The sequence below is a fragment of the Balaenoptera ricei genome, chromosome 10, assembly GCF_028023285.1.
Source record: "Balaenoptera ricei isolate mBalRic1 chromosome 10, mBalRic1.hap2, whole genome shotgun sequence".
NCBI lineage: Eukaryota > Metazoa > Chordata > Mammalia > Artiodactyla > Balaenopteridae > Balaenoptera > Balaenoptera ricei.
In genome coordinates, this window is record NC_082648.1 from 72,125,126 (window position 1) to 72,197,214 (window position 72,089).

At 35.4% G+C, this 72,089-nt stretch overlaps 1 protein-coding gene across 5 annotated transcripts; it reads left to right on the forward strand.

The window, feature by feature from the left end:
• Positions 1 to 19,371: 19,371 nt before the first annotated feature.
• Positions 19,372 to 46,243, forward strand: ALX1 (ALX homeobox 1). Of its 5 annotated transcripts, none has more exons than XM_059934718.1 (8): positions 19,372 to 19,708; positions 19,960 to 20,001; positions 24,462 to 24,677; positions 24,813 to 24,937; positions 25,330 to 25,482; positions 28,321 to 28,628; positions 31,633 to 31,761; positions 45,629 to 46,243. In XM_059934718.1, the coding sequence occupies exons 4-8, from the start codon at positions 24,823 to 24,825 to the stop codon at positions 45,947 to 45,949; spliced, it is 1,026 nt and encodes a 341-aa protein (XP_059790701.1). In that variant the 5' UTR covers positions 19,372 to 19,708; positions 19,960 to 20,001; positions 24,462 to 24,677; positions 24,813 to 24,822; the 3' UTR covers positions 45,950 to 46,243. The 5 variants fall into 5 exon arrangements, with proteins under 5 accessions (XP_059790701.1, XP_059790699.1, XP_059790700.1 ...); XM_059934716.1 differs by lacking the exon at positions 19,372 to 19,708 and adding an exon at positions 19,724 to 19,826 and having other exon boundaries at positions 24,402 to 24,677; XM_059934717.1 differs by lacking the exon at positions 19,372 to 19,708 and adding an exon at positions 19,724 to 19,826.
• The last annotated feature ends 25,846 nt before the right edge of the window (positions 46,244 to 72,089 follow it).

Genomic DNA, 72,089 nt, shown 5'->3' on the forward strand with positions numbered 1-72,089 from the left:
AATGTAACAAATGTACCTCTCTGGGGAATGTCAATAATGGGGAAGGCTGTGCATATATGCTGGCCAAGTGTACATGGGAGATCTCTGTACCTTTACCTCAATTTTGCTGTGAACCTTAAACTGCTCTTTTTAAAAAAATAAAGGCCTTAATAATAAAGAAAAAAAAATCATGTTAAGGGTTATGATATCATACATAGATACAGGTAAGATATAGATATGGATACAGATAAAGAAATATCTTTCTCTTGTTTTTCCTCAGCCTACAGAAATTAAGGATAGTATTGTTTTTCATTTATACGTTTTATTCATTTTTAGTTTCATAGGCCTATTTCCCATAATGGACAGTTCTTTCCGTTGCAAGACATACAAAAACAGATACACATCTCACATTTGCTGCCTAATGATTTTCTTTATGGTACTGTGATATTAGAAGCATACTTTATTTCTTAAAATTAAGAAAGATATTGTCTGCTTTTTAATAAAACTTAGTCATGTAAAGCCAAGTTTCAATTGTGTTACTGTCACTTACTTTTGGGCAAATACTTTAACTGCATTGCCTCAGTTTCCCCATTTTTGAAATGAGGGTGATATGTATCGTGCAAAGTTGTATTGAGGATTAAATGATATGGTGAATAAAAAATGCCAAGCCAGGGCCTGGAACATAGTGGACTCCTAAATCCCTGCTACTCCTTCAGTATGACATTTTCAGGAAGGTTATGAGTAAATGGACATTGGCAGAATTGAAGACAAATGCATGATGAGAAAATGTGTACGATAGCACATAATAGTATTTTAATAGACTTGATAGTAAAAAGTAATATAATTGTGTAAAATAAGCAAAAATATTGTTGATGCTAAATGCACAATAAAGAGGTTGTTAAAAATTGCACTGTAGTAATACTTTTAATTAACTGGCATACTTATAAATGATGGCGTTCTGCCCACAAAATCTTCTAATAAAATAATTTCACAATACCACTATCTATGTCAATTGTTGCAAAATTTCATTGTAGACGTAAAAATTGATTTATCAGATTTCCTATTGAAAATATTCAAACTTTAATCCTGCTCTAGATGTTATATTTTTCCCCAGATAAAAATAAGGTAAAAATAAGATTTTTTTAAACAACTGTGGCCAAGTTAAACTTTTTTGTTCTGTGTATAATAAAATCTGGCTTTGTTTATCCTCTTGTTTCTTAGCTGAAGAGTTTGATTTTAAAGTAACACATCAGTAAAGAATCTTAGAGCTACACCATAGAATTACTATTTTTAAAAAATTTTGTTCAGCAAGAGCTGGTCTCTAACAATGTAAAATTTTAAACTTTAAGGCTTTTATTTTATTATTGCTTAAACCATTAACTCTGATTTTTCTTGGTCTCAATTTTTTTGGCAGGAACTTTAATACAGATTTTTTAGGTCTTAATATTTTGTCCCTGAATAGACAAACACATTAACATTAACACTTCAATCCTTCAAATATTCCCATAATCAGAACTGGATAGTCAAAATTAATTACTATTATACCAAGAGCATGTTTACGTGGTTGCTGGAAACATCCAACAGACATATATTAAAATTCTAGCACAGAGTAGGGCACATAATAAATAGCTGTTGATTTAATGTCCTTTAACAGCTCAATACAGCCTGTTTCCAGGATCTGAGACAGTTTAATGAAACAGTCAACAATGATTCCAGACAGTTAAATATAACAGTTATTAGTAACCACAGAATAATGTTTACAGATCTAAAACAGTAGTTAGTTTCACCAGCAGTTGACATTATCCAGAGAAAGGCAAATCTCAACTGTAGTTGTGTGAGAGAACTAGTTGTACATATGTCAACTACATTTATTCTTTGTAAAAAAACAAAAGAAAAACCCAACTTACACACATTTTAACAGTTTTGAGGATAGGATCCATGTATGCTCTATTGATAATAGATTAAAGCATCATGTTTCTAACTGTAATATTTTAGTTCTTACCCCTTTCCTTCATAAATAAATAGCTTGACTTTGACTTTTTTTTTTTTTTTTTTTTTGGTTGTCGCTTTCAAACCGATTTCTTACACTAGCTAATGTGGTGCAAAAATAAATGGGTATGGTCAAATGTGAAATGCAGTTGTCAAATGAATGAAACTGAAGTGCAATAATATAATAAATCCTCAGGCGAGTCATGTTTATTGTTGCCAAATGTCTCCCTGCTAAGAACTAATATGCATGAAAAGGGATAATGAAAGTTTCCATGAAAAGTTTTTGGGAAACCTATCCACAAGTCTTCACTATCTGGGAATGTGGAAATAAGTATTTGTTTTATACAAGTTCCATATGAGGATTGTAAGGATGGAATTATGAGAATAGAGTGAAATAGAAAGCAACTGTAGTATGATGGTTACTAATATTACTTGGCACATGGAGGAATATTGACAGGGAAGGTTCATTGAAAGGCAGAATAGAACAGTGCCTGCTACATAATGGGCACTAAGTAAATACATATTGAATGAATGTGTAAATAAAAGGAAGAGTTTAAATTCAAGCTTTCAAAGACTCCAAGTGATCTTGAAAATCTAATTTAGGTTTTAAATATTTAAATTCCAAAGGATAACTGCACAGTGATAAAAATTTGGGAATTTACTTAAAATGCATATTTTTGCTATATGTTTACTTTTGGCAAAATTAATTAACATGGGAAAATGAGGGGTAAGACAAGATTATTAGAAATTAGAGTGTTATATAAAAACTGGGTTGTTTCAAAGGAATATGCATATCAAGGGTAAAAAATGCTCTCAATTATTAGCATAATTCATGCCATTACTCCTTAATTACAAATGCTTATGGACACTTAGTTGTAAGTATAATAAAATTGAATAGAGTCGTGAAGAGAATATTTTTAGAATGACTGGAGAATTTGGTAACAGACCTTTTCTGAATTGACAAGAATAACGGGACATATGACCTGATTTTTTAGAACCAACTGTGTACAGAAGAAAATAGATGCCTAGATAACTTATAGATTTGTTAAATTTCATTCTTAATTCCTTATTGAGTTACACTTTTTATTACCTAGTCAATTTAGGAGTTTAAATACGCAATTATCTACTAGTTTGGTGGGAAGCCAGAAAAGCCAGGACAGAATAGTTATTTAAGGGTCACGTGACAGAAGGCAAATCTAATTCTGAAAAACATCACAAAACCAATTTAGATTTTATAACCAAAAAATAAATCACTCAAATTTCCTCCAGAAAAAAAATTAAAACAATCTTGAACAATATTAGGATAAGAACCCCAGGATTTAAAGAAATAAAATAGTATTTTTAGCACCACATTCTAGCCATCCTTGTCTGTGCAAACACACCTCTAAGAAGAAATCAACACAATAGTATGTTAAAAATAATAAAACCTGGGGAAACACTGCATACTACAGGGAGGCCTCAAAGATTCTAGATCAAATATGAATGGTAGCTATTATAAAAGATCAAGAAATGGGCAAAATACAAAAGTAAAAATCTACATTGTATAACAAAATAAGATACCCTACCCTATATGATATGTATTAGATTTTATGCTCATTAGGAATTGTTTTTTCAAAATAAATGTACATAGACAAAGCAAATTGTATGTGTCATGTTGATTTAAAAAGAAACATCAGGCATCATGATTTTTAGCAACAATAACAAATACTGTGGATATTTTTGTGACTATCAAATGTACCAAACCTAACTGGTTTTCTTTTTTATATGTCTCTTAAATATTGGGTAAGAAGGATAACTGTAAATGTCATTGTCCAATTGGGATATCAAGAAACAGGGAAATTTTATTAGTATTTTTATAAGTTATAGAGAAAACTTCTATTCACTGAAAAAGCTTGAAAACAATTTCAAAAACAAGCAAAATCACCATGTTACATTGAGGCAATCTGAATATGATATAAACAACCTGTTTATTTGTTTTATTTTCATTCTTAGTGTTCGACTTTAGCTATCTATAAATACTCATTATAATTCAAGGCTGGATATAGCAATAGCCTTAAAAAGCAACTGTTATTTGAACACTGTAATATCTAACTCAACCTCAAACTTGCCCAGTGTAACACTCACAGCACTTAAATTGATGTAAACGCTTTGCTGCTAAAAATTTGTTCTGGTCACTTTCATTAAAATGTTGAATTTTTTTTCCTTCATGCTTTACTTCTGCTGTATCTGCTGTTAAGCAGTACAATATGGGAAGGACTTTGAAATGATTTCTATATCCAGACACATAGTGTATCGACAAAAATCCGATGACGTATTACTATACATCATGAAATTTCTATGTTAACCTGTTTAAGGAAGTTTTTCTTATTCATACCAGGAGAGTCATTCAAAGCATTTTACATATTAAATTACTTATCAAAACACAGCATATATAGACCTTGACATTTGTTAAAGAACCAAGGATTTAACCCCCCCAAAATTTTAAAGGACCAGAACAAATCTTTAGCAGAACACAGATTACGTGGCAAGCAGTGAGTTACTGGAAGATAGAGCGTACTTATCAACACATACTTTCAGCATGTATGTAAGAGACTGATTGGTTGATTTGTATGGTCACCTGCAAATATGCAGCCTACTGTTGTTTAAAAAAACGTAAAATCTGTAACAATAATGTTGCAGGAAAGAGAAAAAAACTGGCAAAGATCCTTTAGTTATAATTTTTTTATTCCAGGAGCCCATCAGTAGGTCTAGCTCTAATATCCATTTTTTGAGGCAAGATTCTCTCACTGTTGTATTTTCATGTGGGTAAGTAATTTCAGAATGATTATACATTGACTGTATTAAATTGCTTCTTTATTTTCTTTTTTCATTTCTAGAGTAATCATAGGACAAAATAACAGCTTTGCAATGAATGCCAATATGTGGTTCCTTCGTAGATGTGTGGCTTTACTCCTCAATTTGTTTCTGTATATCTGGTGGTTCAAGAATTTATATGATAACAAAGACTCACTATATGCAATGAGAAAATAAGCTATATTGATTACTGCTCAAATTGTTTATTTACACGTAGCAAAACAATAAAATGCAAGCTTATTTAATCACATCTAAAATATTGTTGTTTAAAAAACTATATATTCACATAAGTATTTATGTAATTTTAAAGACTAATTTCCTACAGCGTTTTCATTCCACAGAAAATGTACCTCAAAATTGTTATAAAGCTGTCTTGTAATATCACACAATACATTTTTTAAATTATAATTATTTGCTGAAGGAATTACACTAAACAATGAAAAATATACAAGCTGCCTTTTAAATATAGGGTTACACTGTGGATGAGTACAAAAAGCCTTGAAGATTCATCAGCAGCTTCAAAATAACAAAGACAACAGAACAGTATTAGGGAAAAAAATGTGCCATACGGTAAATTTGTAGTCAATAGTAAAATTCTTTAGAATGCAGAAACACTGTTGAGAATGAGGATTTGGTCTACAGAAAAGTTATGTTGTAATGCAATTCACTTTAATTTTGAAATTATTTTAGAAGTATATGAAATTATCTTTAAATATTTCAATGCTTTGTACAGAAAGTGCCACCTTTCTTACATATTATTTGCCGTCTTTGATAAAAAGTTTATATTAAGAATAAAGGCATTAAATAATACATCTATCTACTATTAAGATACTTCCATCAAAAATATTAACCAATAATGGAGCTATGTTATTGAATTATATTTTAAAATATATACTTATTTCTACTTATTACCTTGAATAATGCTTGCAAGGAACTTGATTTAGCTTTCGCTATTGGAACAAAACATTTGTGTCAGCCATTTGTGGAAATTCGCTTACTCTTTAATTAATCTCTAGTTTTTTATCTTCAATAAATATACCTGAATTTTAAATATGTCCCAATAGCTCTTCATTTCTCAATCCTCTCTGCTGCCCCGCCCATCAAGCCCCAGCATTCTCCCTTGATAATGTGCTCTCATAAATAGGTACTTGTTATCCAGGAAATAGTTTATTCATCAAAGAATTTTTACTTGCTAGGGCTAGGTGAGGGTTTGCTGTTACTGTTTTTTTTTTTTAAATAGACCAAAGTAGACATTCCATTCTGGTATTTGTTTAAAAAAATGTATATATATTTCCAATATGGAGCTAGCAAATAGAGGACAAGCTTTGAGAATGCTTTCTTAGATTTTTAGGCCACTATTTTATCATTAGGAAATTCTTGCTTTTATGTAGCAGTAGCATTCCTGTTGCTTGAAAGAGTTCTTGCAGTTCTTGCAGTTTCAAAGAGGATACTGACTGGCTTACTGGGGGTAGTTTAACACAGGCTAAATCTGGCTGGCACATAGAAGCCAACCTCACTTGGTATCTCTCTTGTTTGTCTCTCTGCTGAGATTATCTTCATGAGGGCCAGCTGTGAAGGTCTCTAAACTGCACTCTCTTCTGTCTCTTAATTCCATCACAGACTTCTGCCTATAGTCATAGGCATCAGCCTTTCTGTGCCTGGATTACCATTTCCTAAAACAATAGCTTTTAATTTTTTTTCCTGCCTTTTAGTAACATTTTCTGTATGGACTGAAAGTAAAATATGCTCCCTTTATAGAGGCTCATTAACTCCTTTGAATTTGTTTTCCTAATCATAGTTTTAAGATTAAAAATCAAAAAAGCAATACTCTGTTTTAAAAAAGCTTTTAAATATAAGATGGACTTTTACAATCAATTTTCACCATCATGTTGCATTAAATTTGAAATTACAGACCAATTTCCACAAACGGTCTAATGTTTTCAAACCTTTCTATTTGGACATATATTTTAAAAATATTTTAAAATTTAGTTGGAGAAGTATTAATCCAGAAAAGAATTTTTTGATATATTTCCCTCTAAACTTATTTAAAGCACAAAAGCATCACAACGAAGAAGAGTCACATGGTTTGAACCTTTGCCTCGAACCAGGACTGAGGGAGCTCTGGAATGCCTCACTTTGCTGCTTCTCAAATCGTTTCCCCACTGATACAGCCCTGTGCACTTGCTTAATCCTCAGGAGATTTGAAGCAGATGATCATAATTCTTTAATAGTATTCTTGATACGGCATCTTGGGGTCTTGCCGAGTAAAACATTCCTAATCTGCTATCCCATTCTTGCAACTACTATGTGCTTTTAACCCTCTAACAATTTTTGTTACTTTTTTCTGGATAAATTCTAACTTGTTGAATGTAAGTAATTATTTCTTCCATCTTATAGCACCTGCTTACAAAGCATTCTCCCAGGTCTAACCACCACTGCAATATAATCAGAAAGTTAATCTTCACAACAACCCTGTAATGCATGATCATTTCCCTCATTTATAAAACTAAGGCTCAGAAAGGCTGTGACCTGTCCAGTCACAAAGCTGTGTTTTATGCAGCCAGACTAGAAACCATGAATATCTTTAGATTCTGCATCTAATATCCTTTCCATATTGCCAAGGTTTTTTTTTTTTTCTGAAAAAGTTCTTAATTCAATAGGACTATTTCTAAAACTAATTTTAACATATTCACTGTTTATGAAATATAAACAATTATAAAAATTTAAACTATGAAAACATAAATGTAAATATCTAGAAACTAAGACATATCATTTCATAGTCTTGAAATTCCAGGGACATTTGGATTGTAGATAGAAGGAAATTGTTATATCTATTTAATTTTTTTAAGTCAGTTTCTTTCATTTAACCTAAATACAATTTATACTAAACTTTGATTATATTATTTTGCAAACAAAAAGGAAACTCAATATACTTTTTTTAAACTGAAAGATCATACAATTCTAAAATGCATGTGATTGACAAATATATTTCTTTTAAATATAATTTTACTTGGATCAAGTTAAGTGAAAGTGAACATTTAATGTCACTATCTAGGTTGTTCAATTAAGGGAATACTTGCATCAATGATAACAAATACAAGACCTTCTAAGAAAGAACGTATATCATTCCGTGACAATCCTGTACAACTCAGTGGTGGATGGGGAAGTGGCAAAAAGAAGGTGAAAACTTCAAACTAATCCTTCAAGCTTCAGCATTCAAAGCATATGGCACACAGTTTCTTTTCAAGAGATCTGTGGATAAACTGGTCATATTACCAATCGGATACAAGGTTTTAAGTGTATTTAATTTGTATTATTATCCATATTTCACGATTCTGTTTTCTGATGGATTTCTCTTATTTTCCATCTGTAAAATACAGTTTTGCTGTTGTTCCTGTGTTCATATGGAATGGCTTCCAGAAATTAATTCTTGAAATATTGTAATGGAATTTGCATATCCAATTTCTTTTTTTATTTAAAATGTTTATTACACATGTACTAGAGATGGTTTTTGTAACCAATAATAAATTGTAATACCATAAATATTATCATAAGAGAATATAACTGTATTTTATGGGACCATTTATAGTACTAATGGATCATTAATATGTTAATAAATTTTATTTGACTATATTATTATAATTGGATATTTCAAAGATAAATTGACATGTAAATTAATTCAGAATAGAAAATGAAAATAGCCTTTTTCTTTTACTTTGTCATCTTAAATAGATTAGAGTTATGTTAAGAAAATATACATCCCATTTAAATTTCAGTGACATAAATTTAAATATTTATCAATTTAATGATTGGATATTTTATGTGTAATGTTTCATTCTTATCATTTATAAAGGGTAGATGCTCATTCTGCTTCAATAATATTATTCTTCTGACTCAAAAATACTCTATAATTTTAATTTTTAATGTGCTTTAAAATAATTATCATTAAAAAATCTTTTCAACTTTTCAAACCCCAGTCTTATAATTTTGTAATGTTAATATATTTTCTAAAATTACAGATGAGTTTTATTAAATTCTTACTATTGTGTAGTCAGTATTCTGTGATAGCTTAGTAAATATAATGTGCAAAATGCTGCATTTACCTTTCATGCTCCTTAGGATCTTTAACTCTCCTGAGTCTGAGGCTTTTTTCACAAAGCTAAGTTCTCCAGTGACTTTCCAGTTTGTTGCTGTGTAATAGGATCCAGTGAACTTCAATTTTGTTTTGTTTTGCTTTTCCTACTCTTTATTGAAATATTTCATTTTAAAATGATTAGCAGATTTAGAGATGCATTTATTTAGTTTGTGTCCCCCATCTACTTTTGGAGCTCTGTAGCATCTCAAACCTGTAAATCTCTTTTAACTTGATTGAGATGGAAATGTTAATGAGCCTTGAGCTGTCAATCAATAAAGAAAACATGGATTCATATGTTGTGGCCTAGAAATTGAGGCTTTGGAAAGTAAGCTCCATGTGTAGTTGCTTTATGAACATGCTGTTATGTCATCTTTTTACTAATGGCATCCACAAACCAGCATAATGTAATGAGGGAAAATATTTTATCTCAGCTTATTGTGAACCCTGCAAGAGAAAACCACATTAAAGCTGATATTGATGGGGTTTTATGGTTCATATGTGCAAATCAATGAAGTGGAAAGGCTGGTATGAGAAGTGAGATGCTTATGATTAAACTGTTTTAGAGCCTAAAATAATTTAATCTCTAGTTTCCTTATTCTGTGATCTGTGTAATTGTTTCATAATATTAATTTTGAGGAAGATGATGGGTGTTGATGCTCCTTAAATTTGTAGGTTATGATTGATTTATATGTCAATAAAATAGTTTCCTAATTATGGAGTTATATTGGAAGTTCTTTGTAGTGTTCTTTATTGTGTCCAGCCCTAAAATGGTCATTTGAAAAATCTTTCAAAGTTCAAACTTATCATTTTTGATGCTAGTTTATTTATGTTTATGAAAATAGAAAAGGGAAATTTTAAAACTGAATAAATTTTAAATTTTAATTAAAATTTTTTTAATTTTAAAAATTGAATAAAACCTGAAAAGAAATCAAAACAAGAGATACTCTTTCTCCTGTTTCCTTGATGAGACATTAAGGCAAATATTTGTCTTTAAGATTTGTGAAGGTAGAAATATGAGCTTACATTGTCACTTGGTTGACTGAATTTTGGATTGGCAGTGATGGACCTAGGCAATGCTACTATTCAAATGCACATCCCAACATGGCATTTTGCTCTTTCCTACACCCTATGTTCTATGACCAGACCCTTCCCAGCTCAATTCTCACCTTCCTACCTGGCCACCTCCCCCAGTGCTATCACAAACAATCATCACCAATCACTTCTTATAAGAATGGCAGAGTGAATCACTGATCACAAAAAGGCTGATAGGATGTTTGGTGATTCCAGAATGTCTTGATAGGAGAGTTAACTATATTGGTTTATGGAGCTATCACCCTCCCAAGGTCCAGTCTGCCCAACATCTTTGGGCACATAGTGCATTATAGGAGATCTTACTAGACGCTGTGGGAAGCATTCCAAATCCTAATTTCTTATTGTGCTCATACAATAGTTAGTGCTACAGCCCTTACATATTTCCTACCAAATGCAGTTTCCATCATCTTTAGAGGCCAGAAAATTATTCACCATCAGGATTTATGATTTTCATGACTGTACTGGGGTCAAGTGAATTATCTACTGAATATGCTTTAATTTAGGGGAAGAAAACCCCTAAGCTTTCTGTAGCATATTGGTTGTCAAAGCTAACTTCTAACTAATCTCTAATAGGAGATGTAATTTTACTGTCTATTTCAGTGTAGGATGCAATCCATTATCTACCATGATATTTTTACCTACCTAGATAGAGCTGTCTTTTTGTCATTAATGTTTGTGACATTCAGAGAAAGCCTCTTTCCAGCACATAAACAACTATAATCCAGATCTGTGCTGTCCAAAATATTAGCCATTAAGCCACACATAACTACAGAGTACTTCTGATATGGTTAGTCTGAGTTGAGACCTAAGTATAAAATGCACAGCAGATTTCAGACATTTAGTATGAAAAAAGAATGCACAGTTGCCCAATAATTTTGTATTGACTATGTTTAAACAATAGTATTTTGGCTTAAATAAAGTAATATCATCTATTTTAAAAAATGTTTTAATATGAGTACTAGAAAATGTTAAGTTACATATATATCTAACATTGTATTTCTATTAGGTAGTGCTGACCTGGAGGCTATCCTGTGAGATAACTTAAGTAGGGTGTATTTATGCAGAAAATAATTGATAAAATAATAGATAAAAGATAGTGCCTACAAAACAGGCACAAGAAAATCCTAGTTTATAAGAAAAGGAACTTTGATTCTGCTAAACATAGTGAATATTATTAAATAAAAAGGAAAAATAACCCTCCACTGTGGTTCCAGACTTTAAGATGGCATAAGTGCATTTAACTCTGCATAAATTTAACTCTCATATAGTGTGTGTGTGTGTCTATTTTTACTTGATTTTAATAAGAGACCATCTTATAAAGTCAGGTTGAAGTCTTTTATGTAACTGCTGATAAGAAATAGAATTCACACCCACCTGGTAGTCTATGTTGTATCAGGCTTTACATATATATAGCTGTTAATTTTTCAAATGGCAGGATTTGAACTGTGACATAGATGGGATCTCTTAATGGGAGCCATATTTGGCATATGAATGCCATATATTTGGCATTCTATTGTATAATAAATCCAGTTTTAATCCAAGATCTAAAACATAAAGGCCAATAACAGTTGTATAAAGGAATATAATGCATTTGAAAGTAACAAATGTAGTGTGTTTATAACATATGCTTCATTTAATACAGCCTGACCACCAATCTTCCTTACCTCCAAATATCATGCAGTTGATGTCCTGTTTCTAGGATCCAGAATTTTACCCAAGTCAAAAATTGAAGTGAAAGGTTTCATGTGACTTTTCATTGATAACTTATCTCCCTGCCAGCACTGAAGGGCAAGAGCCCTCTGTAGTAGATCTGGAATGGCCACCAGTAGGAAGGACTGGTGAGGACTCTAAAGGACTCTTTAGAGCTCAGTGAGGAAGGATGCAGGAAGTAGCAGGAAGGAGTGCCACAGTTGGCAATGTCTGCTTTAGCACTGGGAGGTTAGAGTGAGGGCTTCTCTGGTGTTGCTTTTGCACAATAGCTAACCAAGGGGCTACAGAAAGACAAATCCTTTCTATGAAGCTTTAGAGAAAAGTGAACCAACTGAATTAACATTACAAAGGTTTGTCTTTACTATGAGTGTAACCTTCGTAGCATCCCTACATTTTAGGAGGTCTTGTTATAACCACTTTTACATCACAAGAGCAAAGGTGAGAAACCACTGCAAGTCCATGCTTTGCTTATAAAGGCCTGACTGCATCTACCAGTGGTTACCAGGTGAGTAAATGTAAAACTTTTTTAAAAATAAATATATCATTGGAATTTCTAAAAAGTTATTTTCTCCTGCAAAAGCTATAAGAGAAACTTTCAAACTTGTTTTATAATTTCCATAGAATTGGTCTAGATCAGCATTGTACAATACAAATATAATGTGAGCCACATATGTAATTTTAATGTTTCTAGTGGCCACATTACAAATGTAAAAAGGAATTGATAAAATTAATATATTTTATTTAACACATATCCAATACCTTTTTTTAATCAAATGGAATTATAAGAACATTATGTTACAGGAGAAAACTTCAACTTTACCAGCCTCTAAAATTACCTATCTTGGAGAAAAAATAAAAACGTATAAAAATAAGATGATTTCTGATTAGATATCTATTAATGTATAACAATTAGTAATATTCAGCTATACACATTCCAAGTCAAATATATGCTAACTTTACTGTTTTGCTCTTTGATATGGATTTGAGGTTTCCTCCCACAGTTATTCAAGATTTCTCTCTCAAAGTTCATGTAGCAACAGAAAATTACAAGAAGACACAGTAAGGGTGGGTCTGTTTTTCATCTCTCTCTGGATCATTCAGATTTGGTCTAACCATGGACTTTCTATTAACTTCAAAATGAAACCAATGCTTAGAATAACTCAATATAATACAAAGAGCAAAGTAGGAAATCAGCACATCAATTTTGTTCTGCTCAGCACATATTTTGATATGACACATATGGAAGAAAGTGAAAAGAACATGATTTTTTTGTAATCTAACTGTCCTGTGTTCTAATCCTCTGATATGTTACCTTGGACAAGCAGCAAACTCTGAGTCTGTTTGTTTACCAGTAAATTAAAAATACAACTTATAGGGTGCAGTGAGATCAAGTGACAAAGTAGATGAGAAGCCCCTGGCTCCGTCCCTGGGGTATCATAAGCACTCAATAAATGGTGACTTGACACAGAAAATCTTTCCAGACCAATCTTCCAAAGTTAAACCAAAAATTGGATCAATTCCGCATACTTTATTTTAGGAAGTATTTCCATGAAATGATGAAAAAATATTTAAAATATATCTTGAAAACTGACTTCTCGAGATTTGCCTTGAAATGGAAGTAGAATTCAGTGCTTCAAATACATACATATTGAGCCTCCTCCATATGTATGAGTGCAGAATACTTTGGAAATGTAAAAGTCATACACTTCTACTAGCATGTTAACTTATTTTTTCACATGGACAAGTAAAAACATATATTTCTATAAAACGGGCTGAAATGTCAGCACCGCAGCTCTGTAGGCAATGCTCTATACCCCAAAATAGACTCATAAAATGTTTCCACTACCAGGTCCCAAAGGGGATGCCCAGTAATTGGCTAGATTGGCTCACATTCTCCTCTCCTCCCAATTCTCCACTCCCCATGCCTTCTCTTCAAAGGAAAGACAGAAAAAAAAGGGGATCCATCCCTTGATTTCTTTCTTAATCTTTATTCAATTTTAAAATTGAGAACAAAAACTTGCATATTTTATTATCTTCATAAATATAAACTGATTTTAAAAGATGAGTATACCAGCAAACAGCTCTATAAGGAACTTTTATTTTAGTATCCTAAAGGGGATAAAAAATGTTTTGGGCATGGGAAGGTTAGTTTCAAAGGAGAATGAACAGGGAAAGGGTGTTTTCATATTCTGTTTATTTAACTGATCTTCAAGGATGAATTGATATTGAGGCAAGCAAGCATTTCAGGCAAAGGATACAGTCTGAATAAATACCTGGAGACAGCAGCATGTCCAGGGAATGGAGAGTAGACAATCCAGGGACTGAATTACTGGACAGAACTGAGAGAGCCCGGTGAGAGAGACAGGGAATTAGTGGGAAATAGGATTGAAAAGTAACATTGGATAAAGTACCTTGAGACCTGCCCAGCCTATAGATTTTAGGTTATATGTGTGGTCTCTAAGTGGAAAACTGCTATGTGATGGTTTTCAAAAATATTAATAGGAAGATGTTAGTATTTTCAGATACTGTTATTACCAATAATTACTGGCTTATTTCAAAATAAAAATAGATATTATTAGGCAAAACATTAATTTGATTCAAATACGAAATAACAGTATAGTTGCCTATCCCAAAGTCCCTGATTAACGGGTACACTGAGTTTTCTTTTATTCGTGTTAAGTGGGAGAAAATTGAATGACTTACAGAGGCGTTGGCCTTTCAGTCTTTTGAGACTTGATTTCACATATGCTGATGCTTCTTAAATCTGCCTGGCAGAATTCTTTGTAAATGCTTTCCTCACAAGGATATTGCTACAGATGGTGACATCCTGCACAAGCTGTTCTACCCCAGGGAATGAGCTCCATGAGGGCTTCAGGAGCACTATGCTGAGTCCTCTAAGTCCAGCAATGGCTGGAAAAAGCTAGAATTTCTAATATTATTTACTTGGAGTATATTAGAATCAAAGAATTGGAAGACCTCTGTCCTAGTCTGCTTGGGCTGCTCTAACAGACTACCATAAACTGGGCAGCTTAAATAACAAATATTTATTTCTCACAGCTCTGGAGACTTGAATTCTGAGATCAGGTCCTTGGTGAGGGCCCTCCTCCTGGTTTACAGATGTCCATTTTCTAGCCGTAACCTCACATGGCAGGGAGAGAGACCTCGTGTCTGTTCATCCCTTTATAAGAGCATTAATCTCATCATGAGGGCTCCACTCTCATGACCAAATATAACCCTATTTATCCCCCCAAGGCCCCGCCTCCAAATAGATCATATTGGGGATTAAGGTTTTGACATAATGAATTTTGGGCGAACACAAACGCTCAGTCCATAGCAGCCTCCTAGAGACCATATAGTTTAATTGATAAGAATTGTATTTCTAATAAATAACTTCAATAGAGTCTTTTTTTCAATACATGGCTTACAGTGAGAATATTTTAACAAGGGGAGCTGAGACCTTAACAGGTAACTCTATTTGTTTTAGGTTATACAAATTGATGGTTAATCACAGAGCTGGGAGTAGGACCCCAGTCTTCCGAGTCACAAAAATCTTGGAAAATTTGTTAGAGGTAATGCCTCTGTCTACAGCCTAACTGAATAGTAGCTTTGGGCAAGCACACTTACCTTGCATTAGCACACACACCTCAGGACATAGCATCTTCCTGGAGATTTGTTTCCCATATGTGATCCTTTCTCCGTCTCTTTCTAACTCTTAAATAACCATAATTATATATTTCATTTTTTAAAAATTTAAATAGTTGAATTTTCTGTTTTTTAAAATCACTTTTCACTTCTTAGCACCATTAATTTATTTTTACTAAGTCCATAATTTGTATTAAATGCTTCCCTATTCTGAATTTAAAAAAATCATAATAATAGTAAACATTTAGTACCTATAGTATGGCCAGGCACTGTCCCTAAATCCTTTAGATACATTAACTCCTTTTATATTTCCTCCCATCCTTTGAGATAGGTACTACTCCTAGCCCCATGCTACAGAAGATGATACTGAATCTTAGAATGGTTACATACTTTTCTCAGCATCACAAAGCCAGCAGGTGATAGAGCTGGACCCAAATCCTGTGAATGTGAGTCTAGTTTGTACTTTTCAACATTTTTGGTGTTATAGATAAATAGATATGCCTACATATGCATTGTCCTAGAAGTTGTATGTAACCAGTTAGCCAAATGCCATCAATAGGTAATCAAAAATATTATCTAGATAAGAAAAATATAGGCAGACCAGAATGATACCATGGTTATTTGACAGAAAACACCTGCTTTCTAAGTGTAGTCTTTAATTTCAGCTCATAATTAAGGCAAAATATGCTACAAAGTTATTTTTTCCTTAGAGAAAATTAATCCTAATTTGGAAATTAGTACAGTAATTTTTTTGTGAAGGAACTTCAGAGATGTAATGCTACTGTAAGCATTAATAGCAACATTTGGAAGCTTTGGTTTAGAAGAGACTTAGACAAGACAGATTTCTCTAACATCTCTTGTCCAGCAGTGTGCAACTTTGACCATCAGCCCACTTTAGTCAGAGAGAACTGTCATTGTTTAAAAAAAATTTGCTTTTTACATAAAAAGCTGTTTTCCAACCGAACGTGATCCACTTAGTTCCACACTGGGGCTAAACTGAAAAAATTTAATCGCTCTTTTGTATGTCTTAGCTAAAAAATCACTAACTCCTTTAGCCATTCTTTCCATGACATGGTTTCCAGATCCTCTTTGACTCACCCCCAGTACACTAGAAAAGCTCAAAGTTGTTAATTTCTCTCAGTAAAAAGTTTCCAGAGCAATTCTCAGTTCTCTAGATTTCTGCATAATACAGTGTGTAATGAGGACCTGATCTTTCTTGATGTGTGACTGCTTCACTTTTGCTAATGCAATATAAGCTAAGTTTGTTGCAGCTACCTTAGCAACTAAGTCATGCTGTGGACTCAAAATATCTGCAAATCTTTATTCTATGGACTCTTATAATAAAGCTTTGTTTCCCTTCTCCTATATTTCTTTTTTTAACCTTAATTTGCAGCTTTATGTTGGTCTTCACTGGTTTAATTCCATCATTCATTCTACCTTCTCCAAAAATATTTGCCTCCCAATTTCTTGTATTCTAAGGCTTTAACTAGCCCTCTAAGGAATGCATACTTCGTAAAATTTTGTAAGTGCAAACTATATTTTAGTTTTTGGTGAAAATATTGAATCGAATTAAGGTCCACTTTGACTAGATAGTACTTGAAGGAATTTTTAAAAAATGATTTACAGGATTCCTCAGTGTTCACTTCTAGAGCCAAAAAGTTGCAAGAGATACTTTAAAGAAGCTCTTATATCCATCCTATATGGTTTGCCTCAACTGTGATCCAGCAGTTAAACATGCCCAGAGAAGCTCATATAGTTCAAGTAAAACACTGCCCATAGATCTATTTTATTTCATGAAAAATAAAAATTACATTAATAAAGTCTCTTTATTTATTTTGCCAAGATTTATATTTCTTTTTAAACTCTAAGACAATATTCAAAGTTGTATTAACATTAAAAAGAATGCAAGATTAAAGAGCATTCTTACTAAAAACAGAAATCAGTTACTTAGATTTTGTTTAATTCAATTCAATTATTGAGCAATTCTTAATGCAGCAAAAGAATGACTGCAATTCCCTCTCTGCAAAAGTAGGACATGTGAATCAAATACAGGGTAAGAGAAATAATTTCATTAATGTTAATCAGAAATGAACTTTATTGGAAATATGTGGCTTCCCTATAAGTAACTGTATCAAAGAGATTTCCCCCCAAACAAGTTCCTTTAAAATTAAAGTCCTCCTTAAGAACTGAGCTTACTATATATATATATATATATATATATATATATGCATGCAACACATATATATATATTGCACAAGTGGTTGAAATCTCACAAGAATGAAATATAAATGAATTGTTTAAAGCCAACTTTTTTTCTTTCTTTCTCTTGGGGAACTTGAGAAAATACTCGCTGAAGGATGAAGGATTTGGTAGAATGGCAGTAAATATTTTAATTGCTTGTTATATTTGAACTTTATTAATAAATTGTGTGCTCATGACATTTTGTTATCTCCGAGAGCAAACTGTGAACGCAAGAAAGTGTTTAACAGATCTGACTTTATAACAAAGGTCCATGGGGCATCTGCCTCTGGGAGCTGAGAAATGACGTAATCCGCTAAGGAGCGGAGGATTCCTTTCTAGTAGACGGCCTCCAATGCGTCGGGCACCACCCTGCTAAATGTAGTGCGTCAGTTTTGTTTAACAAAAAGGACATTAAAAAAAATGCAGTAAAGGTTGAGAAATTTTTACTGCAAAACAAGATCTTAAGAAGAGACCGGATCATTGCCTTGCATTTACGTATGTATCCGCTAGGAACCTCTTGCAGTCAGGGTGAAAGCTGGCTCTCCCCAACGGAAGAGGCGCTCATTCCCGGTGGAAGGCAGGTACAAGAGTGAGGTGTGCGCTCCTTCACACACTCACGCGCACACGCTACTGTTAAAGAGAGTCACACGTCTTCTGCTTCATCCCCTAAACCTGCAGCAATTTGTGATATGGAATAATTCTGGTTGCCAACTTGTGAAACAAAAAGTGCCCTGTCCTTACCAGGGGACTGTTGGATGATCTATTTGCCAATATCAATATTTGGATGGAAAGCTTAAAATATGCAGTTTTCCCAAGAGTTAGACATTAAAGGAGGGAGAGCACCACTGATGAAATATTAGCAGCAAATCGGTTAACCACTAACTTCTTTCTGTAGTCGTCGAGGCTCTTTTAAGTTTTCAGGAGAAACGAAACTTCATTCTCTGTGCTCAGAACAGAGACTCCTCCACATCTGCTCTCTTAACCACAGCGTCATCCCCGGCCGGTAGGTGACTTCGCCTACAGCCTTGAGGTCAAATCAGGCGGCGTCTGGAGACGCAGCCGTCAGCCCAGAGGCCCGCCAGGGCGGTCCCCTGCGGCTCCCCCGGGCCGGTAGCCGGGAGGGTGGTCCTACCCCAGAGGTGCGCGCCAGGTGGCGAAGCACCGGTGCAAGGGGGCGCTCCGACCGGCCTCGGAAGTTCGCTCGGCTCGTAGCCTTTCTCAGGTTCCCGACTGGAGAGCGCCGGCGTGAGGTCGACCGCGGCCGCGGTGGGACACGCGCGCAGACTCTGGAATGCGGGTTCGCGCGGCCGAGGCGCCGCTCGCAGCCCCGGTCCAGCCTGCGCCCCAACGAGGGGCATCCCAGGAGCTCGGCTCTCCTTCTGCGAGCCACAGAGACTTTTTTATTCCGCATCTCTACTTAACGGCACTTTGCAGGTTAAAGTTTACTTTATCAAAAGCCACAGCGGAAATCCATGTTGTTGGGGTCAGGCAGGACAGGTTGGAAAGGAGAAGTTGAGTGAATATTAATCTTGACCTTCCTCTAAAGTTCTTTAATGATTTTTCGAATGAAGGAGTTGGCGCCCTCCCCCATCCCCCCACCCCTCTCCCCTCCCCGACTAATCCTTGATGTAATGACCGTGTTTGTGTTTTTCTTTCTGTTGAATTCATAGAGCACCGCGGCAAAGAGGTTAAACTAGATTACGAATGGTTTTCAGCTGCTTAACGATGAGGTGCGTTCTAAGCGCACCACCTCGGCACCCAAACCCTGTTTTCTTGTCCAGAGGTGAAGGGTATTCGTGGGTGAGGGAAGGGCACAGTAGGTGGGAGTCTAACAGGAGGAGAATCTGCTCCTCTCGGTTTGGATCTGCCTTGATTATGTCTATTGGCCCTACCCTGATCGGGTTTGTTTAATGACCATGGGCTTTATACTTACATTGTATATAATTCCAGTCCAAAGGAGAAACATCCGTCCTGTCGTTTTGCTTCCATCTGTATTGAGATGTTAAGTCTTTTCCTGAGACGCGAAAACTCAACGCGTAAAAGTGTTTGCACAGCATTTTTTTGAAAGTAAGTTCTGTCTTTAAGAGATAGCTAATAAATCAGCAGGAAAAATGTATCAAAAACATATTGGATAGAAGCTTAAACAATTCACATCTCAAATAAAACGGTGGAAGACATGTTATAGGTAAGCGATTAATAATTTGCTAGTGAAATCTGGGCTTATGAATTGAATACAATTTATCTTAATTATGCACTATACGAAAGTATAGGTGTCATAAAAGAGATCTAACTTTAACTTTTTATTTTATTATATTTAGAACTTCCTGGAGCAATGACGACAGCCATAAAGAGAAATAAAGGTAATTAGATTATTGCAGTTGAATTACGATTTTTTTAATATTTGTAATAAAATACATTTCTCTACTAAATGTAAACAGTGGCATGTTAGATAAGTCACAGTATTTGCAAGTGGGGAAAATAGTCATTTTAGACTTTCACATTTAAATTAGATCCTTTAGGAGAGCAGAAATTAAGTCCATTTCTCTCTTTAAGAAAAGGGCAACTCTGTAAGAAACTATTACTGAAACAAGTTGAAATTCAAAAACAAGCATAGGTCTTCGAAAAAGTATGTGAATTTCTAAAATACCAGAACACTTACTATGATTGAAATCACAGGTAAATTTAATCCATTATATTTGAGAGCTTTGTTAACAGCACACTTGAAAGACTGACGGGACTGATTAAAATTCAGGCCATTGTTTTTCAAATTAAAATGTAGAAGCTTCAAAAATATGACAAAGTTATATATATTAGTCTATAGGTGTGTTTTCTGGAGTAGATGATGGAACAGATATTTTAAAGGAAAGCTTAAATGTTTCTTTGTGTATATATATGTACATATATATTTTTTATTTTGATGAAAACCTCTTGAGCTGCTTCAATGCAAACTATATTTCAGTATCTGTTATGTCTGTAGAGCTGTGGGAAGGGTGAAGATGAAGCCAGGGAAGGAAAGCAGCAGCGGAGCACACACAAAACATGAGGCCACCTGGCTTCTTGCCATCATACATGACATTCAATTATTTTAGTACTTTTTCATGAGAGTTTTCTCTCCACCCAGCTTCCCCTCCCCTCTCCAGACTCTTGCTTTTCTACATTTGTCATAGTTCATCTAATTCAGCACGCATTTTTCCTAGCTTTACTTACTAGTATGCCTCAAACTCTTGCCAAAAAAAGAAAGGGCTAAGATGAAAATTCTTGCAATCCTATCTTGACATTCCCACTATTATTATATAAGTGTGACATTTCTTTCAAGAAGTTGAGAAAGGAACCAGAGTGGTATACACATTGCTTCAACTGTTGCTTTGATGTATGTACTCAAAATATTTTTCATTTCCCAAAATATAGTCTCATGGGGGAGGGGGGCATCAAAAGCAACTTTCAGACCATGAGAATTTTTTTTAAATGTAAACTAAGTCAAACTGACAGCCAATCCCTTATCTGAACTTGACTTACCTGAATTACCTTTGTATGTGTGGGGGGGTGGGGTGGGGAGGAGGAGTCAGTCATTTCAGTGGACTTTTAAACTAGTTTTAATTTAATTACTTTAATTCTAGGCTCTAAAGGGAACTAAGTAAAGAAAACTTTAAACACATCCCAAATCACTGTGTTTGGGGAGCTGGCACCTCACAGCAACAGCAGGAACAACCACAAACTGGTTGCAGGAATGTTAAATGTAACTTCAAATCAGAACATCAGAGTCACTTCACAAAATAGCCTTTCCGCTGTGTTAGCATCCCTGGTGCCAGAGAAATGAGAAAACAGTGTTGCAAAGAGGCTGAGACTTGAACCTGCAGTAGGTCATGTTAACCCTCATCCTTTTGCTTCCTGGACTCCGCACATTCCTTCCTGACTCTGCCTCAATCCCATCAAGGAGATGTGAAGAAGCATCAGTAGCTGCACCCAGGGATCTGAAAGTGCCAGCATCCTAGAATGTCCTAAATTTTGTTAGGATTTAAAAGAAACTGATGGCTCCCCATCTCTGTCCCTCTCCTACCCCCACTCTCACCCCACTCCTACCACCTCCTGCAAGTGCTTTTTGCCAGGTAGATTTCTTCACTAACATGAAAGATGGGGAGCTGAATCCTGGATTTAGAACCCAGGTTCCAGGTATGGAAAGTGATGAACAGTTCTCTCAAAGGAGAAATAGAAAGGTGGAGGAAAGAAGGGAATGGTAGCCTGGGGGTGATGGACTGAGTGTGCTGAGATAAAATCCCAATTAGAACCTGGTTTAATACACTGGCTCTCTCTGGCCAGCCATGGTTCCTCGAGGCACTGGACCCCGGGGCCCTAGCCATGCTGACCCGTTGGAAGTGGGGAGGCTGGGATGAGGAATGTGGATTTAGAAGCAGGTTTTTAAAGCCTGCTGAAGAGGAAAGAGCTATGTAGGCTCTGGATAGAGTAGCTGAAAGTATTTATCAAAGTGCTGTGGTCAATTTCCAAGAAGGTTATCCTCAAAGCACCAGGCAGAAAATGCCCAGGTAAATCTCAGAGAGGGCAAGACACCCTCCAATCCAATCAGCCTCGTTTCTTCTCCCTTCTTGTGCCTTCCAGAAATCATTTAATTATTGTTGTTTTAATTAGTATTATTTTAAATTTATTATTTAAGGCTCCAATGGTTAGAGCTGTGATATTACCATAAACTCCATCTCAACCTCTCAGAATCCAATTAATGCAGCTCTTGGCAACCAGAGACCCAGCTTCTTGCCAAAAACTGCAGATTAAGCATTCGTTATGGGAGTTTGCCATTAGCTGTTCCCTATGTTTTGGGCACATGTGGTTACATGTCCCCAAACATACAGGACTCTGTGTAATAGATTTGCATTTCCAAGAGGCTCCAGGCATATTAAGTGGGGTTGGTGACACCTTGCACCCACCCCTCCAACCACTCATCAAAAGTGAGGTTGAGGTGTGGGGTGGAAACGGGTTTACTAGGCAGCCGTGGACCCTGGCTCTTCTTTAGTTTCCTCTGCGAGCTGGACCTTTATTGGTTTACAAGCACTCTAGAGCTTACATCATATGTCTTTCATTTAAGAGACACCGAATGTTTTTCAGGGAATTCAGGGCTCTTAAGACGCATATTTATAAACAAGCTGACAGAGCTCTACGAGGTAACTAAGTTCATTGCTAGGAGTTGTTTGTATATTTCCTCAAGTCAGCAAGGCGTTGTTCTTGCTGCTGTGAATTTTTGAAAAACCTATTAAACGACCATTTCTCTTATCCTCCCCGTGTCTACTAGAGAAAGGCAGGCTGTCAGAACATCTGAAGGTAAGGTACAGAAGGGGTTAGGAGAGAATCAAAAATTATCAACCCGGATAAGAGTGAGTGGATAACTGGACTTCCGACATTCCTGTAGGGACGGCCCAGGAACAGCTAGAAAGTGCTCAGGAAGCGCATAGCTTGCTCCTTCGCCTTAAGCGTGGATAGGATGTACCAGGGCAACCTCTCGCCAGCTTTTCCCGGGCCTTCCTCCCTCGTACCACCCCCACCCCAGCACCCCACACCCCCCATCCGAGGATGCCAGGCTTGGAGTTCGCGCGCCTTGGTGCAGTCTGGAATTCTCCCTGAAAGCTTTTCTTTGCGCCCCTTTTGAGACTTAACAATTAGTGTTTGGTGCCGGCTGCACGGCTCCTGAGGTAGTAATAATACAGCTGAAGTTGTATCATTCAGGAATAGTGTCAACTGGCGAGAACCTGAGTGCGCGCTCAAGGCCGTGCAGAGCGCGGCGCCACGTGAACCGAGCTTGTGCCCCTGGCTCGGGAGAAGCGTCTTGGGAGAACGGAGGCTGCTGCTCGGGGGCGCCTGCTCGGGTCCCGCTCGGCCGGATCTGGGTTTAGGACCGGCCCCGCTTCTGGGGCACTGCTGAAGCGCCGCTCTGAGGTGCGCAGCGCTCCATGATTCTTCCCCGGCTGCGGCCCATGCTGGCCTCGAAGAGGGTCTCCCAGTGAGTCCTAGGTCAGCCAAGACCCCGAAGAAAGTGCAAATTCCCGAGCACATCCGGAGGCTCGCCAGAACTGGGCTTGGCCTCGCCGCCCCGGAGTCGGGGCTGTCCCGCGTGCCCAAGGCCGCGGGATGGCCACCCGGCTGTCCTGGGGAGACGCGACGGGCGCTGCGAGGGCCTGTGCGAGAAAGGCCGTCGGGTAGAGGCCTCCCTTGGAGGGCGCAACCCTTAGTCCCCAACTTGTGGGCGTTTTCACCCAATTTGCCAGTTTAAGAGGCCTGTTGCTAATGGCGGCCTTTCCTTGCCCAAGGCGCTGAACGCTTTTCCCTCCGACGCGGCGGGCTCCTCCGAAACCAAAGGCAGTCCCGAAGCCTCCCAGAGGGGCTTTCAGCTCCGCAGTGCTGCCTGCCCTCAGGGAGCGGCCAGCTCCCCAGCCCCCCACCATCCCCTCGGGCTGGAACCGAGGTCCGGGCCCAGCTCCGCGCGCGCCCGTCGCTCCCCGAACGCGCTTTTCAAACTCGACCGCGACTATTTAAGAGTAAAATAATAATCTTTTGAAAACCACCCTGAAGGCCTTCCTCGTTCATAAACCCCTTTGTGTAACGAACCTCTCTCTGGCCTACACTAAGGGCCCTTAGGAGGTACTTTTCCGATCGGGGTTTCTTAAAATAATCTGGATCTAATGATAAAATCGTGGACCAAGGGGAGGGGTGGAAGAAGGGTGGGGAAATCAGGTTGGTATCGGTATAATGTTTTCAGTGCCTCTTGCTCGGCTTTCCTCTCCCACTGCCACCACATCCACACGCCACCGCATTCCAGAAAGAAAGAAAAGGCCACGAGTTCGTGAGCGCCGAGAGCCCCCGGACGCCGAGCTCCTCGGGATTGCAAGGAGAAGCGGCCCCTCTACCACGGCCATCCCAGTTCATAGCTGCCAACGTACCCGGCTTCTTGGGCTTCGGATTAATGTGGATCTTCCACAGAAACGGTTTACGGATGAAGTAAAAGCCCTTTAGAGCAGTACTTCCTTTCAAGTTGGTAAGACGCCTCTAAATCTTTCTGGTAGTGAGTGGCCGGCGTGGGGGTGGGGTGGGGACCGGGTGCCGGGCGGGCGGCCCGGGAGGGCGCGGAGAGCGGGGAGTGGAGGGTTAACTGCTTTGCGATCTCACCGAGCTCTTCCGAAATGCCAGTCCACTGTCGCGGCGGCAATGTTTCTGGGTGTCGTGGCCTCATCCCTGCTGGCATTTGTCTGAAATGGAGCTGTCTGTCTAACCTAGGCCTGGACGCGCCCTGCCCGGGTAAGTGGGGGAAGATGGGGGTGGGGTGGGGGCGGAGGGGAGTCCGGGGTGGAGTTAGTCGCCTGCCTATTTTCATATTCATTAGAACTGGGAGGTTGCCCGAGGAGCCCAGCTGAGTTTCAAGATATAAAAGCAACTTCGGGTGCCCCCTTTCCAGCCGGGACGTCTTAAAGGGCTCGGAGCCGGGCAGCTCCCCGCGCCGCAGCGCCTGCTTCCCCTTCGCTCCTCTCTGGCCCTCCCTCCTCCCGCCCCCTCGCTCCCTCCCCCAGCGCGCTCCAGCCTCCGATCTCCAGTAGCTCCGAGACAGCTTTCCAGGATTATGGAGTTTCTGAGCGAGAAGTTTGCCCTCAAGAGCCCACCGAGTAAAAACAGTAACTTTTACATGGGCGCAGGAGGCGCGTTGGAGCACGTTATGGAGACGCTGGACAATGAGTCCTTTTACAGCAAAGCGTCGGCGGGCAAATGCGTGCAGGCCTTCGGGCCCCTGCCCCGCGCCGAGCATCACGTGCGCCTGGAGAGGACCTCGCCCTGTCAGGACGGCAGCGGTGAGTCCCCTGCTCCAGCCGGAGTCGCGGAAGCCCACCCGCAAATCCGGAGTGCGGGGAGTGGTCGGGGCAGGGAGGGAGGGAGGGAAGGAAGAAGGAAGAAAAAAAGGAAGGAAGGGAGGAAGGAAGGGAAGGAGGGAGGGGGAGCGAGAGAGCTGGAGGGCGGAGGAAGGCAGTGGAACGGTGCTTATTTTAGGAAGCGGAGTTTTGGCTGCTACAGACTTCGGGGGGAGCCGAGGAAGGAACCCGCACCCGGTTGCCTCCGCGCGGTTCTCCTTTCGCTGTCCTCCACGGGTCCTGGAGTCCCTCTGTCAGGACCCCGGCGTAAACTGATAGGGCGCTAAATAGAGCGTAATTGAGTCAAGACAGCGCGCTTCCTCTGCGAGCCCGCCGCGCTGCCCAGGCAGGAGGAGCTGAAATCCATCACAGCTCGTTAGAGGACGTCACTACCGTCACGAATAAGAAAACTTAGGTGAAAAATGTTTTTTACTTTTCAAGACGCAACGATATTTTTCTTTGTGAAGTTAGAGGGTTACTAGATTAGTTTGTGGGGATCTGTAATTTCTACTTCTTTGGGTTTGCGATACAACAACATACATTTTTGTTAAACGCTAAACCACTTTAAATAGCTTCGGGCAAAGAATCTTCAATATAATCACTCACTCCCGAATTCTGCATTGTCTATTTTTCTGACTCCACGTAGAAGTCACCTAAGAAGACTTTCGGAATGCTTATGGATGAAATCTTTAACTTTGGATGGCCAAGTATCTCAAAGTCAAAATGTTATCAAAACAAACCATCTATCTGTTCTATCTTGTAACCCAATACAAACCTATTTTTTTAGATCGCGACAGCTAAAGCAAGTTTACAATTCCAAGAGGACTTTTTCTTATCATTGTATATATTCCACAGTTAAGCTGTAAGGAGCGGGTTGTTTTAAAATAACAAACGAATTAAGTGTGAAATATTTACAGCAAGCCTGCCGCCCCCTATTCTAATGGTAGTTCAAAATCTGGCAAGGCACCGGCTCATAGAAGCTCCTTTTCTAAATACCTAGTACGCAATAAGCTTAAAAAACGACCTCGTATATTTTACTTATTTTGTTCAACGTTGCAAGTTACTTTTGACCTGCAAGGTTAAATAAAAAATAAAGGCGCAAACAATAGAGAAAATCAGTTAAATCTCAGTCATTTATTTAGGAAGACGCAAAAAATTTTTATTTTAATACACTGAAGTTTTGGCTTTCCGGCTGTATTTCACATTGCAATATTTTTATTTTGGAATTTACAGAGATATACATAAAGTTATTTCTATGGACAGGATTTTTAAAAAATGGTTCTGAAATGTCCTCTGTTGACAGCTGGATACGACTCAATCATAATTTTTATTTAAATTGTCGGGATTCCAAAAATAAGAAGAGAAATAGGTGATTTTTGATACTTTATCAAGTTTTTAAAGAACATCATACTATTAGGATGGATTTTAGTAGGAAAGTATTAAGTAAGATAAATGTAGGCAACAAGGAGTCCGCTAAATTTAGGAAAGTTCCTGTCTTTCTCCTGAGATGCCCTTACCCTCACGCCTGCTTCCCCTCCCCCATCCCTAATTGCCGCAGTTCCCCATTTAACTCTGCCCGCGGAGACAAAACCGTATTGTTTGTTCATGTCCAGGCTCTTCTTTCTGTTTAGTTTTACATCACATCTTTTTTTGCCTAAATACTCTTCCGTATTTAAGTTACCTAGGTACTAGAGTTCAGTACATTTGTTTAATGATTAAAGCAGTTGTAAAAATACATCATGAGAGAATTTTAAAATAGACAAAAACGAAAAAAGTGTAACAATTCATTGGAAATCATTGTTGTGGCAGGGCTGACTTAAGAAAAATGCTTCCCGTTGCATTATGTGCCTCCATTACATTTGTGTGTGAGTGTGGCACCATATGATGCATTTTCGTTTTATATCATACTGCAAGCATGCACTCAAATCTGGAGGAAATCACTAAAATTAAAGCACCCCTAAACAGAATGCCAGGTGACATCCTTTGTAATCTTTTAATAGATGTTTTAATTTCTGTGCTTTACTAGAGGGAAGAGTAAAGCTTTCTGTCTTAAAACATGTTTCATGAGTTAGGCATAAATTTGACAAATTTAGAAAGAACTGCAAATGAGTTTTTAAGCTAAAGAAGTCTACCTAAGTCTTATTATTTTCTGTAGGAAACACACACAGAAACTGATGGAAAATTCATTTTTTAACTTAGTAGGTTGCTTTTTGAAATAAAAAATTTAAATGCAGACATGATATACAGTTGAAATATTGGAAATATAGTAGGAAACAATACCATATCTTAAATCTATAGTCCATAGGTTTTGTGTGGAGGAGAAACATAACTTTTGAAAAGAGTTTGGATTTTGGTTTACAGATAGTATTTAAAATTGAAATATCTTTTTTGAGCCATGTAAGTAGCTTACTTTTGTCTGCTGTGAATAAATAAGACATATTAAATTTGGCTCAGCTTTCAAAAATTACGCTCACTTAGATTTTTTTAAAACTACAGCGTCTTTTAATTTGACTAATTTGATTATAAATTATGTGCATAAACATTACGTTAATCCTGGAAAATAGAACTCTGTGTTTTGACAAATTATATGAGTTCCATGTACACATTTTTAGATGATTCTAAACCTGCCCAAAGTGAATTAATAATGTGATGATCAAATTAATACTGGCACAATAAATCATAATGGACCGCTTCCCTGATGCTCTAAATTACTTCAACTTAAGTCCTTCATCCATATGTTTTGCAATCCTGAGAACTGTTGTTTTCCCCCTTTGGGTACAGTGAACTATGGGATCACCAAAGTAGAAGGACAGCAGCCTCTTCACACCGAACTAAATAGAGCTATGGACAACTGTAACAGTCTCCGGATGTCTCCCGTGAAAGGGATGCCAGAGAAGGGAGAACTGGATGAACTTGGGGATAAATGTGACAGCAACGTATCCAGCAGTAAGAAACGGAGACACCGAACCACCTTTACCAGCTTGCAGCTGGAGGAGCTGGAAAAGGTCTTTCAGAAAACCCATTACCCGGATGTATACGTCAGAGAACAGCTTGCTCTGAGGACTGAGCTGACTGAGGCCAGGGTCCAGGTAGGAGCCAGATGAGGGCTTGGGTGTGTGTGTGTTTGGAGGGTGGAGTAGTTGGAGGGGGGATAGTGTTTGATCCATAGTTGTGTTTTACTACAAAGGAAGAAACTGATTCTCCTACTGAAGATACAGAACAGTGTAGTATGTAAGTGTAGCATGTAAGTCTACTCAAGTTACTTTCTACTTGCAAAGGATTTGACAACTCACACACAAGTATAAAAGAAAAGAACACTTGAATTATTACATAGGCATAAAAACTAATGATTATTTTAAAAGAACAGAATATGATAACAAATCTCTGATTTCAAAAAGTGATTTTTAAAGGACAAAAAACCAGTTATAGCTATCCAATCTAGTAATCCATGTATTTTATTTTTCTATTTTATCAGCCGTTGAAGTTCTTTTTGGGTTATATACCCTATATTGGTAACTTATTTGTATAGTGGTCCATAAGTCTATAATTTTACTGAGGTTGGGGTTATAATAAAACAAGGAAAAATAAAACAATCTCACAAACTCCCAGTTGTTATGTATACCATAAACTATTTTCACTATACATAATTAAAGAAAGATCATATAGCTCATCTACAGTTTTCTAGCCCCAGGAATTGCCAGTACATGCCATTCCATTATAATTTTTCAAATCTAGATAACTTATATGATTTTTGCAGAGGCAATAGGAATAATAATCTTAAAGTAATTTTTAAATATATAAATTCAGTTAAATTATATCTATATGTTGTATTCAAATTATCAAATTGGATGATTCAATATACTAAATTTCTTAATAATTTGAAAAAAATTTTTAAATATTGGGTAAAATTCTACCTCCTAAGTGTATTTTATTTTTACTAGCCTTGATATTCTAAACTATATTAGTCCCTAAGTAACAATAATTCAGAAGAATAACCTTTTCCTTTGTGTGTGTTTTTACTACTCCAAATAAAATAATTTGAATTTTGCAACTCCCATAAACTACTAGAATAGAGAAATAAATAAAAATTTTATTCTGAGTAGAGTAATAGTATTCCTTCTGAAGACTGAGCCATTGTAAGGCCCTTATACATCAGCAAAGACAACATCTGGTGGTGCAGGAATACCAAGCAGCAGATTTTTGCTTTAGTTTGTGGAGACAAATGGTTACTTTATCTTAGTTCAGGAAGTAAATGTATAGAAAGTCAACACTAAGGAAGAATTTTAGAACTGTCAAGTGTTAACACAAACCCCCCACATGTGTGTTTCTTGGTCTTGTGTTCATATATGTAAATTAGTTATACTTGTAACCATAGAAAAATGTATTTACACACACACAGTGATCAGCTGTGCACAAAGCATGTTTTCCCCTTATCATTTCACCAAGTTCTGATTAATTTTTGTCTAAGAACATGCACAGAGAGCCAGCCTGAACCTAATTTACTCAGATGGTTCTCTTTTCTGCTTTTCACATCAGAGTGGTAATTGGCACCCATTTTAAGGAGATTGTCAAGTCTTTTTCTCAGTAAAAAAGCCCTCATTACTAAATTCCCTCAGTATGCTCCTGCTGCGGAGAGAGCAAGAAAGTGTGTTCTGTTTTGTTTTGTTGTTGATGTTGTCTTAAGCCCTGAATATAGTGGATAATACACACTTCCCAGCAGTGTTCTAAGAAACCATCTGAACAGGTAGCTGTCTTTGTCTTCTTTTAATTGCTGAAAACTCTTCAAAGTGCCATCTTAAATTTGCAATACATGCTTACGCACCAAACTGAGTATTAGTATGTCTCCATAAGTGTGAAGGTAAAGATATGAAAGGTTAGAATTGAATATGAAAAAGAGTAAAAATTTCAAATAAATTTTAATGAAAGGCTTTTTACAATTTGCATTTTTATACTTCATTTCCAGCTTCTTTCCTAAATATTTTATATTCTGAATATAGTTCTGTAAAGAGCTTCCTGAAAGCTGCTTATGTAAATTTTACATATTGAATATCAAATTATACATATTGAATATAATTTTCTATATAGAGAACTGTATTAAAGAGAGCTTTAATACCTTAAAATATTAAAATGATGATTCTGCAAAGCTACAAGTGTGAATTAGTTAATATTTAACCCTCTGAGGAAGATAGGTGTTATAATGGATATTTCATCTATGCAATTAATTAGAGAGATTTGGAAGGCAGTTTAGTGACCCTGTAGAGGCCGTACTAACTCACAGGCTTTCTTGACACTTGATTATATCTGCCCTGTTTCTTTTTAAATTTATATTACCCGTAAGTCTTTTAAATTGGATAAATGATTTTGAAGATTTTATGAGCCTTTTCTATAAGAGAAAATAAATAAGTGGTGTCATTTACATAATAAACAATTTGTATATTTTAAAACCATAGTTCAGCTTCAGATGATACCATTTTACCCTAAGTCTTTATCATAATCAATATAATATATAATCCTAATGGTTTTTGTTTCTAAATAATCATGATATTTCTGCTGATGCCATATGTTTTAGATATAATCTTTATGTTTACATTTTTCTAAGTTTTTCTAAGTCTGGGCACAACCCAGAAGAGCCAATTGTTTTGACAGACCCAGATATTAATTTGGTTATAGATTGGCTGGGTTAATGTTATATACATAGCCCCAAACTAAAAAGTTATGAATGTCTTCCAGGCTTGCAGCATTCTCTGAGAGAAGGATTATTATCTGTGATAATTTGGAGATATAAGGAATCTTCACGGTCATATAATCTAATTCTTTTTTATTTTCTGTAAATGAAAAAACAGAGGCTCAGACATATTAAATAAATTTTTGAAAATGTCTTGTCTCTTTGTATTAAATTATATTGCCTCATGGACATGGCACTTGTCAGGGTAAAATAGAAAGTAAAATTTGTGGATCCTTTTCTAATATAAGAAAATTCCCTTTTTAGTAATTATGTTGACCTGGTTTACCTTTCTAATTTGAAGTCTTTGAACATCATATTTGCATTATCAACTATTCCTTACCTAAAATTCTACTTTTTAAAAAAATTAGGTTTGGTTTCAAAATCGAAGGGCCAAGTGGAGAAAAAGAGAACGTTATGGCCAAATCCAGCAAGCTAAAAGCCATTTTGCTGCCACCTATGACATATCAGTTTTGCCAAGGACTGACAGCTATCCACAGGTATGGTAAACTGCACAGAACACTGAGAGGCATAGGTGTGGTTTGTATATTCTTAAAAGGGCTAGTATAAGCTTTATTATATCTAATAGCCAAGAATGAAAATTTTAATCTCCAAAAGAATTTTTCCATGTTTGTTAGATTTTTATTTTACTAAAATATTTATTTATTTATTTTAATTTATTTTTCTAGAGCCATTCATGTAAAAATATTTCAGGGTCTCTTCTTTGGTATACATTGAAACAACTTAAGAAGCATCATTCAGTAGTATGTCTTTTAATTGCTCACTCCCTTTGTTAACTTTTAAAATACATAAAGCATTGCTTGACATGCTATCTCTGTGGCTGTTGTTTCATGAACCATACCATAACCTGGTGTCACATGTGACCTGTGACACCTTCAGTTTCACTGAAAACCATCTTTTTTTCAGTTTTAAGTTCCACTTAAAACTATGTTGTCTTTTCAGCTTTGAGTTTGCTCATTGTTTCAAGGAAACATTTAGCCCTTTGTGACATAAAACATATATAGAATTAGTACTGGACATAATTTTTTCAATGTATCATGTTAAGAAAGACTTCTTTTATAATGGGAGCTCTCATCTCATTTCAAAGAATATTTAGAAATTCATTTTCCTCTAATTTTTCCTTTTAATTTAGAGAGGGTTTTTTTTCATACTTTGTAATTCACATAAATAAATTTTGTCTTTCTAATTGGGTATTACTTTTTCCTAATACTGAATTATAATATTCAAAATTGTATTTGATACGTGATAAAGGATGTGTGTATTATAAGGAACTTTTAAACCATCTGTTATTTCATTCCTTATTGTTTAATGATGTGCATTGTAAGAGACTACTTTGAAAACAAATATGTAACATATATGCTGGTAGAATACCTTGATAGTCCAGTAAACAAATCATCTCAGCCCTAAACTTAAGGGTATTTGTTTTCTTTAACTGTAAATTCATACCCTGTGAGCATGAATTCAGTCCTTTAATTTCATGCTATCTTTGTGTTCTTGGGCATTTCATGATTTTTTAAAAACCTATTTTGAGACCTTCATTCCTCCAGATAAATCCACCAAATTTATTAATGTAATATTATATGCAAACAAGAGCCTTAGAGATCACCTAGTTCAATTCCTTCATTTTAGAGGTCAGGAAACCAGACCCAGATGAGGTAAAAAAAAAATTGGTCTGTGATCACACAAGTGGTTCCTTACAGGGTAGTCTATAAAAGACTGTTACAGCTAAGCCTTGCCACTGCAGTTTGCTAGAAGACCAACATTATGAGTACCTTTTGAATAAATGCCCATACCTACCTTAAGAAGAATCTTGTTTCTTTCACTTTAAAAATTTTATCTGAAAGTAGCTCCTTTATATTTTCTCCTATTTTAAAAGCATGTATATACTCCTGGTTACTTAACATCACAGGGCTAATGAAATTTTATTCACCAAATATTTTGAGTGTCCTAGTTGAGTTCTAAACAGAGTGCTGTGAGGATGTTTGTCCTCTAGACTGTAAGCGCCATGAGATCAGGCACTGCTATTTTCCTAGCTGTTAACACGACTATAGCCCTTACTGTCAGGCACTGTTCTAACTAGGCTACGTATGTTAACTCATTTAATCCTTACAACAACCTTATGCAGTAAGTATTATTGATTATTCCCATTTTTCTTATGAGGAAACTGAGGCACAGAGAGGTGAGGTATTTACTCACTTTCATTAGTGGTAGTGAACCCAGATTTGAGCAGAGCCAATCTAGCTCTCAAGGGCAAGATCCTAACTCCCACAATAGACTGTCTCTCCCAGTGAATATGTTTGAATGATTGAATGATTAACTAATACCAAAGGAGCATAAGGCTTAAGTTGCATTATTCAAATTGCAGTTTAGTTCAGGGGAGCAGAGGATGTTCTCACAACCAGTGAAATCACAATTAAAAAAATAACGGAGATGGCATATAGTGCATATAATTTTGAACTACTTGACTGTTGGTGACTTTAGAAATAATAAAGTCACAAATTATGAACTCTTTTCAAATGGACTTTAAACAGTCTTACTGATATGTCCCACAACACTTGACTGTGATGTATCTTTTTTTCACCTTATTATTTCAATATTCACTCCTTTCCTTGCTACCATTTCTATTTGCCACTTTTCTGCTCCTTGCTTTTGGTTGCCTTATCTCTAACCCCCCTTTCTTTTTAGTATACCATAAAATGTGTAGAATAGTGCCTGGACCAATCAAGCTCTATATAAAAGCTTAATATAACAATATAACTAGTCACTCTTTTTTCCTAAAATTATCTTGCTACTATGTTATTGTGCCTCATAGCTTGTGACATTAACGATTAGCAGAATGAGGTCACCTAGTAGCTCAGGCAGGAAAGGCAATGGTAAAATCAAATTATACATTTGATGGTCTTTTTCACGCCAACAAAGGATAAATTTTAAAAAATTCCCCTCACAGATAACAGAATTTTGCACTAATTCTTCTTGTGGCTTCTCCATAACTTATATACATTGGTTACACCACCTCATAATTTAAGTATGGGAATGCAGAGATCATATGTTGAACTTATTTTGACAGTGCAATTCATTAACAATGATAAAAATCAATACTGGTGAGTCCACACTACTTTTCTGTATTGGTAAGTCATTTAATGTTTGGTTACCAAAAATTCTGAAATCAAGCATCTCCCACTCCCCACTGTAGGTATTGGATAAAGTCAGGGGAAAATTCCATTTTGACTTAAGAATATATGGTTGACATTTTTTAGTTTGTTTGAAAAAAAATAATTATGCAAAAATCATGTCTCTCAAGACTCAGCCTAAGGAAACTTTTTTTTTTTTTATCATGTGGCTTAAAAATAGAAGTTTATAATGGGAAAAATAGGAACTGAAATAGAGCCTAACCAACTCAATGCAGTAAGACACTGAATTTGGTTACTGTTACTAATTACAGAAAAAAAATTATTAATTACAAAATGTTGGAACTAGAAAATGTTGGCGGCAGGACAGAAATAAAGAATTAGCAATTTGGCAAGGAAACAAAAGCATACACAGAAATACATCAAAACCAGAAATTGTTTACAAAATGATCTCCTTAAGCCTGCTCATAATAATAAGCCTGTGTATCATAATCTTACCTAGCATAAAGGTATCTGTATATAACATATAATGTTTATTTGTGAATAGTAATTAATATTTTCTAAAATGTTCTAAATACTTTGTTTCCACTGGTCTTCATTACAGTATAGTAACAACAGCTGTAACAGTAAAAATAGTAACTACCAGTTGAGGGCTTATTTTAAGCCAGGCTTCCTTCTTATAGCCATTAACTCATTGAATTTGAGCCCAAGTTTCTTGAGTTCAGGAGTCCCAGGCTTTTTATGCAACATTATGTTGTATTCTCCCTAATCCAACACTAAGTGTTGAAATAGTACAATTTTGACCCTAAAACATCACATTACTTTGGTAAGGAAAAATGCTTTCATTTTTAAAATTTGTAAAATAATAAAACATTTAAAAAATGTAGATACTTCTTAGACTGTTTAAGATATTCTTTCATGAAGCCTCCTCTCACTTTTCCCTCAATCAGCACATCACTTTCTCATTGACATTGTGGTGGATTGTGTAAAATGTCTCCCACACATTTAGGATGTAAAGTATTTAAAAGATGATTCAGTTCTTATTCACGTTTGTATCACCACAGTATTAAGCAAATTATGTATACACTGAATAGATATGAAAAAAAGTACTGGTTCACCTCAGTATTCAGGATTACATTATAAAACAAAAACTAGTCTATTTTTAATAAAACAGATGGTTTCTGAATCTCTGATATTAACCAGCTCTGTGGTCTTAAGCAATTAACTTTTCCTCTTTGAAAAGAATAGACTAGAAAGATTTTGTAGACCCCTTTCAGCTTAATTTGTTTTTCTTGCAGAGTTATTTGCATTTTATCAAACAAATATGCCAGGTATTGTTTTAGGCACAGAGGTTATACAAATGATCCAGACAAAATCTCCTGCTTTGTGGACAGATTACAAACTAGATATTACAAATTCTGCAAACACTTCTTGATGCAAACTAGACCCAGCAAACCAAACCAATTAGAGACCTACATAATTTTGTCCTTGAGTTTAAGAAGCAAGCACGTATCTATCAACATAAGATTCTAACTTGTTTCTAATTTATCAAAACCAAAGCATTTTAAAAATAATTTTAGTGAATAAAATATTTTCTGTTAGGTTATAAACATTTTCTAGAAGATTATAGCAACCTTCATTCTTAAAAGAAGAGCTAATTTCATGCCACTAGGTTTAGTTTGGATTAAAAGTACATTAACTTTATCATTTACTAGCTGAGTAACTTTGGGTAAGTCTCAGGACTTCCTTGATCTTCAGAGTCTTTATTTGTAAAATTGAGGTATTGGTGGTGCTGGAGTTGGTGGTCTTAGTAGTGTAGATGGTGATGATGATGATGGTGATGATGATGATGATGATGATGATACTTTTTCTGTTATGGAGAGGATTAAAGTGATTTCTAAACAGTCTGTGCAGCTAAATCCTGGGATTTGGGATGGGCCATGGACTAATGTATGACTGTGGGCTGCACAATTAGGGAGTTGTGGATTCAAATCCTGACTCTGCCACTTTATAGATTTTTAGACCTTTGGCAAATGAATTAACCTCTAAGAATGTTTCTCTTCATTTATAAAATGGTGATACAAGTTCATATGTTATTCGTGAGGATTAAACAAAATAGTTTATGCAGAGTTCTTAGGATATTGCCTAGTACATAATGAGTGCTCAATAAATAGTCATGGTTCTATGATAGTCATTAGTCATTATTAATTTTTTTCTGCAGTAGAGAGGTAGCTAAGTGGTTTGAATTTTCCCTTATGTTGTAGCATTTAAGCTCATCCAATCTGTGAGTATATTTACTATTTGGGGATCTAGAGAAAGATCAAATTCAGTTAAATACGCTTTCTTCTTTAGATTAGGATGAACAAATATGGTAGCTTTAGGAAAATTTGAGTATATTCTTAATCCACCAAAATTATTTTCTCATGAAGAAAATATTTTCATCAAAAATTTTGAAAAAAGGGTTGAAGGTTTTTCCCACCAAAATTTTCAATGAGGTTTTACTTAGTATATATTGAGAATCATAATTAAATCTATATATTCCAAATGCACTAAAGGACCCATGCAGTATTTTTGCTTTCTGTTGTTTAATTGATGACTTTATAAATATATGCCATTTGGATTTTGAACATACCAAGAGTTGGATTCAAGTTATAGATAATTTGTAGTAACTGGAGTAATTTTAAAAAGCAGATGAAAGTTGTATTTCTAGTTTAACAAATCTATTTCAAACATTGTTATTATATAACTTTTAAAAGGAAATGTTAAAGTTTCTGTAAAATAGTGATTTGAAGATATTGTTCACCCTACTTTCTTCTCTCACAAGTATCTGTCCTAATCTTAAAGTTTACCTTTGCTTAAGCTAAATAAGGAATATGAAACTTGTTTCCTTTACCACCGTGGTTTAGTGATTTAAAGGTATCTGGAGCAGGTTTTTTGTTTGTTTGTTTGTTTGTTTTCTGGAGCAGTCTTTACCTTTAGAAAAAGTATCACATTTTTATCACTATTATTTCTGTTTTTTCCCCAGATATTTGAAGTAAACAAAGATCCCAAGATCTTTAAAAAATGTTAATAATATAGCTATACTTGATCATTGTGTAATGAATAGTCTCATATCTGTCAAACAACCAATAAGATGGTCATGTATTGTGATACAATAAAACTTCCCTCATGATGAATGGAGGGACAAAAATGTTAACAGCATCAGGTCAGCAGGTCATAGTGATATTGTACAATTTCTCACTGATTGTAAGCACAAATATTTAATATTATAGAAGGACATAATTTATTCAAATTAATATAATTTTTACAATGGATAAAGTTGCTAATTTAATTAAATATATGCATATATATTTTATATAAACACATATAAAGACTATTTCACATATGTGTGTATGTTAAAACTAAGTTATGTGTAGTAGGAGGTAGATTTTGTTAGTATCAGGTAAAGGTGCAGCTAGACACAGTGAATAATTCTTTTATTTTGTTGAAAGTACAGATACTTTAAAGAGGTAAAGAATATCCTTCAGAAGAAGTAAAGTGCATTCATGTTGTTGACTATGAAAATAGATTTATTTTTTTTAATGTAATATTCAAATTTAATGTGATTTAAAGACTTTACATAGTTGTAATAACTTAGCTGGTTTTTTTTTTTTTTTTGCTTTTAATAAGTGACCACTGTTAAAGCATTGTATTTAACTGAATTGGTCATACATATTTTATATTTTAAGAGGAAAGAGTAAATCAATAGATTGAGTAGGTTACCAAAATAAGTAATAAATATGAAAATAAATTATTGAGAAGTGCCAATGTTCCTCATACATATAAAAACTACCTTATAGGAGAATAGAGAAGAACCAGGGGGGAAATTAAGCATCAAAGTCTGAGAAGTCTATGAGAACAGACTTGTGGATTAAAACCTACAGTTCAAACCATTATTGTTAGTGTGAACCTCAGGATATATTTTAATCCAGAATTTTATGTGTGCCATATTTATTAAGCCACATGTGTCTATGGGTTTTCTTTTTTATTCTAAATTATGGAGCATTAAATAGAAAAAAATTTTTGTGCAAACGCACAGTTGAATTAAAAAATCACAAAAATAAAATTCAAATTATAGTTAACACAAATACAAGATGAATATAATTGATAACTTTACTCGGGATTTTAAGAATAAATTCAAAGCTCGTACATGACACCATGTGGGACTCTCTAAGATTAAAAATATACTGTGTAAATACTTCAAGTGTTTGCATATTTGATTTACATTTTAAGTTAATAATTCACAAAGAAAACTTAATTTATATTATAATTTTTGTTTCTTATAATTGTAAATTTTTTAATAGATGAATTGTCATTAAAAATGAATCAGCAATAGTTACCATGCATGTATTAAAATACATGAAAAATAAGGTGACAAATAATTGGAAAATACTTCATATGATAATTGTTGCTGGATAATTATTAAAAAAATAGCAAATGCTAAGTGCTATGATTTTATTCTCTCCTTAAGTGAGTTGATTTGAAAGGTTTCATTTTAAGGCATGTAGGGTGAGATTTCCTATGAATCTTTTTTTAAAAATGATCACAATTAATACAAAATTTGAGAACACATTCAACACTAAAGGAAACGAGAAATGTTCTTAATGCTTCCTCTGTCTTTGACTTGGAGCATATTTCAAATATTATTTGAATAATACAAAATTTAAACACCTTTATATGGTATCATTCTTAAAATTTTCAGACATTAACATTTCTTATGAGACTTAGTGCTTTTAATTTTTGCACTAATGAGATATATACTTTTATTTTTTCTGTATAGCAATTTTCTTCTCATTAGTTCATTAATCTCATATGACTATTACATCTAATAGTGATTTTTTTTTAACAGAAAAGTCACTCTTTCTCGTTTCAAATCCCTGTATACATTTCTAAGATGAAATTTAATTTAAGAACTCAAAGTAGCAATGAATACTTAACATGTGATCCTTTTCTGATGAATAAATAATTTCTAATCCCTTCAACTTAATAGTACTATGTGTTGAAAACATATTTTGGGAATTTTTGAAATGTAAATTGATTTGCCCCAAATCTTACTATTTATATAATATCTTAAATTTTTTTCATTACAATTCCACCTAATAAGAGGGCACTGATGAAAACATACCCTCATTTCTATCTCAGGTAGTACCCCTAAACTTGCTCAGATTGATCTTTTCACTGCGTAATTAATTCAAGTTGGGATTTTTTTTTTTCCAGATGCACAAGGTCTCAGTGTGTGTTATTCACTGGTAGCAAATTCACTATTTAGAAAAACACTTATACCCCTTCTCCCTGCCAGCAGCTTACTGATGTAATTACTAGAAAAGTTAATGGGACCCTAAGTTTAGACAACAGCTAAAAATATCTGCAAGTTACTAAGCATATGATTCTTATTAATATTTTATCCCTCTAAATTTTAAAGGAACAGATATGCTAATAAAGAATGTAATGGTCTCTTAAAAAATTGAACTGCTTTTGTAAACAGTGATGTTTTCATTTTTAAAAGAGACCATATAAAAAAATCAGGTAAATTAAATTATATAGTGATAATGTGGTAATAAATATATATAGTAAGTATTGAATAATATTCAGAGTAGTCAATAAATGTAAACATTCTGTCAAACAGGAGAAACCAAAGTCAACTTTCAGATTTTAATGCAAAGAAGCTATTGCTATAACATCATCACAAATACCTCTTTGTGAATCCCTGATCTCTGTCTTTTTAAAGCAACCTTTTAACTCCCACAGGGAAGTGTTGGGGCTGTGATGTGATGGTAGTGTGAGGATAGGATAATATGTGTATCATGGTGTGTATGTGTGTCTATGTATGTGTGTACATGTAGATATTGGTGGCTGGTAGAAGCAGTGTATATGTAGAGGAGTAAAGTTAAATAAACTTATTTTAGTAGAAAAATATTTAGTTGGTTTTAGAGATGCTTTAAAATTAAGGAACAGTTATTACTCATATATTCTCACATTTTTCAGTATTTCTATTAAATCCAGATTAAATTCCATTGGCTAGTGCCTCAATAAATACCACTAACAGTAGGATATAGAGTATATAAATCAGGAAACTATTTGCTTTTTTTTACACATCATGCTACTTTACAACTAAGGGAAAGACTAATAAACTTACATTAAAAGGTTTTTTAAAAGTATGAAAAATTCTCCACTACAGTGAAATCAGCAAATATATTAGAAATATACACCAGATTTAGCATACTAAAATTTTCTTTACAGTTTTGGTTATATAAAGAATATGTCTGTATCAAGTTTCCATGGTGAAGGTAGATGAGATTTATAATTTCCTATCCATGATTTACCCTATTCAATTCATGACATATATAGATCCACAGTGAAGAACTCTTAATATATATGTGTATACTTATATATCACCCCTCTCCTTCCTAGCCATTGCTTTTAATTCCTTGAAAGGAAAGTGAATGTTAAATGAATTTGATTTCAGTTTGGAAAGAGACGAAAAAATCAACTTTCCTCCAAAATTCAAAGTTATGGAATAATTAAGTTTTTACTTGATTAGAAAAACATTAAGGGGCAAACGTTCAAAGTGGAGAGTTCTAAGTCAGCTGAACTTCCATTCATGCTAATGGGAGGTTGTTGGCTAAGTTCCCTGGACAGTGCTTTGAACATACCATCAGAACTTTAAAAAATGCTGTGAACCGCATTAAAACATGGAATATTTTTAGATTATCCACTCCTTTTAAACACAACAAAGAAGAAAAAATGTAAAGGCAAGCAGTCTTTTTTTTTTTCTCGTTTTTCTTTTCTTTTTTTTTTAAGCACTCATGAAAAAAGGACGTGGACATTATTCAGTAATGCTGTTCCTGGTTGTAAAGCCCTTGAATATTATACAGTTAGAAACCTACAAAAAAATTATTTGGTGTCAGTGAACTAGTCCAAAACTAGTCTAAAAAAAGAAAAGTAGTGATCTTATTTAGAAAAAAGTGCATTCTTTCATTCCAAAATTCAACAGCAAATACAGTATTTTTAATAAGTCAGAGAGTAAGATTTTTGTATGACTTCTCTGTTGACAAATATATACGCAGTTTTAGACAATATGTGTCGATTCTAGCACATTGTTTTAAAATGATCACTTACAAGAATAGGATTGGTGGAGGGATGGAGGAGACATAGAATGAGCCCACTTGGACAGCAGTAGATTTATTAAACCACAAGCTCAGACGACTTTGTTGTTTAATCAAATATCGCCTTCAAATATTAACAGAAGTAGATGATCTAGAACAAAGATGATACCTGCTGGGTTATCCCTACAGTGGTCAGACGACATCTAGATTATATTCTGTTGTCAGTGCTGGATGTTAATAAGGGTGAAGGGTGTTGACAACCTCTAGCATATCCAGAGGAACGTGACTGGAATGATACCATCTGGAAATCATGTCATATGAGGAATCCTTAGAGGAAGGAGACTTGTGATTGTATAATAATCGCCTGATGATATTTGAAGGTTTTCCCATGTAAGAAGGATGCTACTTATTCTGTATCATTTTAAGGGACAGACATAGAAGAGATAGATAGAGAAAGATAACACTCACTTTTTTACAGAGCTCTCCAAAAGGGAATGGAATGTTTTTTTAAACAGGGTGAGCTTCTTATCACAGGAATTGAACATAATTGAAAATGTACAAGGGTTTTTTGCATTTGGAAAGAAGCTGGACTTCAATAGCGTTTCCTGATCCTAGGTGATTTTAAGAATTGCTTGTGTGTATTATCATTGCCATTATTTTCGTACAAATCCCCTTAGCCACACCCCCTGCTTAATGAATCAGAATCTCCAGGAAGATGCATCTGTGGTGGATAATAAGTGTTTAACAGAAAAAAAAAAAACCCAAAAAACTGCCTAGGGAAATATAGTCAACAGGGTCTAGCTTTGTAATTTTCATGATTTCTGTTAAGATTGTGTAGTATGGTGATTCTAGCATTCAAATCATGAAAAAAATTTTAGATATATTAGCATAAATTGTCCATAAAGCTTTGATTACATCTGCAAGATGGATCAGTGCAAATTTCATATTCTTAGAGATTTTTCCATTGTTTAATAAATGTGTATAAAGGGTTTTTCATATACTGTGTCAGGCCTGGGGATGAGAAAACAGTTGTGAGTGATCATTGGGAATTTTGCTTTCAGAAAGTGGAGTCTATGAACAACCAAAAACTTAGGGTTATTAATAAGTAAATAACAATTTCAACTCATAAGACTAGTTTTTATGTCATTGTAGCATTTATTAAGATTTCTTGGGTTCAGATTTGACCTCTACCATTGGAGTTATGCCATCTTGGGTGAGATTCTTAAACTCTTTGTTCTATAGTTTTACCTTTTACGAAATGGGGATAGTAAAAGCACATACCTTTTCCGATGTCAAAACGATTAGAAGTCTTCATCATGCTTTTAACATAATGCTTGACACATGGTAATTAATTGATAACTGTTAGCTATCATGAGCGTGATCTTGATCGTCATCATCAAACGTTTTAAACATCCAGAGGGAATGCTTCAGAGGAAGCAAAACCTCAGTTCACTGGGGATATTATTTTTTATGATTTGCATCTAACTTTAATATAGAAACCAACTAGATCCCCAAAGTCTAATGAAAACATGCCAAAAATTTGAAAATCAAAGAAAGGCTGGGAAGAGAGGGGTGATAGAGATCATGGAAACAGGGCATAGCAGTAAAAACATGTGACAGCATCACTACCCATGAGAATATTTGGGTATCCCCTCAAGTCCAACTAAAGTATTGCTGTTTGTAAATTGCTCTATTAATCTGTCTGTTCAGAAGACATTTCTATATGTTGTATTTCATGAAAAGTAATGCATTTAACTTGCTTGATCATGTTCAGGTAAGAAGTTTTGATCAAAATAACAATATTTGCTCATGTCATGGAAAGTGGAGAATTTCTTTTCATTTTATACATAGATTACTGTTCATTCTTTCAGGGGAAAAATATTTTAAATTTAAATTCATAGATTTCCTTCCTTGCTTTTACTCTCCTTATTTTTTCTTTTTGACTGAGTTGTTAAATATATTTCTATGCATTTGGAATACAAGTAGATGATTTTAATAATAAATTCTAGCAACACTGTGTATAAGTTGAGGGATCCTTTAACAAACATAAAATATAAATAATCTTTCTCCACCACTATCTTGCCTTGCATTTATTTTTTCAAAAGTAAGCAAACAAGTTCACTTTCATTTCCTGAAAGCCCTTTTGTCAGACATATGACTGTGGTTTTTGCAGTGTAGCACAATGTCCGATTGAATGTCAGAGGAAAATCACCCAGATCAAGTTAGAAGAGCTAGTTTGACAGACTAATGACATTAACAGCCCCTCCTGTTGGTTTGAGATACATAACTCAGCAGTCACTGGCACCAATCATCATATTTTGGCTAAAGTGGGATACATATACTAGAATGAACCAAAATTAAAACAGCATAGCCCATGACGATTTAAGGATTGATAATGTATGCAAATCGTGATGGACAGCTAGCTAGATAGCTAGATAGATGTCTATAGAGATCTCTCACAGATTTGACATATTTAAAGCAGCTTAGAAAATATTTATATAAAGAACTATTTTAAAAACAATACTAAAATGAGCATCTTGCCAACCACTGAAGCACCACTTAAGGGATAATATTTGTTGTTCAGTTTAAAACTGGTAGTGGTCCTTTCTAAGTGACAGAGTTACATCTCTACAGTGTAATCTGGAAGATTCATCAACATATTTTTGGCTATTAATTGAAAATAAGTTGTCTTTAAAAGTATGGCTTCAGCTTGGGTGTTGTAAGACTATACCAGAGGCTATATGTAGCAGACTGAAATTTCTATGTAAAAATAAATATGAGAAAACAGTTCTTGTATATGTGTTGAAATAATTGATGATTGCATTCTAATTATGATTTTAAAAAAGAAAAGAAAGTCAGATGGGATAAACATATATACTGTTGTTGTGTTCTAGTCTAAATCTATTGTAATAATACTGTAAAAGGCATATAATTTTTAAATTTCATTTTCTAAGGCTGCATCTCTTTGCCATGCTATACCAAGCAACATTTTCCTTCTTTTTTCCCAGCTCCTGCCGTTTATCAGGATTTTCTCTGTGCTTCTCAGTCATGCATGTGATCACTTTTTTTTTTGCCCTTGTTTAAATAGCTAGTCTAAGATACCTCCTATTTAAAATTCATAGTATACAAATTCTACTTAATGTTTCTTTTACATGCTAGTAACTTTAGAGAAATTTGTATTTGCTGATAATATTGCACTGAAATGTTTCCTGTAGAGATTTAATAAGATGAGATGTGAATTTCTTGGGCACAAATGATAACCCAGTTTTCAATCTTATATAAGATGTTATCTAGTACTTTATTTATATTCATATGATATTTTTGCTAATACTTGCATATTTTTCTCAACTGTGCTTTCGTTATTGGGTAATAGTCAAGTTTTAGAATTCTAAATCTGTTCTACATGTCATACTTCTGCTGCAACCTCACTATATCATATATAAATCATAGAATAAAATGTTTAAAATATGTGTATAATTGTCCTTTTCACAGAGCTATGATTCAAGACTATAGGAAATGAAAAACAATGAAACAGTGAACATTTTCCAAAATGAGTTTGATCAAAAGTATCTCTAAAGAACAAACAGCCTCGTATCAGCATTGTTTTCCAGCACAAACTACCACACCAAGAGTCCAGATGTGGAATTTAAAAAAACAAATGCAATTGTGTAATTTTGTTTAGAAAGATGAAAACTATATTTAAACTTAAAACCATATTTTTAACCACTTTTCTAAGCACATGAATTGGTCAGGAATCATGACTAAATCTTCCAGATTTCATTTTAAAAATCATGACTATAAAAAGAATACTCAAGAGATTGACATGTTTTGAGAGTATTTTATGTGGTCAAATATGTGGGTTTTGGTGATCCATTCCAGTATAACAAACTAGAAGAATCTTTCAAATAATTATTTTTCAGTAATTGCTTGATGTACTCAGAATGAAATTACAGACCACCCAATAGGAGCAAACAATGAACAGCTAACAAAACTTCGTCAATACAGTTTCACAAAAGTAAGGGAACAAAAGTGAGAACGCGTAAATGTAATATTTGTTGTTTTATATATTCCAGATTCAGAACAATTTGTGGGCAGGAAATGCGAGTGGTGGTTCTGTGGTCACTTCATGCATGTTACCACGTGACACTTCCTCCTGTATGACACCTTACTCTCACTCGCCTCGGACAGATTCCAGTTACACAGGGTTTTCAAACCACCAGAACCAGTTCAGCCACGTGCCCCTCAACAATTTTTTCACTGACTCTCTTCTTACCGGGGCTACCAATGGACATGCATTTGAAACAAAGCCAGAGTTTGAAAGGAGGTCCTCCAGTATCGCAGTTCTTCGAATGAAAGCCAAGGAGCACACTGCCAATATTTCATGGGCCATGTAACATACAGTACTCTTTTCTTTTTCTCTTAATGGCAAAGTAAAACATTCTTATTTCTCATATTTAAAGGATACCACAATAAGCTGCTGTGTGTGGAATTGCTAAAGGTCAAGATATACAGTGAGACCAGCTTAAATGAATAGTTGTTATTATTTAACATTAAAATCTAAGAATGAACCTCTGAAAAGACTAAATAGGTTTACCATGCATCTGTCTCCACAAACTCTGTTTTAGTAGTAAGATTTTTTTTCTATTGTACGAGTCAATGAAATATGATCATGCAGCTTCTGAAAAGAATAAATGTATTAAACAAATTCCTCTGTTATAGATTGATTTATGTTAGTTCTGTATAACAAGAAATCCCTTGTAAAATAATACCTGAAAAAGGAGGAAATGCACTGGGGAAAATGTCAAGATACCAAAGCTGTCAGGTAAATATTGAAGCAGGGTGTTTGGGGGAGTTAACGGCCATTTCTCCCTCTCCGGCTCCAAAACACAATGGGTATATCCTCTGTTGCTGAGAATTTATCTACAGGCCTTGAAGATTTTTTTACCTCTACATGTTTTGGTGAATTTCCACTCCGTGAAAAAAGGACTCTTCGTAAATGACCAGCATTTGCATGAAATATTCGGGCATCGTTTCCTGAAACCATGTGGCTAAAGGTGATAACTGAAATATCCTGGTGTGATTTAAAATACAGTCACAAGAACAGTTTGTATAAGTGCCATCTTTTTAATGAAAAAGCCAGCACGGACTCAGCAATTAATTATCACACACAAGAGAAAATGAAAGTTACAAAACCCGCTGTTGCTTTTAAACTAAAATTGTCAATTAAACTGTACACACAAACATAAATACACTCAAAGAAATATTTTCAGTTAAAGGAGCAGCAGTTGGAATCTGTATTTATTTCATGAGTATGTGCAAGTGCACGTGTGTGTGTTTGTTTTTTGACATAGAAGCTCTAAGCAGTTTTTGCTACTGTGGTTTTGCACAGGGAATTAAAATGTCAGAAGGCTCTCTAAAATTTCTGGTGGAAAAGAAGAGAAGAAAAATACATTGCATCTGGAAAATTGCTAACCCCTTTGATTTACTTCTCCTCCCTTTCCCCTGTCACATTCCAGGCTTTTTCAGATGAGTGAAATGTCAACCTCCTTGAAAGACTCTTAAGTTCATAAAGGCAAAGTAAATTAATTGAAATGAAGATGGCTTCCATGGCTTGGATCAGAGCACGATCTACGCTTAGTACTCACTTAGAATCTTCCTTGTGGTTCCTACAACCTTTAGGGATATGCTTGGAAGCCCTAAAGGCTGAAGGGCAAGAATAAATGAATTTTTAAAATTAAATTTCAGAAAAAGTACTTAAATCCAGTAAGTGTCTGTTTCTAGTGGGAAAATATTTACAGCAGTTAGACATCTTCTGTAATAAAATTTTAAATCAAGCAGATGATGGAGATGAGTGATGTCCTAAACAAACATTCTTTGACTTCATAATAACTCTGTTCTTTATTACTTTTGTGTTCTCTCTTTTTCGTTTGGTTCCCAAGACAAACTTGTTCAACTTTGGCCCTGAGAATTATGCTTACATGCAGGAGCTTTTGTCAAAGGATTGTTTAGGCAGCTGTTAAATATCCTTCATGTTTTAGAAGAGCATGACTTCTTTTAATACACACATATATGTGGTCAGTAGGAATTTGTGAACTAAAATTTAGAACTAAAATGTGAGATTTTTTTTTTTTCAAAAATTTCCCCAATCAGTGGTGTCCATGTTCATTTTCTTCTGCTTTCATAATTGAAATTTTAGTGTCCCTTGCCTAATAACTTATATTTCTTAAATGAGACAAAACTCATTTTTGAATCAAGTTTGAATTTTACTTCCTTATTTTTTCCTTCTCTAAATTTTTTCCTCATTAATTCTAATAATTAGTTGGAGCTTCTGTAACTCAGTTCTTTTCAAGGTAAATAACATCTTTTTAATTTGAAGTTCTACGTCTTCAATGCTTTGTATAAGTTTAATTCAATCAGCACTTTTTTTTTTTTTTTTGACACCTACAGTGTGTGAAGTACTATTTGGGATAATAAAAAAACTAATGGAACCATGGTTCTTGCCCTTGATGAGTTCACAGTCTTCCTGGACAGACACATGCCTAAAGTTTGCACCCTCAACCGTGCTTCACATTTTATGAAGGTAGTAAGAATTGCACGAATTTTCTTGTGTTAACATTCTGACCTTTGTTTTTATTGGCTGAAAATTTTATTACACATTTAAGTGACTAAAATATAACAAAAATGAACGTCTGATGTAGTAGGATAAGATAAAGCTAAAACAAAAAGTGCATAGATGCACTTCCTGAATTTTCTCTTGCTCTTTCTGAACTTAGGTTAACAAAGTATTATAAACTAGAATTCATAACACTCACAAAAATGTTGAATGTACGTACTCAAAGGAGAAACTAAGGAGCATTTCGTTTACTTTTATTTTGGTTCATTATTGACAGTATTGAAACTGGGTATTTTGGTTCATTAAGTAGTTGATCCACTTGGACATTTGTTCCTGTAACAATTTCATCCTCTATTTGCCCCTTCCACACTTCTCTTGCACAGATGGTTTAATAGATGATTCTTATACTCTTTTTCTTCCTGAGTGAGTTGGTTAAGGTTTGGACCTTATGATAAGAAAGAAATTTAATGGAGTATTAGCTAAAGTATGCAGTTTCTTTCATAAACATAAAATTAAATTTCAGAAAATGGTTTGTGGAATTCTGAAAATATTTATTTATGGACATTAAATACTGATTATTTTCTTCTTATGTAACTTTTTATGAAAGCAGAGAAATAAAGCCACTGTAATCTTTGCCCTCAGTCCTGACAACATATCTTAAAAGAATAACAGAGTTACTTAACCTATATAACCTTGAGGAAACTCATGAAATTGTGCGTATAAATTACTGGAGTGTATTAGTTTCATCGTTTCCATTGGCTGTTGATTTTTTTACCTCCAAGGAAGGGGTGAGGAGCAGACCAATGCACTTAACACAGTTTTTACAAAGATGATATGCTATTGTTTCCTTTTAGTATCTTTACTTTTTCATCTCAAATTCTGGATGCTTATTTGACTTCCATGGTACAATTCATACATCACCTCCCTGTGTTTTATATAATGCTGTTTGATATATAATGTTGTAGTTTTAGTTTATCAGCAACTAAACAATGCCTTGGTGAGAAATAAGAAACGAAAAGATCAACTACAGTGTTTGCATAAGCTGTTTGAAATTTTCAAGTAATTTTTTAAACTTACCAGTGACCCTAACTTTTGTCTTTCAACATTTAAATCAAATAGTATTGTAAATGATGAGTGATCATGTTAGATATATATTTTTCATTAAAAAAAATGACCACTTTTGCTGCCAAATATTTTAGAAGAAATATGGAAATCATCTTATTTTTAAAATTCTACTTGGATTGACTTCTCTTTTCTCTTTTCAGAATATAAAGATGTATGTTTATTATTAAAACATAATTGCTAACTTTAAGCCATTTCTACTTTAAGAAATTAGTCATCTAAAATTCAAACAGACATTATTTCCTTATAGCTATTCATATTTTGCATTGAAGAAAGTATGACTTTTTGTGAGGGAATCTATTTAATAGAATGATATGTATTGAATAGTACTTTTGTTCTTAGCATATATTGCATATATTTTATACAAGCCAGGCAATAATGTCACTAATGATGCAAATGAAAACAAGATCATAAGTGAAATACCTAACAGTAGTAGAGTCAGCATTTATGGCACAGAACCTCAAAAACAGATTAAATGCGATATTGGTTTCACAGTGTATAGTAAATGCTAAAACGGGATTTTGTTTTATTTTAATAACTCTACTTTTTAAATAAACACACTGCCGTCATTTATCCTGGAAATATGTTGCAAAAATGGTGAGCAAGGCTTCAGGGCAGGATCTAGCTAATTCTTCAGTTTTACCACATAAAATAGTAGAGGATTAACAGAAGTTTTTTTCTTCTTAGTCTGAGAGTTGTATACCACTATGCATTTTTCTAAGTTCAAGGGACAAATAAATGACTTGAGTATTTCATCATGACACTATTTTATAGCGTGTCTGACTTTAGAAAAAGAGACACTGCATACTGAAGGTTTTCATGCATCTTCACATAATATATACTTGTAATATATTTTTATCTATTTACCTTGACATACACTTTAAAGACTTAAGACAATAATTCAGAACAATTACCAGCATTGTCAAAACATAAATTTTCAGTAGAAGGCAAAAGGAGCCCCCTACAGGTTACTTACGCAGTCCAGTTAGGGAAGATGAAAAGATTCAAATGCTCAAAATCTCTCCATATCGCTAGAGCAGAGTTCATAATGTAGGGAGAGTGGGTATAGGAGGGTGTATCTCTGGATAGAACTGAGAGGATACATAAACTGAGATAGAAAAATAATTAGATCTTTGTTTCCACTAACACCTAGAATGAAACAGCATTTTATTTATGAATGAACAACAAATCTGAGTAGTTTTAGCAGTACCTGTGCTTTTGTCACCAATAGAAAGAACAGATATTTGCATATTACATTTATTAGAGTTATTAAAGATATCTTGAAATAATTCAAGTTTATCACTTGATTAGGACAGTTTTCAAACTGCTTCAATAGTTTCAAACTACTTCAAAGTTAGGGTAAGTTTTAGCTCTGTTGCTGGATCTTGTTATCTGTCGATAAAGATTCACAGATACTACTACATCCTAAAATTAGTTTTGTAAATATCTGAACACCTGTATTTTAATATAATTAGTTTCCCTCTTAAGCCTATGTATTTTATTTATTTAAAGACATCTACTAAGGAGTTCATAAGATCACTAAACTACCAGAGGGGTCTATGGCACAAAAGGGATTAAGAAACCCTTTTGATGCACCAGAGTCATTTCTCCAGATTAAATAATTTTTCACCCTAGAGGATGGTCCTATGTTGTGGAAGGAGTATAATAGTATAATAGAGTGCCTAATAATTTATCAGATTATTTATCTCTTACTAGCAGGATTGAAAGAGAATAGGACTTTTTAAGGCAGGCAGCCCCAGAGCATTCATTGTTGAATGAATGAATGAGGCATTTTAGTGAGGATCACTGAGGAACCAGGACACAGTAGATGGGCGCTAGGCATTGGGAAGAGGCAAGTGGTTTGGGCCGAATCATGGAAAGAGTTTGGCCTTAGGAATCCTAACTCCACCACCTTTTAGCTTTAAAGTTTTAGGAAGGTTATTCAATTTCTCTGAGCCTTAGTTTTCTGGATAATTGAAAAAGTTGTATGAAGCTTTGGATTAACAAGGCACTTTCACATTTATTTTCCCTGACTTTCACAATTTTGTGACAGTGGGTATTATTATCATCTCCATTTCACAGATAAGGAAATTTATGGTCAGAGAGTATAAGGAGCTTCTAAGTGCAACACCGCTCCTGCCTTCTTATTCTACATGCTTTCTTTAAAGCTATGAAAAAAAATAATTGAAATATGCATTTGAAAATACTTTATCGTAGTCTGTAAAGTACTTAATTGAAATACTTTTTTTACAGATTCTAATTTTTCCTCCTGTTGAGTTGATGTTAGATTTTTTCTTCCTTTTCTTCATTTTTTAATATTTAAATTCAGTTTTACTCAATTTATCAAACATTTATTGAGAACTCCCTTTGTGCTAAGACCTTAAAGAAACTACATGCTGGTTGGGGAGATGAAAGAGTACAATAAATAATTAAAATATTGCATGGAAGTGGCTCAAGCAAAATACTATTGGAAAACAGGTAACCAAGCAATTAATTCAGCCATTATAAATAGTCATAGAAAGCTGAAGAGAAGAGGTGGCATTTGAGCCAGACATTGAAAGATGAATAGGAACTTATAAGAGTATAGCATTTTATCTCTTTTTCTCTGAAAGATAACCCAAATGTGTCTTGAAAGACTACGTCCATGCTAATTAAAATATTTCCAAACCTTTTTATATACATCACACGACAACTTTTCTCTCATTTTAGATATTTCTTTTCCTTATTATTATTACTTTATTAACTGGATTGAAGCTCTCAGTTTCAGTGGAGAAATAGTTTGTTTTATTCAATAATGTTTTTCAAGTTTTTTACTCTCATTCAGTGAATATGTGCTGAGCTCATAGTATTACAATGTGCTATGCTAGCCATGGAGGTTATGAATAAATGCAACCATGACTTTTGTCTTCAAGGAATAGTCAGTTTAGTTGGTTGGATAACGTTGGCTGAAACTTACCTAATATGAAAATACAGCAAACATATTTTAATGTGATCTTATATAAATGTATAACAGAAAACAAGGAAAAATTGTAAGTGCAGCTTCAAAGTACACATGCAGAAAGTTGATAGAAAAGTTCAATAAGAAGAAGGTTTCACCCTGGTGTACCCCTTGATCTCTGACCAAGAAAAAGACAGAAGATTCTGAGGTCATTACAGGAAAAATACTCCCTACTCCACGAAAGGGAAAAGAAAAAGAAGCAGCAGCTTGGTGTTGCTTTTGTGTCTTTAACTCTTTGTCTGCCTCAGTATGGTCAAAGTTTGTCTCATTTTATACAAAACTCTTGCCTAAATTTTATAAACAGAGGTTTAATGGACGAATTGCTCTCTCTTATCTAGATCTCTCCATTCCCAGCTGTGAAATTGATTGATGTTTTTAAAGCCCTAAGAAGCCTCCCCTTGTAGATATGTTTTCTGGTTCAAAGGAAAGAAAAAAAAAAGGCAGGAGAAATTATTCAGGGAAATATCTTTGAAAAAAATTTTAATGACCTAGGAAGAGAGCTATAAGCTAGATGTTATGAAGGGGGAAAACCCTGAAATCAGTCAATGTATTGAGTGAAAATACATGGCTAGAGAGAACTTACTAGGTTTATATAATTATATGGCTCAGGTTAACATTTGTAGCTGTGTGACATTTTTTTTAGATTTAAATTTCTTCATGTAATATTTCCATTGGCTTTGGCTGGGATCACTAAGTGTCTGGCAGAACAGAATCAAGATTCTGATCCCAGATGTGTCACTGATGATCAGTGCCACCTCACCTCTCAGTTCTCAGAGTTCAGTTCAATTCAGCAAATATTTATTGAGTGCTTATGGCTGCCGACTTTTCGAAGTCAGAGAAAAATAATGAGATGTTAGTAAAATGTGACATGTCTCGGGCAAGGCACAGTTGCATATAGAAAGCCATTATCATCATTGGCATTTTAAACCAGAAGTTCAATTTAATTGCATCAATAACACCAATAGTATACATTGCTTCAATCTACAATAATTTCCACACTGGATTCTGATTTTTATCTGCAAGAATCACTGGATACAAACCACAGTCCCCAAGGCTTGACTTAGAAGTAAAATAACACCATCCCTGGTCTAGCATCAGTTATACATGTCCCTAATAGCTCAGCTGAGGGACAGCATTAGCCATTATATAAACTAATTGGGTTAATTCTGCTCTGGAATTTAGGCAAATAATGTAACCGAGATAAACAGAGGGTCACTTATGCGTCTACTTGTACACATTTATCTACACTTCTTATTTATACTACTAAATGCTTAAAACAACACTAGGCTATAAATTTGTCTTTTCTTTCTGATTCTCTTGGCAGAGTTTCTTACATGCTTAACTTTTAAAGAGTGGAGTTCGGTCTTCTCTCAAATAAATAAGAGAGCAGTGGAAGGAAAAAACTGCAGCTACAAAGTAGTTCTAACCCATTAAACGCAGATGGCTCACAGGGGGTTTAATCATCGGGAGCGAACACACATCATGCTGAAATATAGAGCTGTTTTCTATCACTTGTTACCATTTGAATGTCTGTCTCAGGAAAGTGAATTCCATATATCTTCCTGGCCATCAGTTGCCCTTTGAATACTCCTCTCTCTGATGTAGCTAGATTTCTCTTCAGAACTTACTGAGATGAATGAGCTCTGGCCACACGTAGAAGTGAAAGAAAACATTTCTTTCTCTGCCAGAACAGATGAGATTCATCATTAGGAGAATGGATTTGACCTTGTAAAGTGGACCAAAGCAATTTACAAACAAACCCCTTTGGGGAAGATTGCCTTTATCCTCGTCCACTGACAGAAGCTTTTTTTTTTTTTTTTCTTCTTCTTCTTTTTTGGATGTGCTCATAGCTGTGTCTCAAAGTCTGTTGAATCTGATCACCTGAAAAGAATCTAAAACGTGGAATAAGAAATCATCTCTAATTTAAGCCTTCCCATGCAAAGAGAATTTCATGGACACTTAAAAGAAATCATATGGATTTATCTTTGGCTATCATAAGTCAATTATCAATCATCAGTCAAATTGATCAGAGACCATTAAAGAAATCCATGAAACCAGTTTGATGGCAGCATATACAACAAAACTAGAGTTCAGCATTTAGAGCCTGTTATAAAAATGGTGAAAAACTCAATTTGGGGACAATTTATAATACCTAAGAAAAAGATTGATTGCACTTTGTATCTCTCCTCAACTCACTGTATCAGCTTGTTTAATCTACTTATCTCTTAATTTGTGATCTTTCTTCTATAGTTTCTTTCCCCCACTCCTTATCTATCCCTTCTTCTTTTATCTATTCTCCCCTTTCCTGGAGCCCATACCTAGCCAAAACCCATTCTTCAAGTCTAATGTCTTAGGTGACATTCAGGGAAAGAGCAGCTACCAATCCCTGGGATAACACAGCAACTGTAAGAAAGCAACTTTCTTACTTTCCCTCCGGTGCATGTTTGGCTGATGCTGTTCAGGTGAATGACATAATCTTGAGTAGACCCCGCTGATAAACCACATGGAAGCTGCCCATCTACCATGGTGGACCTGCAATACTTTGGTCTTGCTATTCACTTGTCTTCCTGAATGAGTATATAACCCATTCAGCAATTAGACACTTAGATATGGATTAAAAGTTATTGCTTTATCCCACAAATAATATAATCAGTGGAAGACATTTGTAGAAAGCCATTCCTTCTAAAAATTCTGTGCATTTATTGTATTTATCTTATTTTTCATTTGGGAAACTCTACCTTTTGAAAAACAAAAAGCAGGTTAGGTGAAGGATATCAGGCTAGCAAAAGATCAGAGATCTCCATGCATTTTTAAAAGTTCAGAAACTTGAAAAAATTTATTATTGAGGAAAATATTAAATCCACTTATTATTATTATATTTTTACCAGTAGATGGCACTGCACAGGTGTAAGAGACGTCTACGAGAGAGGGTCATCAACCAAGCGGCTGGTGTGAAATGCCCTCCACTAGAATTCTCTCTCATTGTTAAAGTATTGTATCCAGGAATCCCAACAATTGTATGTGAGGCAAGAACAGAAATTCATTAACAGTCATTTTATTTACCAAACACTCAAACAGTGCTTATTACATGACAGATGAGCAAGTCTTCTTATTTCCGCTTTCTGATAAGAAAACTGAAGCACAGAGAGGTTCAGATTCTTTAATGTCACACAGCTACTTAAGTGGTAGGACTAGGATTTGGCCCAGGCATTTGATCTAGTCTGTGCTCTCTCTTCTTTGCTCCCTCTCAATACACTAACATGAATCACTCATTTTTCTAATCAACAGTTTGTAAGGAGCTGACTTGAAAATCTAAGGTATTGAAACTGACAGATTCCAATTAAAGAAACAGAGAAGTTTTCGGATCATGGGGGTAATGTTGAAGAAAGCAAAGGGGTCTTCAAGGGGGAGGGAATGTATGGGTCTGTTATGGAGGAAAATAGGGCAAGGTAACAGTAATAAGAAACACCAACAAAGAGGAACAGGTGCTATACGTACATAAAATTCACCAATTCACAACTTTGTTTAGAGTCAGGATGCTGCATATTTTTAAGATAAATACATTCTTAATATTGTTCAACTGTATTTTACATTCTAGCTGATGTAGAAAATACTTTAAAAACTTTAATAAGTGGATGACAAACTTGTTCGGTGCGTTGCAGCATCAACTCCAGTAATTCTCGCTTCCCCCTTCCTTCGGGCATCTACATCTCTAGTGATACCTCAGAGCTTCAGATTACCCAGAACTGTGCCATCGTGGAAGCCTGAAATGCCACCTTCCCATTCTCTGGCAGTACCCTACACCGTTCACAAATTTTAACTTACTTTCTTCAATGTGCCTGTTATCTGACTCCATCAAATCCTTCAGTCCCTCGGCCTCTGCATGTTTTCTCTGACACTCCCTTCCATATCTCCATTTTTCCTATCCAGCTTAAACTTCACAGCCCACTCTTTCACTACTCTTTGGCCAATACCTTCAAATGCCTGCTGTTTTCCTTTTATCACACCTGCCTCCACCTGGGCTAATCAACATCGCTTAAAAAAAAAAAAATCAGAAATATGTGCAGATTAGCTCCACTAAAAGAATGTATATTAGCTCCACTAAAAATGTGGGCCTTCGGTCCCAAAGGGACCCTCCACACGCCTGAGCCAGTCACTCTTTCTTCCCATTTTCAACCATAAACATTTCGAAGCTTGTCCACTCTTCAAATCTTTTACCTTAATGGTCCCCCACCTCGCTGCATCTTCTCCATGAGGGAAAAAAAAAAAAAAAAATCCTGTGGGAACTCTGTCAATTTCTTGCCACTACATTGACAAATATACCTGTATCCATAAGTGTTTTCCTTCTTCTGGCTTATTTTAGGGGAAGAGAGATTCTCTTGCTAATTCTAATCCTTGCTCTGTGTCGCATCCTTTTCCATCTTTTCAAGAGTTTTTACAGTATGTCCTGTCTGTTTAAGCTGCTTCTTTCTGCCATTTACCTAACCTCATGTGTTAAATATAATAATAATAATAATAAAAGTGGGAAAAAAATCTTCACACCCCTTCACTACTTCTAGGTTTGCCCCAAAACTTCCTGTGAAGGTGTATCTGCCCTCGTCTCTTTCACTTGCCATTTACTATTCAAACCTCCACAGCTGGGTTTTGATTTCTACCAATCCATGGAGAGTGCTGTGTTTTGTTCTATTTTTTTCATCTTCCAGTTCTTTTTTAATGCATTTACATTCTATACACATAACTTTAAAAAATGGGACCATACCCTGTTTAGTATCTTGTGACCTACTTTCTTCACTTAGCACCTCGTATCTCTTTGAAAACAGGATTTTTAAGGGCTGCTAAGTATTCTGCTATATTGACACAATATGTTTAATTGTTCATTTAATTAACACAATATGTTAATTTAAGTGATCCTTAAATTGTTAATATTTGTTTATAATATCTTTTTAGCTAAATGTTTTTGGACAACCTTAATTCTTTTTTTTTTTTAATTGAAGTATAGTTGATTTGCAATATTGTGTTAGTTTCAGGTGTACAGCATAGTGTGGAAAGTACTTTTTCAAGACCACCAACCTAAATCCAGTGGTCAATTTGTTGATCAGTTCTGTTCTGGGTTGAATTGTGCCCTCGCCCCAAAAGTCCTAACGCTCAATGCCTGTGAATATGACCTTATTTAGAAATAAGGTCTCTACAGATGTAATCCAGTTAGGATAAGGTCATACTGGGTTAGGATGGATCCTAATCCAATGACTGTTGTCCTTGTAAGAAGAGAAAAATGATATTCCCTTCCTGTCTGAATACAGACAGACAGACAGACAGGAAGATAATATAATGTGATGATGAAGGCAGAGATTGGAGGGGCACATCTACGAGCCAAGGAACACCAAGGATTGCTGACAGTCACCAAAAACTAGAAGAGTGTGTGGGGCAGATTCTTTCTCAGGGCCTCCAGAACTGCAGTGTCTAATAATACCTTGATTTCAGATCAGTAGATCCCAGTGGTTTTAAGCCACCCATTTTGTGGTACTTTGTTACAGCAGCCTGAGGAAACTCATACACATTCTCAGAGTCATCTGTCACGTCTGATTCTGACTCCCCTTTCCGCTCAAGGGAGACTTCCATGTTGGCGTCTATGGCACCCCCACTCATCTATTCATCCTCTTGCTCTCCCTATTCTCCCCAGTCTCCTCTTCCTCTGTGCCTAAATGGTGGTGATTCTGGGTGCTCTCCTCTGTCCTCTTCTTTCCTCACTCTCAATATTCTTTGCAGGTATTTTTACTGCAATAACTACACCCTTGACCAAACTCCTGATCTTGCTTCTGAGGAGAGATGTATGTATAGGTATATGTATATGTACATATATACGTATATATTCATATATATATATGAATTTATTTTTTAGAGAGCAGTTTTAGGTTCACAGAAAAATTGAAAAGAAAGTACAGAGAGTTCCTGTATACCCCTTCCTATTATTAACGTCTTGCAGTAGTGTGGTACATGTGTTAGAATTGATGAGCCCATTTAGACATACTGTTATTAACTAAAGTTCTTAGTTTACATAGGGTTCACTCTTTGTGTTGTACATTCTATGAGTTCTGAAAAATGTATCCACCATTACAGTAGTATACAGAATAGTTTTGCTGCCCTAAAAATCCTTTGTATTCTGCCTATTCATCCCTCCCTCCACCTTAACCCCTGGCAATCACTGATCTTTTTACTTTCTCCATAGTTTTGCCTTTTCCAGAATATCATATAGGAAATCACACAGTATATAACCTTTTCAGATTGGCTTCTTTCACTTAGTTAAGTGCATCTGAGTTTCCTTCATGTCTTCTTGTGGTTTGATGGCTCATTTCTTTTTGTCACTGACTAATATTCCATTGTATGGATAAATGTACCACAGTGTGTTTATCCATTAATCTATTAAAGGGCATCTTGATTACTTCTAAATTTTGGAATTATGAGTAAAGTTGTTATAAGCCTTCATGTGGAGATTTTTGTGTGGTCATACATATTCACATTATTTGGGTAAATATCAAGGAGCCTGATTGCTGGATTGTATGGTAAGAGTATGTTTAGTTTCGTAAGAAATCACCAAACTGTCTTCCAAGATGACTGTACTACTTGCATTCCCACCAGCAATGAGTGAGAATTCCACATTTTCACAGCATTTGGTATTGTCAGAATTCTGGATTTGGCCATTATAATAGGTATATTATGGTATCTCACTTTTGTTTTAATTTGCAATTCACTGATGACGTTTGATGTTGAGCATCTTTTCGTATGCTTATTTGCCATCTGTATATCTTCTCTGATGAGGTGTCTATTCAGACCTTTTGCCCATTTAAAAAATCAGTTTGTTTTTAATTGTTCAGTTTTAAGAGTTTTTGTGTATTTCAGATACAAGTTCTTTATCAGATATGTTTTTTTGTGAAGCTTTTTTCCCCTCATTCTATGGCGTATCTTTTCATCCTCTTGATGGTGTGTTTCACAGAGCAGAAATGTTTAATTTTAATGAAGTCCAACTTGTCAATTTTTTCTTTCATGAATCATGCGTTTGGGGTTGTGTCTAAAATGTCATCACCAAACCAAAGGTCGCTTAGATTTTCTCTTGTATTATCTCCTAGGAGTTTTACAGTTTTGTCTTTCACCTTTGGATCTTTGGTCCATTTTCCGTTAATTTTCATAAAGAGTGTAAGGTCTATGTGTAGATTCACTTTTTTGCATGTAGCTGTCCACTTGTTCCAGCACCATTGTTGAAAAGACTGTCCTTTCTCTCTTGAATCACCTTTGCTCCATTGTCAAAGATCAGTTAAATACATTTGTGCGACTCTGTTTCTGGGCTGCTTCTGATTTTCATCCTCTCTAATTCTAACTTCCTAAAGGGAACCCTAAATGGCATTCTTTACTCCTATCTCTTTCCTCTCATAGCCAGTCATGGCTGAGTAGTCACCAAGTCCTGTGCAAAGCACTTCACATGTATTATTTAATGTAATACTACAATAATCCTATGTTATTATTAGGCTTATATTAATAGTAAAAACCTGAGCTCAGAGGGGACTCTATATAAATAGACTGAAACACCTTTATTCTTAAGCCCTATGGTATATTACCACACACAGCTCACAGGCAGCAAAGCAGTTTGACTTCAGAATATGAACTCCCAACCATGACACTAATTTCTAAATATATTTTGAAGTCATTAATATCTCTTCTCATTGTCACCATATTAATTCAAGCACCATCATCTTTCAGTAAGTTTACTAACAGCACTCTCTTAATGGCTTTCTTGCATCCAGTCTGGCCCTATTCCAGACTGCTATTTCTAAAGCACAAATCTGATAACGCTAAACATAAAACCATCTCATGGCTCCCCATCACCTCTAAAGAAAGCAGACACTCCAAAATATGTTTATAACTCCCCTGCTCCATCCAAATCCTTAAGTCTGCCGTACTGACCTGTACTTCTCTGCAGGCACTGTGCCCATACTTAAATCTGCATCTTTGTACATATGGGTCCATTTACTAATGTTGGTCTTTTCTGTTTCTCCATTTGACTCTTTCTTCAGATTGCAACTTAAATATCATGTCCTAGTCAGAGTTGTCAGATTTAGCAAATAAAAACACAGGATACCCAGTTACAAATATTGCACGGAACATACTTATATTAAGGAATTATTCATTGTTTATCAGAAATTCAAGTGTAACTGGGCATCCTCTATTTTTTCTGACAACCCTACATCCTAAGGAAACCTTCTCTGAAACTGCATCCCTAGGATTGGGCTAAGTGCCCTCTGATCTGCTCCCATGGCCTCCTATGCTCATTGCATCACAATATCCACTTCTATCTATTATTCATGTAATACATCCATCTCAGCCACGGTCTTTAAGGACAGAGAGTGTCTTTTCCAACAGCATGTCTCCAGCGTCTAGACATCCAATGCTTCGTGCACGACAAATGTTTATTAAATATTTTTATGACTGGATTCAACACCTTCAATTCTAACACTTTGCCATTGTAGGTTGCTATTAGTTGAACTATTAAGATATATTTTATACTTATTTTTGATGTGTTTAGTAGAAATTGCTTTTTGTATTTAACTTTGACAGTCTCGATTTAGAATTTTGTGGAACTATATAAATTATCTTCAGTTAACTCCTGGCCAGCCTCAGCTCCTCTAACCACAAAGACAGAGGTATGCAAAGTTCAGTGGTAGGCTGTTAAGTGTGTAACTTATCTAGATAGTAGCAAGATTGGACTTTCTTTCCTTTCCAGTGGCTGGAAGTGACAGCTCAGATGCCAAATACTGTTCACTTACCCAATCTAAGAGAAAAAAAATTTTTCTATATTAGTCATTAATATTTTTGTCCATAATATGTCTTAAGGAACACTAATTCCTCAGATTGATAATAGGTGTTGTTCATATGAAAACACATTATAAGTTTATCAGGTAGGCAAAACAAGTTTGAACAGATTTCTGTCCTCTAGGAATTTTCAGAACTTTAACATGTTCATGTACATAGTGAATCTCTAGGAGGTGATGTATAATATATAGAGTTGTTCTAGTCTAATTAATCACAGAATTTTTTTGTTAGTTAACACCTGATTTAGGAAATACGAATGTAGATTTTGATACTCTCCTCAGGGTAAGTGAGTATATTGACTAGATTTTTATTGTTAAACACAGGTTTTTTGGAATGCCTGACTCAAAGATGTGATCACAAAATTTATCAAATAGACCTAGCTTTATTGGGTCATGTTCATCTGTTTTGAAGTAGAGTGCCAAAAAGTTTTCAAAATAAATGTCTTTGGGATTTAGTGTATATAAAATAAAGTTTGTATTTGACACAGAAATTGGTAAGCCCATAAGGAGGTATGTAAAATCCTAAAGCAGTTATATATAATTTGGATGGCTGAATATTTAGTATTATTGGATTTAAAACAGGAACTTCAAAGGTAAAATATAATTCTCACTAATGAAAAGCACATGTGATATGGCTGAAACCCCCATAGGCAACAGTCAGTCAGGGCAGGCCTGGTGTGTGATCAGAGTACCGGGCTGGCCCCATGAGCTGCAGTTTGAGGGTCCTGAGCCACAGATCTGCCTTCCAAATCATACTTCCCTCCATCATTTGAATGAGGTTGAGTGTCACCAGAGAGTTAACATATAACGTGTTGCATCTGAAAGGTGGCACATCACCTATTAACCTAGAGGTGAGGATGCATTTGTTTCTATTACTGTCAAATGCTGTAGCTCTAATATTTTATAATTTCCATTTATTCAACCACACATGTCAAGTACTGTGCCAGTTGCTTTTCATGATGATAGTGACAATAGCTCGTCTTTTTGAGCACTTTGCGCACTACACACAGTGCAAAGTTTTCTACTTGCATTGATTCATTTAATGATTTCAACAACCCCTTGAAGTCAATCTCACCATTTATATCCACTTTACAGATGATGACAACTTAAGAGACTTACTCAAGAGACGTAGTATGTAGCTGAAAAGTGCTTTGAAATGATCTCTATCTGACCTGTGAGCCTGCAATCTTACCCACTATGCCATGATAATGCCACAGTTTGGATAGATCTCAGAACACTGATGTAAGTATTCTTATTACCTCTTAACGTGGAAGAAACCGAGGCTGAGAAAATATATGTACTTTGCTCAGGGTCTTGAGGGAATAGGTACATGGGTTTCATTGTGGGAAAATAAAGGTATAAATTGTGTGACACTACCAAAATAGGAGCATCAAACATGAGGTCCTGGGCAATAAGAACAAACATACAGTTCTGGACTATGTGAAGAGGAGGTGAGGAAAAGGAGGACCAAAAATGAAGTAGGATGAACTCCAAAGAGCAAATTGGTCTTCCTACTAATTCTGTTTCAGACTTTAAGGAAAACTCTGGCTATTTACAGTGGATTGGTGTTTCCTATCTAATTTATAAACTGTATAAAATAGGTTTGAATGTAATATGATGTTTTTGACTGCTCAAAGCATTAGGAAATAGACCACTTGAGGTCAGGGTAACACCAAGAAGGATTTCCCAGCACTAAAATGAACCACATTGCAAACTCTTTCTAAGTGCTTAGCAATGTCCTGAAACGGCTCCATTTATGTGAGGCTTGAGAAACGAAAGGGGCCTCTTGTGAACTTTTCAACCACAGAGAGGTGTGTGCTTTAAGAAAATATACTCAGAGTGATAGAACAAGTGTTAAATATGAGTTGGTGAGTCTCCTTACTTAAAAACAATTGTGAATAAAAGACATTCTTCCTGTTGAAAGTCAAAATAGTTCAATCTTCAAAAATTGTTTCTGAAAGCCATAATAATTAAATATTATGCGCTTAATGTTCTTTATATTCCATAATTGGTTTTTAATTTTTTTCTATATATTTTTTCATATATGTGATAGCCCATTAAAGATCTCATGATTCTTACATCTTATTGAATGACTGGGTAATAGAGATTGATGTTAATAAAAATGGACATTTAGTGGTATCAGACACTCTGCAAAGAGGCTTTGGAATATAGAAACTAAGAATTTGTCATGGTGGTTGTTTGATTTCAAACAACATCCCCTTTCAGGCAAACTTCCCCTGGAGAAAATGTTGGTTTTAGCTCTTATAGCCCAAATGGGAGTGAGATTATTAAAAATGGTTGATATATTACAAAGGTTAGTATAGCCAACTAGTATCCCACTAAGCACCTCATCAACAATTTTCAGAATCATTCTGTGAGGCAGCTACTATTATTATTCCCAATTCATAGATGAAGAAACCGAGGTTTAGAGAGTAAGTAATTTATCCAAAGTAAAACAGCTAGTCAGTGGTAGAGCCAGGATGCAAACTCTGGCAACCAGACTGCACAACCAACGCTTGTAACCATTATAGTATATATGGTCTTCCATGGAAAGAGCATTGTTGGGGAACCAGTTCTGACACAGCTCTGACTTTAATTTGTGTGTCTTGGATTCCTACCATCTGTAAAATGAGGCCAATCTAGCTGACTCTTGAGATTCACTGAAGGTCTGATGTTCTATGATTCTAATTGTTATAGCAAAACTTTAGAGAAGTGACTACTTGTGCAATGTCCAAAATGGATTATATTATACATGGAAAACCTAGAGAGGATGAATACTGATTTATGAAAGAAGAAGTTAAAATCATACATATTAATAACTTACGAAGTACAGTGAACTCATTTAGTGTTCCCTGTACACATGAAAAAATTACTTTTACAGATGCCTTTGGCAACTGCATACCTAGCCTGTGGAACTTAAATCTGGAAAACATTCATTTTGGGGGGTTTTGTTTTATGTATTTGAATTCATACAGCTAATATAGAGTGCCCTTTTTCTTAGATATATTCATAATTAATGGTAAATTAGAAAAATTTTGCCAAGGAGCCTTTAACCATCTATTTCCAAAATATGTTTGTCTGACTTTCTTGGGTATGACCAAAGAACTTCAGTCTTTGTTTGGATTCTCAAGTGAACTTTTCCTCTTTGTAACTCCATCTTCCATTTTTATTAACCAGTCAAGCATGTTTTACTTTACACTGTGATAAGGGGATCAGAAACAGCTTCCCCACATGTAAGGCGATCTTAATCAACTGCAAGGAATACATGAGTGGCATAGTGTGGAAGCTTCCTGCCTCAAGGAGGACGAGATCTCCTTTGGATTATTACTTTTGATTCCATTGACAGAGGGAGAAAATTAGGTAACCTTGCAAACGAGGTACTTTTGACTGTGAGCCATTTTGAAAGGACATAAGGTGAATTGTCACCCCCCCCTTGACCTTCAACTAACCTTTCACTTTTAATATATGTTTTGAAGTGCCAGCCATGTTGATTTCCATGCCTGTTTGGTTACAAGTTTCAGAGAAACCTACTGCCCCCAAGTCTTTAATCATTTTTTGAACTTTGAATATAAGCATTTAAGATGCTCTTAGGGCCCATAGAAGACTGGCTAACTGGCCCTGACTGCACACGCTCCCCCCCAAGTTGCATTACAGAGCCCCTCATTCAGACACCTTACTATGAGGTCTCATTACCCAGGATGCAGAATGAGCCGTGTAAGCTCACTGTGCATATAGTGGTGAAGTGGTGATTGAATCCTGGAATCTACTGGACATCCTGAATTCCTGTTTTTCGCACAACCACAGGAAGGCCCACTTGTTTCTGGGGCATTTTCCAGCTTATGCTGTGAATCAAGCTATTGTGTGCCGATATTTCTTCTTTCAATGCCATGAGATATGAAAGAGTAAATGTACAGTTAATGTGAGAGGAGACTGACATAGCAAACATGAAAGCAAAGTATCAAGGGTTCATTTCTGGCAAAGGCTCTTTCACTGTGGAGTAATCAAAAAGTGTAAAAGTGCAATTAATCATAAGCGCACATAGAATATGACCCTCAAAAGAAGAGAAGAACAGTGTTAGACGAACTGGATTCTCTCACTTTGGCTTCTGTAAAACAACTTTAACTCTTTCTTCTATTGTCTTTGCTACCAATGCTGCCACCTCTGAAAAACCTACCACATTTTTTTTTTTTTTAAAAGAAATAAGGTCACATGAATGGAATGAAAATCAAGCCTCGCTAATGTCCAGGGCAGGGGCTGGCAGCCTTCCAGAAATGCTTTTCCAAAATACTGGTTTCAGGTTTTCATTGTTGAGGGGGAAGGGAGAGAGGGAATTTGGGGACGTTGAGAACCTCTGGGGATTATCACTGGCTCAGACACCTCATTACACAGCTTTCGAGGGCAAGCAACAGGAGAGCGCTGGAGGCCAGGGAGATCCTGGAGAAGAACTTCTTGAAAGTTGGAGTGTGCAAAGAAAAAAAAAAAGGAAGGTAAGAAAAGAAGGTCTTTCATTTTGTGATATTAATGGTGTGAGCTGCCAATTTATGTGCCACCAAAAATGATCTTCTGTGCAAAAATATTTCTAAGGAAATAATCAGTATATCATGTTAATTAAATAAGGTGATAGGATTTACTGATGGGCAGCAATACATTACACCATGAACAGCACAGAGGAAGTGCTCAACAAAATTTTGTTGAATTAATTTAAGATCCTGTATGGACAATCTGAACATATACTTTGTGTCAAGCCATGTGCTAAGTATCATGGAGGATACAGGAATACATCCTTAGACATAAATCCTGCCCTCCGGGGTTTATAGTTTAACTATGATCATAAACAAGTTTAAATGTTAGTCTTATGTGATGCAGTTGCATTAAATTGACCTTGAGTGAATGAAAAAAATGCCACTTTAAAAGTATTTTAATATTGGACTTTCAATTGGCAGGGATAAACTTTAGCGCTTTAAAGAACTCATGTAGCTCCTAAGAAACTAAAGTTTCATTATTAAGTATCCCAGTACCTTGTAGAAGAATCCTCTCAAATAAAGATCCTATTCCCTTTACTATATAGCGGCTATTTAAAAATAGATCTCAATGTGACGTGTGTGCTTATGTACGTGAATGTGTGTGTTTGTGTGTGTGATTGTTCATGTGCAGGTTAAAAACAAATGAAAGGAAAGTAAGAGAGAAAGAAAGATGCTCTAAGGCCATGCTGAACCTATCTTTCATGAGTTAATGACTAACATTAGTTTGAAGAAAAAGCCGTTCCTAAATATTCCACATAAAACAAGATAAAAAGCAAAAATTTTCCACAGTGGAATAAAAATGTAATCTATTCCCTGTGTCTACCTGGCTTACTGCATTTCTGCCTCTAGTCGTATCTGTCATGATCCAGAGCTCATCTCTAAACTGCAATCGAGTGTAAGACTCACATCTTATCAAGTCACGTCTCTGCTTCGGACTCTTCAGTGTCTTCAAGTGCTTTAGGTTAAAGTCACAATCCTGTAACATGGTGGACAAGGGATTCTGTGATCCAGTGTCTGCTAACATCTCTAGCCCATGGCCAATTGTTGTTCAATTCCTGGATGCACTATATGCTCTTTTTGATCTTTAGGGTTTGGGTTTTTTAACAACTAGATGTAAATTTATTAAAAAGGCTGATTTAAGCATCTGCAATGGTGACTTCAACCTTGATTCCTGACTCAGTAGTGATGGAAGTAATCTGCTTGACAATCTCAGAAGGACTGTGTAAGTCAATGAATCGCTTGTAGATCTTGATCTGAAAAAGATCCCAAGTCTTAGAACCTTCACCACAAGGAGGTTTCTTTGTAGTTATTCTCAGAGTCTTGGTGGGCATCCAAACTGGTCCTTTCCCTTTGAGATTCTTTTCTATTAACTTTGCCTGGAAAAAATGTTCTCTTTCTTATCTAGTTACCTTCCCACCTTTTGAGTTCTAACTTAAAAGTCATTTATATCAGGAGGTCTTTCCTGACCATTTGCTGACATTGACCTAAGTGGTTCTGTTCAAAGTCGCCCTGCACCTTCTATTTCCCTGGTTATGGCGATTATCGTACTTTGTTATAGCTGTTTCTGTGTCTAACTCCTCATTGCACTGTCACTTTCCATGAATATAGGGATGATGTCCTTTTTGTTCACAGAATCTGGAACATAGCAGAAATGCAATATTTATAGAATTCATTAGTTCATTCAAGAAATATTTATTCACTGATGCTAGACACTGTTGTAGGTGCTTGGTATGTAGCAGTGAATAAAACAAACAATTTTCTGTCCCCATGGAGATTATATTCTAAAGGACTGAGTGAAAACATGGTATGTTACAAATAAGTGCTCAGTTAAAAAAGCAAAGAGGAAAGAGGAGGTAGGGAAACACTAGAGTGGAAGAGGACTATGTATAATTGACATAGTCAGGGGGCATCTCCTGGAGAAGGTGGCTCGAAGGAGCTGCAGGAGAGGCCAAAGGGACATAGGGAGGAAGGGCACCGACACAGAGGAGATAACTGCGAGGTCCCAAGGCAGGATTCTCCCCATTGTGTGAGGGAGAACATGATACAAGGGACCAGTCACTAAGGTACCTGTGGGCTACTGTAAGAACTTGATATTTTTTTTACTTTTTATTTTGTAATAATAGATTGATAGAGAGTTGCAAAGATAGTACATAGAATTCTTCTACACCCTTGACCAGCTTTCTGTAATGTTAACATCTGTCGTACCATCGTACATTTACCAAAATGAATCCATTACCATTGGTACCATATTATTAACTAAACTCAGATTCAGTAGTTTTTCTACAGACGCTCCCCCCCTTTTTTTTGGCTCCAGTTCCCCTCCAGGATACTCCATGGCAGTTAATCATCACGTTTCTTTTGTCTTCTCTTGTCTGTAACAGTCTTTCAGTTTTCCTTTGTTTTTTTATGTTCTTAAAGTTTTTGAAGAGTACTAGTCAAGTATTTTGTAGAGGATACCTCAATTTGGGTTCACCTATTTTTTTACTTATGATTAGGGTGGGGTTATGAGATTTTGGAAAGAATACCTTCGGAAGTGAAGTGCCACTCTCATCATATTATATCAGGAGTACATGATATCAACATGGGTCACCACTGGTGACCTTAGTCTTGATCACTTGCTTAAGGTAGTGTTTGACACTACCTATTTTCTCCGCTGCAAATTTACTATTTTTTTCCCATTCCATACTCTGTTTGGGAGGGGAATTAAACTCCACCTCCTGGAGGGAAGAGGATCAAAGGATTTGTGGACATATGTTAAAACCACCACAGAAATTAATAAGTATTTGGGGGAGGTACTTTGAGGATACACAAATATCCTGTTTTTCCTTAAAGTTTCACCTGCTAATTACAGTGTTCATTCATGGATCTTGCCTGCAGTCATGATTACTATGGTGACTTTCTGTTTTCTTCATTTCTTCTACATTTATTGTTTGGAATTCTTCCATAAAGAGGTTTAACCATATATGTATATTTAAACTATATTTATCTTTTCATGGTAAATAATTCCATTTCTAGTTTTTTAAGGGAAAATGAGATTTGCACATTTTAAAGGGACCTAAAAGGTAACAAAGCAATTTGTGTTCCACATCTGAAATGCTCAGGTGGGAGTTACATGTGATGACATCAGCTCTACCAGGTCTGAAGCAAGAAGAGAACAGTGTTCCCTATGAATTAGCATGTATCTATTGAATACCATCAAAAGTGACATAAATATCGTCTTTTGAAGAGTGCTCCAAAAGCTGGAAAGCTTTATATTTTACCTGATTACAGAGTAGATTAGCTTATGAAGTAGCAAATAGTCCTTGAAAATAATGACATGTGTTCTAATTTAATGATTATTATATCAAATGCATGTTTACATCAAAATACCAAAAAAAAAGTTTCTGCAGCTCAGTTATGGACATAGGTAGAATGCTCTAGGTAGGGTACTGTGCTGAACAAAGAGGAGTAATAAAGAAATTTTATGGGACTGAAATAGGCTTGGCAAATACTATTCACTAGCCTGTTAACATGACAGTTATCTTTCATTGTTTATCATCATAAGGCAAAAGGAAACAAACACGATGAAATAGCTTCCTTCAAATTCTTTTATTAAATATCTTTGCCTGGTTCCTTTTTATTCAAGATATATATGTGCATTTTCAGTGGATAATTGTAACAGGAATTTTAGAATGCTTAAAACATAGAACCTGTGTCCCTACAGGCTTACTAGACAAGGATAAATAAACCAAAAAATTTTCTGGATACACACAATCAAAGAAAACATTTTAGTGTGAGCCCTGTTGTCTGTGGGCATAAGATTGCCTGTCCTTTCCCCCTCCTCTCCCCCCACACACAGCACTTAACAGATGTTTCACCTTCATCTTTCTTCAATAATTCCTGTTTCTTTGTTGATCGTTCCCCTTTGTTTTTTCTCCCTCCCTCTTCTTCCTTCTTTCCCTCCTTCCTCCCTCCCTCCCTCCCTCCCTCCCTCCGTCCCTCCCTTCCTTCCTTCCTTCCTTCCTTCCATGTTGCCAAATCTTGCTTTTCTTTTAGTCTTTGACCCTCTATCTCTCTACCCCTAACTCTGTATAATTCCTCTCTGTATTTCCTTAGCACTAATAATTCTATTTTTCCTTTTACCTTTCTATTCTCTTTTTCAGAGTCATTACAGGGTAAAGAGAACAATCTGCTCCTTAAAAGCATTAACATAGTCGTTTCTATCACTTATGTGTCTCTCTTGTGCAATGTATACAGATATGCACACTGGTCCTTTACGCACACAAACACGGGGTACTGTTTTGTCTGTACCTGTCACGTCAGTCATAGAGTACAGCCTTCTCTTTTTCTCCTGACCTGACTGATTAAGTCAGTCAAAACATCAAACTGGTTTATATGACTAGACAGCATCACTCTGTGTCTTGTTTGTTATGACATGTCATGTTTCCTTGACATTTTTGTAAATTTCAAGTTATGACATTTTCTTTGAAATCAGCTGCTACTGTTTCTTAAAAAACGTATCTGTGGAGTCTCCAGCTTTTCAGCCCCCCAGTTGGAACTCATCACTCTCTCCTGAATGCTCCCACTACACTTTGATCATACCTCCATTACTTCATGTGTTATAGTTAGCCAAAGAGGCAATTGTTTCCTTTGCTAGATTATACATTCTACAGAGAGTATTTTTTTATACTTTTAGTATTTCATAGAGTTCTTTTTATTTAGTAGGTGCCTAGGGACATATTCTATAAATAGGTGAATGCTTGCATTCTAATTTTCAAAATTAAAATTTTGAGTTAAGAGTAACCAAAAAAAAAAGAAAAAAAGATCATAAACAAACGGCAGCAAGATACATGATACCTGATTTCAAAGGAGAATGTCACGTCACCACTACATTAACAATTAGTTCTTATGTTAGATGATACTTAGCAAAAATTGAGGATAGTTCATCTTTGCCTATTCCCCTCCCTGACTTTATAGATCTATGGAAAAAAATTAAATATAGAAGAATTCTTGTGCTTATTTATGGAAAGGTTTTTTGTTTGTTTGTTTGTTTTGCTTTCTTCATTGAATTAAATGCAATGTACATTTTTCATAGGCCGACAAGCTTTGAAGATTTTACTTAGGTTTAAGTTTATGTAACTTTTAATTGGTTACATGTGCTCCGTGGATGTCTATGTATATGAATGTGTACACAATATACCTACAAATATATATGTAAAAAATGATACAAATCCTCCTTATCTGTTTATAAGCGTCTGCTTTACAACTTCTAAAATGTACTAAATCCATCTAAGTACTATAGTACATTGACAAGTTAAAAACCATCTAAAAGTGTATTGATGTCTCTGTCTCTCTATCATAGATACACATTTGCAGGCAGAGTAAAGAACAGAACAAAAAGGAAGAGAAAAAGAGGAAAGAAATATGTATGTGAGTGGATGCATTTATGGGGTAGCATATTTATGTTTGTGCCTTTGGTGGGGGATCTATGAACACTGGAGTATATGAACAATTACATCCATATCTTTATATCTCATTCTCTACATATCCAAGTCTATATCAACTGGAGGTTAAAAATATTTTGCTTATGTATATATTCTAATTTTTATGCATATTTTGTTACTCAAAGTAACAATTATTAAAAATTAGAATGCTAATAATAATGAGTAGCAATTACATAGATAATGCAAAGTTTAAGTTTTTGTATTACAAGTGTGGGTATTTAACTAAAATGTAAATACAAGGAGTTTTTTCCATTTCTAGGGAATTTTTAAAATTATAATGCTTTTGCTCTCTAAAATGCAGAGTAAAATATCAAATTGGGATAGCTATTTGATTAATTTGACCAACTCAGGTTTTTATTCTTAGGATAGATTGTGCAATATGCCTGTGTAACTTAAAATGAAGAAATAGCTAAAAAACTTTAAAATTTTTGTTATATGAAACATGTATTCAGTGTAATTATTATTTTTCAGTAACCTGATTTCATATTACATGTGAAAACAACAACCTTGTATGTGATTTGCAAAGCATAAAGAAACAAACATTTTCCCCCAAACAGGATACAAAAACGTTAAAGGTAACGTAGATTATTTGGTAAAACAGCTTATTCAAGGAGCAATCCTCATCTTTCTTTATTATTCTAATTCTGAATCTTTCCTCTTGTCAGTAGTTCCATATTGTATTTGCTTATAAAGAACATTGATTAAATCTCTAGTGTAATCTGGCTAAGTTAAAAAGTTGTGATTCCTCAATACATATAATCACACAGCAAAATATTTGTTTCTGTGCCTATGGAAGCATAAATGATTTATTAATAATATAAATATGGACATTTCCGTTTCAGTAAATTAACTAGAAGTTGTCAGCCTTGAGTGTAGTATAAGGAAAGCTTTTGTTGAACAGCACATAGTAGAATGTCTATTTAAGCTGGAATAT

What these genes read in the sequence shown, in the direction of transcription:
- ALX1 (XM_059934718.1), top strand. Translation starts at nt 24,823, where the DNA reads ATGCCAGTCCACTGTCGCGGCGGCAATGTTTCTGGGTGTCGTGGCCTC. An exon ending in CCTGGACGCGCCCTGCCCGG is followed by an intron (nt 24,938 to 25,329) that starts GTAAGTGGGGGA and finishes ACATGGGCGCAG; the next exon opens with GAGGCGCGTTGGAGCACGTT. An exon ending in TGACTGAGGCCAGGGTCCAG is followed by an intron (nt 28,629 to 31,632) that starts GTAGGAGCCAGA and finishes TAAAAAAATTAG; the next exon opens with GTTTGGTTTCAAAATCGAAG.